The 72,089-nt window shown below is 39.9% G+C and overlaps 3 protein-coding genes across 4 annotated transcripts in view; 2 read left to right on the top strand and 1 right to left on the bottom strand.

Moving 5' to 3' along the window:
- The window catches only part of LOC124148758 (G protein-coupled receptor 137Ba-like), an 18,755-nt gene extending 15,633 nt beyond the window's left edge, over positions 1 to 3,122 (top strand). The window contains exon 7 of the mRNA XM_046520048.2: positions 1,659 to 3,122. Within this exon, the coding sequence (XP_046376004.2) occupies positions 1,659 to 1,890 (232 nt within the window). The 3' untranslated portion in view covers positions 1,891 to 3,122. The remainder of the gene's footprint in view (positions 1 to 1,658) is intronic.
- Positions 3,123 to 23,051: 19,929 nt separating this feature from the next.
- Positions 23,052 to 31,784, top strand: LOC124116140 (protein FAM133-like). The gene is made up of 8 exons (XM_046477362.2): positions 23,052 to 23,209; positions 25,686 to 25,783; positions 26,948 to 27,025; positions 27,265 to 27,327; positions 27,932 to 27,984; positions 29,084 to 29,134; positions 30,355 to 30,438; positions 31,665 to 31,784. Exons 2-8 carry the CDS (start codon positions 25,732 to 25,734, stop codon positions 31,713 to 31,715), a joined length of 432 nt encoding a protein of 143 aa, XP_046333318.1. The 5' UTR covers positions 23,052 to 23,209; positions 25,686 to 25,731; the 3' UTR covers positions 31,716 to 31,784.
- Positions 31,785 to 38,211: 6,427 nt separating this feature from the next.
- Positions 38,212 to 70,044, bottom strand: LOC124116141 (NAD-dependent protein deacetylase sirtuin-2-like). 2 transcript variants are annotated; one of them, XM_046477363.2, is made up of 16 exons: positions 69,959 to 70,044; positions 63,330 to 63,385; positions 60,388 to 60,421; positions 59,316 to 59,347; positions 55,766 to 55,787; positions 54,860 to 55,015; positions 53,714 to 53,820; positions 52,768 to 52,824; positions 51,426 to 51,494; positions 50,473 to 50,596; positions 49,920 to 49,985; positions 49,070 to 49,125; positions 46,296 to 46,372; positions 44,882 to 44,936; positions 41,737 to 41,874; positions 38,212 to 40,706 (listed from the first exon to the last, which is right to left on the bottom strand). In XM_046477363.2, exons 2-16 carry the CDS (start codon positions 63,345 to 63,347, stop codon positions 40,605 to 40,607), a joined length of 1,113 nt encoding a protein of 370 aa, XP_046333319.2. In that variant the 5' UTR covers positions 63,348 to 63,385; positions 69,959 to 70,044; the 3' UTR covers positions 38,212 to 40,604. The 2 variants fall into 2 exon arrangements, with proteins under 2 accessions (XP_046333319.2, XP_046333320.2); XM_046477364.2 differs by having other exon boundaries at positions 69,931 to 70,032.
- Between the last annotated feature and the right edge of the window lie 2,045 nt (positions 70,045 to 72,089).

The raw sequence follows: 72,089 nt of genomic DNA, 5'->3' as shown, positions 1-72,089 counted from the left end.
CAAAGTGTCACAGGGTGGGGCAGGATGGGCCAAGGTGTCAAATGGGTGGGGCAGGATGGGCCAAGGTTTCACAGGGTGGGGCAGGATGGACCAAGGTGTCACAGGGTGGGGCAGGATGGGCCAGGGTGTCACAGAGTGGGGCAGGATGGGCCAAGGTGTCACAGGGTTGGGCAGGATGGGCCAAAGTGTCCCAGGGTGGTGCAGGATGGGCCAAGGTGTCACAGGGTGGGGCAGGATGGGCCAGGGTGTCACAGGGTGGGGCAGGATGGGACAAGGTGTCACAGGGTGGGGCAGGATGGGCCAAGGTTTCACAGGGTGGGGCAGGATGGGCCAGGGTGTCACAGGGTTGGGCAGGATGGGCCAGGATGGGATGGGATGGGGCAGGATGAGCCTGGGTGGGATAGGATGGGCCAAAGTGTCACAGGGTGGGGCAGGATGAGCCAGGGTGTCACAGGGTGGTGCAGGATGAGCCAGGATGGGATGGGATGGGGCAGGATGAGCCTGGGTGGGGCAGGATGGGCCAAAGTGTCACAGGGTTGGGCAGGATGGGCCAAGGTGTCACAGGGTGGGGCAGGATGGGCCAAGGGTGTCACAGGGTGGGGCAGGATGGGCCAAAGAGTCACAGGGTGGGGCAGGATGGCCCAGGGTGTCACAGGGTGGGGCAGGATGAGCCTGGGTGTCACAGGGTGGGGCAGGATGGGCCAAAGTGTCACAGGGTGGGATAGGATTGGCCAAGGTGTCACAGGGTGGGGCAGGATGGGCCAAAGTGTCACAGGGTGGGGCAGGATGGGCCAAGGTTTCACAGGATGGGGCAGGATGAGCCTGGGTGGGATAGGATGGGCCAAGGTGTCACAGGGTGGGGCAGAATGAGCCTGGGTGGGATAGGATGGGCCAAGGTGTCACAGGGTGGGGCAGGATGGGCCAAGGTTTCACAGGGTGGGGCAGGATGGGCCAGGGTGGGATAGGATGGGCCAAGGTGTCACAGGGTTGGGCAGGATGGGCCAGGGTGGGATAGGATGGGCCAAGGTGTCACAGGGTGGGGCAGGATGGGCCACGGTGTCTCCGGGTGGGGCAGGATGAGCCCGGGTGGGATAGGATGGGCCAAAGTGCCACAGGATGGGGCAGGATGGGCCAAGGTTTCACAGGGTGGGGCAGGATTGGCCAGGGTGTCACAGGGTTGGGCAGGATGGGCCAGGATGGGACAGGATCGGCTAAGGTGTCACAGGGTGGGACAGGATCGGCTAAGGTGTCACAGGGTGGGTCAGGATCGGCTAAGGTGTCGCAGGATGGGACAGGATCGGCTAAGGTGTCACAGGGTGGGGCAGGGTGGGACAGGATGGGACAGGATGGGCCAAGGTGTCACAGGATCGGCCAAGGTGTCACAGGATGGGCCAAGGTGTCACAGGATCGGCCAAGGTGTCCCAGGATGGGACAGGATCGGCTAAGGTGTCACAGGGTGGGTCAGGGTGGGACAGGTTTCATGGGGGAGAAGGGGGCAAGATATTTAGCCCACTGGATCCTTGTGTTATTCAGAGGGTTTGTTTACGCTAATTTTTATACATTGTTTGAATTTTGTTTTGTATAGAGCATGTTGATCCATGATCCATTGAATAGAAAGAAGGCTGTTTGACCAACAGTAAAACCCGTTTCTACTTCAGCTACAGTGTACACAACTCCTACAACAGCATGGACACTGGAGGCATCTCCCATGGTACCCCCATCCTCACCCCAAATGGGAGGATCACGCCGCGAGGGGGCACACCGAGAGGCACCCCCAAAACAGCATACGGGTCCATTATGAGTAGAAGTATGCCCTCAAGTCGCCAGGGGGCGTCACCCTCACCGGTCATGTATAACGGACCCCAGTTGTATCAGGGACATAATGGCTGATGATGGTGGGATTGTGATAATGTGATATGACTTGCTGGTGCTGTGATGGACGATCTATATTTTGTCAAAATGGTGGTGAGGGAAAGGAGAGATTTATATGATGCTTTCAGAGAATGTTTGACATGTTTTGTTGACTCAAGGTCGTGAATGTCAAGGTCAAAAGGAATCAATAGTACTTTTCCTGGCTATAGTACCTTGAAAAAGAGAAGTATATGTTTATAACCATGTTTTGATATGCATATTCATTGATATACTGTATTTAACGTAATAAGTGTCCTGGGTGCTTAGAAAAATCTGACATAGGGGGAGTTTATTAAAGTCATCCACAAGGGGTTGTAGTGATCAAATTGATTGCATCTTCCCGAATCAAGGGAGTTAACTGACTATAAAAGTCCAGTTTTCACCCTTGCCGAACTAGGCTGCAATTATCGAGTTACATTTTGGCTGGACTAAGGAGTCTATTCATAGTACAATCAAAATCGCGTAATGAAATTGACAACTGGTTCCTAAACAAAATAGATTTCAAATGCAGATTTTGGTAGACTGCAGGATTTGCAAGGCTTTTCAAAGCAATTGGGTATTGACAGATATTTGCAAATTGTTTCATTTTTTTAATCAAGGTGCTCAAGTGCTCTGATGTACTTTGCGGGGTAAGACCCATTTTGTTACAATATAGATCTTGATTATTGAGCACATCGTCTTGACTGGGAGCCGGCATTTTGTTTAAATCTGATTGGTCAATAGGAGGAACATAGAAGGGGCATAACTTGTAATAGCCACTGGTGGCGCTATGATCGATCCTGGAAATTCCAGCCAAGTTTGGCAAGGGTGAAAACGCCCTTGCGTCAGGAAGATGACTCGGGAAGGTGAAGCTGAGCCTTTTAATAGTTACGAAACAACTGTATTCGCCTTTTGCACTGGTGTTTTCTGTAAAAAAATCTGTGATATGCACAGGAAAATATGGACTGTCGTGTTGATAGTCTTAGGGGCGCTTAAAAAGGTTACTTTCAGATTGGTCCAGAAGTTGGTCAGAGGGCTTATTGAACCAGGGCGCTAAATACGGTGAATATGGTAACTTCATACAGATTGTAATATACTTAATAATTCATTTGTTTGTTGTATCCTCATTAACATAGATGTAACATGACATAACTTCTTATGTATATGGGCGGCCATTCGGTCAAAAAATACAAAGTTGAAAAAAAGGACAAAAGTACGCAATTAAGGTCAAATATTACGAATAAAGAACTAACTGTTACTACTAAAGGTCAAAATACAATATTAAAAGTCAAATGTTACAAAAAGGCGTCATAAGAAAAGAAAGAACATGTGTACGAAAGAACGTCAGTGAGCACGAAAAGGACGTTTTCAATAAAGAACCTAAGTGAGCACGAAAGGACGTTGACAATAAAGAACGTCAGATGGCGCTGCAATTTGTTAAACATTCCGAGTTTAATCGGCTTGTTCCGCCGTGTATATGATAAATGCATGCCGAGGTGCACAATGTATCACGTCATTTCTCGTGCACTCACCGTCTAACGTCACACATATAAATGTGGATGTAAACAAGCGAAATAAATATGGTTTGAAAACGAAAGCTGGCGTCATAGATGAAACTCGATTTTCTTTATTTATGGCGAGCTATTTTTCCTAACGAATGTGTAAGTTATACATATGCATACAAATCCATTTGGTATATTTATTTGTTGTTCAGATATTAGGCAACATTTTGTTCGCACACAGTTTCTGAAAAGCTGTTAAATAAAACAAACTCTCGCACAACGTTCACTTTTCAGATGAAAATGTGCTTCTGAAACAAATCTCGGCATCATAGCACCCTTGTGTTGCACCAAGCATGAACAGTTACTGGATCACTGTAGATGAATCCTAGATTAGCGTTAAGTGAGTGTTTTTTGAAGGTTGTATACAAAATACATGTAACAATGTTAGGCAGATGTTGGATTACACAGTATACTGTATTTATGAAAAGGCCCTTAAGCGGTGACAAAGCTTAACCCAACATGTTTATACACAATGTGTACATTATACATTATAAATACATGTATATATATGTGTGACGTCAGACGGTGAGTGCACGAGGAATGACGTAATACATTGTGCACCTCGGCATGCAGTTATCATATACTATACACAACGTAACAAGCCGATTAAACTCGGAATGTTTTACAAATTGCAGCGCCATCTGGCGTTCTTTATTGTCAACGTCCTTTCGTGCTCACTGACGTTCTTTATTGAAAACGACCTTTCGTGCTCACTGGCGTTCTTTCGTACACATTGTTCTTTCTTTTCTTATGACGCCTTTTCGTAACATTTGACTTTTAATATTGTATTTTGACCTTTAGTAGTAACATTTAGTTCTTTATTCGTAATATTTGACCTTATTTGCGTACTTTTGTCCTTTTTTTCAACCTTGTATTTTTTGACCGAATGGCCGCCCATATATGTAAGGATATTTTTTTTTGAGTTTTGTACAGGGTACAGTTATAAATATTCAGTGTAAATATGACATCAGTAAATCGTGCAGTTTGTAAAGTTTATTCAGATAACTGTTGACATCAATGAAAGTATTTATTTTGGTATCAGATATACAGTGAAACCTTGATAGGACCCCTTGAATCTGGAATCCTTGCTATTAGATATAGTGAAACCTTGATAGGACCCCTTGTATCTGGAATCCTTGCTATTAGATATACAGTGAAACCTTGATAGAACCTCTTGAATCTGGAATCCTTGCTATTAGAAATACAGTGAAACCTTTATAGGACCTCTTGAATCTGGAATCCTTGCTATTAGATATACAGTGAAACCTTGATAGGACCGACCCCTTGTATCTGGAATCCCCGTCTTCTGTATGGTTACTGTCAGGAACTTGTATATTTGCAGGACACATTTTAGTGAAATAGCCATGCTTCCTTGATTTCTTAATCTGAACATTTGTTAATCCATACCATTTCACTGAGAATTATTTTGTCCAGATTAAGGGGGTTGACTGTAGATATTAATGAAAGCTATCTGGAAATCCAAACATATATATATATGTATGCTGAAAATAAAATACATATTGACTTTAAGCTAACCCAGTGGGTATATAGCTGTCTCACCTGTTGAAGAAACATATAGAAATTAAACCTATTGTTTATTGCATGGATCTTGTAAATACAAAAATATTACCAATACTAATGACATGATAGTTTCATATCAAAATAAAAATGAAAAATATCATTGATACTATGACATTAAATTGTGTATACAGACATATTTATTATAAATGCATATTCTCCCAAACAAAAATTAAAATAATATTTATTCTATACTATGACATGAATTTTGTATTAGATTTATATTTATTGTTAATTAAATGTTTTCATAACACATTAACTGTTCAGAAAAGTGTTATCGAAAAATAACTTCCTTGTGTAGAAGATGGTTTTCAGGGCAACATACAAGTAGGTCAGCTTGTGTCTATTTTAAGAAACAGGATGTATCTGCCTGTACACCAGTATTATGCAAACCAACTGTAAGCTAACAGACAAAATAACACTTGCTTGTTTTTTGTGTTATTTGATCGTCCCTTTACATCAAAGTTGAAGTATAGAAATGCGAAATGGAGTTTTGACAAAAAAGGGTGGAATTCTGTGATCTGGAGATTCACCATTAGGGAAAATAATTCACCAAATGAATTAATCCTAGTGTTGTTAAATCTTTAGTGTTCCTGATGACGTATATCATTCCTCAATGTTCAGTTGTTTATGTGCTTCAGAGAGGAGGGGTTTGCAACTCTGCACACACTACAAATTATTTCAATTTGCTTGACTCAGATAAGTTGTAAGTAAAATGAACAAAACATGCCCCTAAGGCCAGGCTTTTTTTATTTTTAGGATTACAGATTTTTCAGCCCAAAGTTTCAGGGTTGGAGAAGGGGAAAAAAGCACACAAAAAAACAGATGCATTTTTTAAAAATGCAGAATGCCTCTGGCATACTTTATGAACATATTCTGTGCACAAAAGACAGCCATTTGTGACGATAAAGCCCCTTGTAACAATAAAAAGTCTACCACTTACAACACAGACAATTTTCAAGGGAGGCTATTCATGTTGGGCTTCGAGATCAACAAAGATTGATTATATATTTCTTTACTTATTTACAACGATAAATCCATGTTTTTTATTAAAAGGTGATGATAACATATAAAATAACTGACTACGTGGCTATTGGCGGGGGAAAAAATTGGAAATCTGATTTAATTTTTTTAATACATTTTCTCAAAAATTAGAGTCGGCGGGTGTGTAATCCAAAAAATATAAACGCATGGCCTAATAGTTTATTTGCTGTACACATAGGAAATGTCTCTTTATGTGTGGGTTTCACATGTACCTTGTGTGACCATGAACTGGAACATTGTTTATTGTTCATGTGTTAAAGCTGCGATGCCTGTTTCTGTACAAATGCTCATATTTGTTGACGATGCTGTTGTTTTGGAGATAATGTCACTAATTTGATCATTCCATAGTTTATTTTATGTTACAGTTGTCTGTAACCATGTATGCCAGGCTAATATTTTTGACAAACAAAACAAGTCTTTTATACATTGTGTTGAACTTGTTAGGTGTTTCTGTGGTTGTTCTGTGGTGCTGTAGGAGCAGATATCAGCATCTACTGGTGGGATTGACTGATATTCGAAACATGTACAAACTACTTCATCATTAGGCTTTTCACACAAACACGCTGTGACAATTGAAGTACTGTTGAAAACTTGTTTCATTCTGAAAGTAACCGCACACAACAAATGATATATGTACAATATTATCTTGCCAAAGCTAAAGTCATAACCAAATTCATCGTTCATTACTGTACTTGACATATTTGATGCCTGTGAAGCTCAAGAAGTTTGAAATTGTTGCCCGTATTTGAGATGACAGCCATAGTCTTCATGCTACATGTACTTTCGATCGTTTGAATAAAGTTTTAATTAATTCAGGACTTTCTGCAAGTTTCAAAGCAATAGCAGTAGATATACTTTATACAAAGAAGGGTTAGCAATAAAAGACATTCTAAACATTAAAAAAATGTGAAAACCAATTTAACAGAGCTGGGTACCCTATACATCAAATGTGGCTGTTACTGGGGATGGTGAATACTCTCCTACATGTTATTTCACAGGTTTATGAAAATATGTCTGCTTTGGAGATGTTCGTAACACTATCTTTTGGTTTGAAAGAACAATATTGTGTCATGTAAACGCGTTTGCTCTATGGATCATTTACCTGAAAACTGTATGTACCGGTAATGGTATCAGGATGCATATGGATTGAGACAAGTAACATGGTATGTTTCATTGTTCACAGAGGTACTTATGTCATGTTTTCTGTTTCTTTTTAGCCGGCCTATGTGTATTTTGTACTGACTGAAGATACAAAATCTTGTAATGTATCCAAAGACTCATGTCTTGAACACACTCATGTAAGACAAGAGTCAATACGGGTAGGGGCGGTCGGGTAGCCTAGTGGTTAAAGCGTTGGCTCGTCATGCCGAAGACCTGGGTTCGATTCCCGACATGGGGACAATGTGTGAAGCCCATTTCTGGTGTCCCCCGCCGTGATATTGCTGGAATATTGCTAAAAGTGGCGTAAAACCATACTCACTCACTCAATACGGGTAACAAAACAGCAAATTAACAGTCTGTCCATGATAAATGGTAAAAATTTAACAAAAGTTTCAAAATATCTTTCATCTTCCTCCTTAACTTCCTGAGTGATTATCTGACCTAAGTGTTTTTTAGCCCAAGGCTACACAGAACACAGTGGCAGGGGGAGGACTGTCATCCTTGCTCTCTAGCAGGTTGCATTACCGTATTATCTTGAGTATAGTGTGCACCCAAGTATAATGCGCACCGCCCTCTAGCGGCTTAAGTAATTTGGAACAAATATTTTTTCGAATAGGCCCTATTATGCGCAGAAAAAAATACACTGCACCCCTTCAGCGAATTCCGGTAAACGATGATAAGAAACTTGGTCAGTATAATTTGAAATTTGAGATAAAAAATCACCAGATATGTTGATTTACCGTTTAAATAGAATTTTTTGTTCTGCTAGGCATTGTTTTACATCCAGGGATTCAGATTACCCACTTCGCCGAAATTAATCAAAACAATATTAAAGGGAATTTTGAATAAAATTAATGAAATAACAAGTCCAGATATATAACATGATATAATGAACACTTTTTTATGGCCTGACAGTGTAATTACATGATTTGTATACTTCAATATGGATTTGTTGATATGGTATTTCTGGTGTTATGTGCTCACGGTAATGTCTTTGCGTTGGGGGAAAAAAACATCAAAACTTGTTATGGCGTGTATTATGCGCACCCCCTTCTACACAGCTGTGTTTTTTTGGAAAAAAAAGTGCGCACTATACTCAAGAAAATATGGTACGATCGAGGATGTCCTCAGATCTTTGTTTAGCAGTAGCGAAAACTGTTTTGAGAGTATTGAATGTGAAACTGCAGCCACTTCAGTCATTTTCTGTTAACCCCTGAAAAGCTAAATGTTTCTCAGCAGTGTGGGTTATTTCAGTTAATACAACACTGCTTGGTTGACTGAGCAGAAGCCCTATAAGTTGGAATGTGTAAGATATAAATTTGATTCTGTATATTTTGTTTGTATGTAATTGTTTGTATTTATGAACATGTAGATGTAAGTTTTGTTGTCTATTGTTATATTATGATATATGGTTTCATTGTGTTGTACATTTCTTATTTGTGTAGATAATCTTCTGTTCTTTTTGTACGGTGGCCCATAAGGGACATGGAGTCTGCTTTTCAATATTTTGATATTTCACTTACTTTTATCATAACCTTTTGCAAATTAACACAATTTGTCATACAAATGTGATAAATCATGTATAAAAACAAGCGAAAACATGGAAAATGTACTTTCAAGTAGCTATTGAATCGCTGAAATGTGAAGCAAAAATGTCAAAAGCTAAAATGAAAATGTCAAAAACAAAAATGAAAATGTCAAAAACTAAAATGAAAATACACAAAACTATTTCCACCGCGGTGATAATATTTCCACCGCTGTGAAAATAGTTTTCACTGCGGTGGAAATAGTTTTCTGTATTTTCATTTTAGTTTTTGACATTTTATTTTTTTGTTTTTTTGACCTTTTCGTTTTTGTTTTTGACATTTTCATTTTAGTTTTTGACATTTTCGCTTCACTTTTCAGCGATTCAATATCTTCTTTATACATGTTTAATCACACATTTGTATGACAAATCGTGTTAATTTGCAAAAGGTTACGATAACAGTAAGTGAAATATCATAATATTGAAAAACAGACTCCATGTCCCTTATGGGCCACCATATTTTTGCAATAGGGAATTGTTTGTATGGTGTCATGATGAAGTATTGGGTAAACCACAGACTAGTGTTTGATGTTGTGAAGGCCCTGAGTGTGTGAAGGCCCTGAGTGTGTGAAGGCCCTGAGTGTATGAAGGCCCTGAGTGTGTGAAGGCCCTGAGTGTGTGAGGGGTGTTTTGAAGTGGTTGTTTCTGCCCGTCAAGGAGACATGAGAGTTGCATGCAGAACAAACAAACCCAAGCTGTGATATTTGGAGAGCTGCTGTGCATCAATGTTGGTGTCATTGTATATTGTCTATTATCAGGATCATATACTATTCAAAAGAAATTAAAGAACACCTGATTCTTTCATATTATTATAGTTAGTCCATCTTCCTGAGACAAGGGTGTTAACTGACGATAAAAATCCAGTTTTCAACCCTTGCTGAACTTGGCTGGAATTCTGTAGTTACATTTTGGCTGGACTAATGAGTCTATGCATAGACCAATCATAACTGCATAACGAACAAGACATCCGGTTCGTAAACAACATGGATTTCGGCCAACTGAAGGCTTTACAGAACATGTGTACTGCCAACTTGGCGTTGACAGATATTTTGCAAATCTTTTCATGTTTTTAATCAAGGTGCTCAAGTGATCTGATGCACTTCCCGAGGTAAGGCCTGTTATATCACAATATAGATCTTGATTATTGATCAGATAGTCTCGTCTGGGCGTGCAATTTTGTTTGAAGTAATTGCAAGTGACATGAGCTGGAATCTGATTGGTCAATAGGAGGGACATAGAAGGGACATAACTCATAATAGCCCCTGAGAGCGCAACGATTGAGCCTGGAAATTCCAGCCTCGTTCGGCAAGGGTGGAAACTGGACTATTATAGTCAGTTAATTCCCTTGCCTCAGGAAGATGTAGTTAGTCTGTCATGCCATTAACTATTATCTTACCTTACACATGAATGTCAGATTTTGTGAATGATTAACATGATTCTTAGGGCTTTTCTACTTGGCTTTCAGATTTTTTAATAAATCAATAAGTTAAAAAATACAACTAGAAAAAACACATTTTGTATCCAATGTTAGTATAATCACTTTGAGAAAAAATAAGATGAAATTAATCATGCTGTGAGAAATTTATTTCCCTTCCTCTATTGAGGGTTTGTTAAGTACTAAAATCAAATGTTTATAGTAGGATGTCTGTGTGGAACTTGAAAATAAATTTGTCATTTTGAAAATAGGTCTGATTTTGAGAGATTTTATTTATCAAATTCACATTTAAGACATTTAGTAGGCTGATCCATTAACCAAGTATTAAGAATGTGAATTAAGGATTAGAAATTATTTAATGCTGACTGACAGCAGAATATTCATAAAGTTTGCCATCAGTCATGCCAGCCTTCAACACTGAAGATGTTATGACTTATGGTCATTTTATTTGTATCACTCCATTAATTAACATTAAATCATATTAGATTGTGTGAAGGGATTCTTGTGATGCTTTAACCCCTGAAGATTCCGGGGTAGGACAGGTCTTCAGCATCCTATGCGTGTCGTAAAAGGCGACTATGCTTGTCATAAGAGGCGACTAATGGGATCGGGTGGTCAGGCTCGCTGACTTGGTTGATGCATGTCATCCTATCCCAATTGCTTGGATCCATGCTCATGATGTCAATCACTGGATTGTCTGGTCCAGACTTGAATATTTACAGACTGCCGTCATATAGCTGGAATATTGCTGAGTGCGGCGTTAAACAACAAACCAACTATAGATGCTTTAAGATTATTTAAGGAACATATTATTGACCAATATTTATGTACAAATTTTATGTGATATAATATCATTTTGTAGAAGTGAAATATACTATAAATGTTTCCACTGTCTAAATAATTAATGTTGTACTTCATAACTTTTCAACACGAAGACTGTATCCTGCCTATGGTTGTACATTGAAGGGAGATAATGGATGCAGAGCGTCATGGCCTCCAGGTGTCACTTTTGTGTACAGGTTATATACACTCTTATACAGACAAATCCCATTAATCCGACATTGTTGGTTGCATATGATGATGTTGGATTAACGAGTATGTCGGATAAACGAAATTAGGTAGTATCAACGTTCGTGATCGAAAATCAGACAACTACACGATAGAAACCGATTCTAACACGTTGCAATAAAAAAAAAAGAGGAAAAGGCAATATTCATATTGTTATGATACATTGTTAGCTGAATATGTTTTCTAATCATGCAACCTTTTCTAATCATGCAAGTTTAACACAATGTATGACTGAATCAAAAAAACTTTGTAAAGCATAGTCTGGAATGGAAGTCAGATTTAATCGGTTCCCATCATTAGTGTCGGATATGGCTGATTGTCGGATTAACGAGTATCAGATTAAAGAGACTTGACTTTATATTGAAGGGGGCACTGATGGAGGACAGTACCAGTGGCAGGCAATGTCCACAAATATCTGTCAGCATAGGACTGGGCATCTTCCCGAGGCAAGAGAGTTAACTGACTATAAAAGTCCAGTTTCCACCCTTGCCGAACTAGGCTGGTATTATGGAGTTACCTTTTAGCTGGACTAACGAGTCTATGCATAGTCCAATCAAAATCGCGCACCGAAATCGAAATCCTTTTCGTAAACTTCCATGCAGATTTCGGTCGATTGCAGGATTTGCACGGCATGTGCATTGCCAACTCGTTGTCAACAGATATTTTCCAAATCTTTTCAAGTTTTTGATCTAGGTGCTCACGTGATTTGATGCGCTTCGCGATGTAAGACCCGTATTCTCACAGTATAGATCTTAATTGTCAATCAGATCGTCTTGACTGGGCGCCACCATTTTGTTTGAAGCATACGAAGCAAGCAAAACGAGAGGTGGAATGTGCTTGGTCAATAGGAGAGGCATAGAAGGGGCATAACTCGTAACAGCCACTGGTGGCGCTACGATCGAGCCCAGGAATTCCAGCCTAGTTCAGCAAGGGTGGAAACTGTACTTTTAAAGTCAGTTAACTCTCCTGCCTTGGGAAGATGAGGACTGGGGCATTTTCAGACACCTGTGTTGACAAATACAGTCAAGTCTTGTTAATCCAACACTCATTAATCCGTCAATCAGCTTTATCCGACACTAATGAAGGGAACCGATTAAATCAGTGCTATTTAGACCTGTTAATCCGACAATCTCGCACTTCCGACGCACCTAATTTGCAATAAATTACCGAAATCACTTATTAATCAGTCCCGTTAATCCAACACAGTGATCAGCGTACTCCGTGGTAATCTGCCTGCGAGTACCCGTGTTTTGATGCGAGACGAGATGGCTGGTAGCTGCATATTACAATGGGTGCAGAGATAAACCATCTTAACAGTTAACAATAAACAATTAATGAACAGTTAGTGTTTGTATCGTTATCTATCGAGTAGTTGTCCGATTTTCGATCCTGAACGTTGATACCACTTCGTTTAGCCGACATAATCATTAATCCGACATAATCATATGCAACCAATCATCTCGGATTAATAGGACTTGACTGTATTTGGCAAAGTTGATATTTGAGGTCTCTGAAGTTGATTGTCACTGTATCTACTTCCCATTCCACAAAGCAAAGGCAGATCCAGAGAGGGGATCCAGGGGGTCCAGAGAGGGGATCCAGAGAGGGGATCCAGGGGGTCCTCCTTTTGAAAACCAAATGTAGTATGTTGTAGGCAGTAAAATTATCTGAGACAGGACGTTGATATCTTGGACCCCTCCCTATATAAATGCTGCATTGACCCTTGCAAAGCGATAATGAGTTTATGTTGAAATATTGGAGTTAGGACAGTCATAGTGCTAAGATCACTTTGTGGGACAAGGTCCAGAGGTTCCACTAAGTGATTGTAGTTCTGAGGTGATTGTAATCCCATACTTTTAACGTACTTTACGACTGTTCTGGCGCTACGATCACTTTATGGAATGGGGCCCAGGTTATCAAGGGATCAGAATTCAATGTCAGGTTCGAAACAATTGAGACCAGAGCCCATGCTTAGTGATACAAATACTGTAAATCATTGATATTGTACATGAGTTCAAAGTCTTGATGCTAAGATTGTTTTATGCAAGTGGGTCCTGGCTTAGAGAGCTCCAAAGTACTGAAGATTTGTAGTAATTTATCTATACATGAAAGCTACATTAACCAAAGCAGCCCCCCTGGGTTACACTAGGTCTTCAGCAACCGATGCTTGTAAGGGGCGACTGACGTGATCGGGTGGTCAGATTTACTGCCTTGGTTGATGCATGTTATCATATCCCAATTGCAAAGATCAGTGCTCATGATGTCAAGTACTGGATTCTCTGGTCCAGACTGGATTATTTACTGACTACCATTGTAAATAAATTAGATGGAATATTGCTGAGTGCGGTCCTGAACAAACAAACAAACAAACAAACACAAAGAAATCTTACCACTAAGGCTGTTGTGAGGACCAACAAGCGTTATGGGACTGGTTGCCATGGTTACAGTTCCTGTCAGTAACAGTACTGGTATTGCCTGATTGGTTAGTGAGGTTTGACAGGATTGATGTAATTGATAATCAAGGAATAAACCACTGTGATTGTTGCATTACGATGTCTCCATGTTTTATTTCACAACTATATGTGCGGACATGTTTAATGTAAGTTTTTATTTTTTGCTCAGTCAGTCATAGCTGAAGTAAGAATAGTCTTCACTTTACATAATTATGCAACCCGCTGTGGAACAAGCATGTGTCATTGTAAGTCATCCATCCACGTCTTCCAAAAACGTTTCACGGTCGACTTCATCTTGTCTTGAAAGTGCTTGACAGAGTCACTGCAAATTTGTGTAGATGTTTGTTACTGAAGTGATCTCTAGTTTGTTCAGGGTTGCAATGTCACTATGACAACCTGGTAGCTCTCCTGCTTCATACTGCCAAAAGGGGGCACGGGTGGCCCAGTCGTCTAAAGCGCCGCGATTCGCAGTGCAGAGTTGCGTCATTTGGGCACGCCAGAAACCTATGATTGTGGGTTCGAATCACGGTTCACCCCGTTTATGTTTCTAGGTTTTTCAGCACCATACCCGTGCTCGTGGGTTTCACCGAAGTGGTAAACGTCTGAGACCTGCATCACTTCGGGCTTTCCTCTCTCATTAAGCTGACACGCGGTGATATAACTGGAATAATGTTAAAAAGCGGCGTTAAACCCAACTCACTCACTTGTTTTTGTTGTTTAAAGCCTCACTCAGCAGTATTTCGGCTATATGATGGCTAACTCACTCATCATGCCAGGTAACCAACTGACTCGCACTTTCGATTTGGACCTGTCTCTCTCACCACTATTCTGTCACATTTGACTTGATATTTCATAAGTAAATTCAGTCTCTGCAATGGTTGGTGTAGTAATTGTCTGTCATTCCTATAGTTTTCAACTGCCTCCGTGGTCTAGTGGTAGAGCGTCCACCCAGAGAGTGGAAGGTCCGAGGTTCAATCCCCGGCCGCATCATACCAAAAGATGGTACTTGTTGTTACCCTGTCTGGCGTTCGGTATTGAGGGGCTAAAAAAAGGACTGGTCGGCTCGGAGTCAGTATACTGTGTCTGAGTGGGGTATTCATGTTAAACTGCAGCATGGTATCTCAGTGTGCTAGCACTATAAATCGGCATCAGTCCGGACTAGTACAAGCAGCCACACACACACGTGCATGTTCATGCACGTCGCTATATAAGTGCAATAATCTTCGATGCGACGTTAAACCCAGTTTCACCTCACCTCACCTCATATAGTTTTCTGCCTTGAATCCACAAGATTCATGAAACTTAGCATGGAAAGGAATGTATTTCTATCATTGAAATTGCTACTATGAATCTGATTATTTCAAACAAGGAAAACTTACTCTGGTAGTCTGAAAAATCAGTAATGCCTAAAGTATCATGTGCAGGATAAAACACGAGTGAGGGGTCTATGAATGGCATTTATAAGTGAAACACATAAGGAAGAGTGTGTCTGAAATATAAAATTGTTGATAAATATTGTTTCAAATTTTCCTTTGCTTTATAAGTAAAATAAAACACTCAACCCAGGAGAAAGGAAAAAGTCTTCGGCTATTTTTTCCAGACCCATCATGTTTACATTCTCAACCTAACCCTCTCAGTCGTAAGGAAGATAATTTATGGATGTCAACTTCTTTATTATGAGGAACAAAACGTTTGGAGTATATTCTTACTCCTTCATCAGGTGAATAAATGCTGTGAAGCAGAGAACATATGTACCGTATTCGACGTAATAAGTGCTTCGCTCTAAAAAGCGCCCACGGCGATATTTGCTGATATATAGCCTATTAAACAATCCTAATTAGCACCCCTTCCGATTGATCAATGTACACAAGACTTATATATTCGCGTATATGCACACTCGTGTGTTATAAGGACCCTTAATTATGGGCAATTAAATTCTGGAAAAATATATCTGTCATACATAAACATTTCAGACTGTCACCATAAACCATGAAATTTATCTTTTAACTCTGTTTTTTTTCCACCTAAATAATATTCTAATAAGAGTCCCCTATTTCTAATTTTGAGAGCGCCCTGGGCGCTTATTACGTCGAATACTATAGTCTACATAGTAAAGGTACATATAATAATGCTGATGCAACACAACACAACACAAAGTGAATCTTGTAGCTGGTTCCAACATGACACAATGTAGCTTAATCAGTACACTACAAATGTGATTTAAGATATTTATATATGTTTTAACATTCACTAAATTATTTTATCATTAAAAAAAACAAATATGTAACAAGAATCTGGTAACAAAATAAATATTTTTCATAAATAATTATCACATTTTTTTGTGAGCACCAGTATGTTATAAAAAATACATGCTAAAAGTAGCTAAAATACATGTTTTTAATAAGTTTCATGTAAATGTTCATGGAGATAACAATTTAGCAAATGCATCAAAAGGCATTTTTTAAAACATTCTTGCCTCCTAGGTGCAAATGTTGTGGTACTTCTTCGAGGTCTTGGCTTTTAGTCTAAAGAAGAAATAGCAGATTGTTCCCTCTTCTCACTGCCAGCAGCCCACTTCCTGCCATTGTCTCCTGTCCCCTTGCCTATATCCCCCTTGCTTCTACACTCCCTATTCTTTCTACACCTCCTCCTTCTACACCACCCCCTACATCACTTCCTCCTACACCACTTCCTTCTACACCTCCTCCTTCTACACCTCCCCCTACACCACTTCCTTCTACACCTCCTCCTACACCACTTCCTCCTACACCACTCCTTCTACACCTCCTCCTTCTACACCTCCTCCTACACCACTTCCTCCTACACCACTTCCTTCTACACCTCCTCCTTCTACACCTCCTCTTTTACACCACTTCCTTCTTCACCTCCTCCTTCTACACCTCCTCCTTCTACACCTCTTTCTACACCTCCTCCTTCTACACCTCCTTCTACACCACTCCTTCTACACCTCCTCCTTCTACACCTCTTTCTACACCACTTCCTTCTTCACCCCCTCTTTCTACACCTTCTCCTTCTACACCACTTCCTCCTACACCCCCTCCTTCTACACCTCCTCTTTCTACACCACTTCCTTCTTCACCCCCTCCTTCTACACCTCCTTCTTCTATGCTGCCTCCTTCTACACCTCCTCCTTCTACACCTCCTCCTTCTACACCACTCCTTCTACACCTCCTCCTTCTACACCACTCCTTCTACACCTCTTTCTACACCACTCATTCTACACCTCCTCCTTCTACACCACTTCCTCCTACACCACTCCTTCTACACCTCCTTCTACACCTCCTCCTTCTACACCTCCTCCTTCTAAACCTCCTCCTTCTACACCACTTCCTCCTACACCACTCCTCCTACACCTCCTCCTCCTACACCACTTCCTCCTACACCACTTCCTTCTACACCTCTTCCTTCTACACCTCCTCCTACACCACTTCCTCCTACACCTCCTCCTTCTACACCTCCTCCTTCTACACCACCTCCTTCTACACCACTTCCTCCTACACCACTTCCTTCTTCATCACCTCCTTCTACAACTCCTCCTTCTACACCACCTCCTTCTACACCACTTCCTCCTACATCACTTCCTTCTTCACCTCCTCCTACACCACCTCCTTCTACACCTCCTCCTTCTACACCACCTCCTACACCACTTCCTCCTACACCACTTCCTTCTTTACCTCCTCCTTCTACACCACCTCCTTCTACACCACTTCCTCCTACACCACTTCCTTCTTCACCTCCTCCTTCTACACCACCTCCTTCTACACCACCTCCTTCTACACCACTTCCTACTACACCTCTACCATCTACAACTCCTCCTTCTATGCCACTTCCTTCTAGATCTCATTGTTCTATGCTGCCTCCTTCTACACTCCCTACTCTTTCTCCTACTCCCTACTCCTTCTACACCACCTCCTTCTACACCTCCTCCTACACCACCTCCTTCTACACCTCCTCCTAAACCACTTCCATCTACACCTCCTCTTTCTACACCACTCCTTCTACACCTCCTCCTAAACCACTTCCATCTACACCTCCTCCTTCTACACCACCTCCTACACCACTTCCTCCTACACCACTTCCTTCTTTACCTCCTCCTTCTACACCACCTCCTTCTACACCACTTCCTCCTACACCACTTCCTTCTTCACCTCCTCCTTCTACACCACCTCCTTCTACACCACCTCCTTCTACACCACTTCCTACTACACCTCTACCATCTACAACTCCTCCTTCTATGCCACTTCCTTCTAGATCTCATTGTTCTATGCTGCCTCCTTCTACACTCCCTACTCTTTCTCCTACTCCCTACTCCTTCTACACCACCTCCTTCTACACCTCCTCCTACACCACCTCCTTCTACACCTCCTCCTAAACCACTTCCATCTACACCTCCTCTTTCTACACCACTCCTTCTACACCTCCTCCTAAACCACTTCCATCTACACCTCCTCCTTCTACACCTCCTCCTTCTACACCTCCTCCTACACCACCTCCTTCTACACCTCCTCCTAAACCACTTCCATCTACACCTCCTCTTTCTACACCACTCCTTCTACACAACTCCTTCTACACAACTCCTTCTACACCACCTCCTTCTACACCTCCTCCTTCTACACCTCCTCCTACACCACCTCCTTCTACACCTCCTCCTAAACCACTTCCATCTACACCTCCTCTTTCTACACCACTCCTTCTACACAACTCCTTCTACACCACTCCTTCTACACCACCTCCTTCTACACCTCCTCCTACACCACCTCCTTCTACACCTCCTCCTAAACCACTTCCATCTACACCTCCTCTTTCTACACCACTCCTTCTACACACCTCCTCCTACACCACCTCCTTCTACACCTCCTCCTAAACCACTTCCATCTACACCTCCTCTTTCTACACCACTCCTTCTACACAACTCTTTCTACACCACTCCTTCTACGCCACTCCTTCTACACCACTCCTTCTACACCTCCTCCTTCTATGCCACTTCCTCCTACACCTCCTTCTTCTATGCTGCCTCCTTCTACATCTCGTTCTATGCTGCCTCCTTCTACACCTCCTCTTATACACCTTCTCCTCCTATACTCCCCATTCTTTTTTACACCTCCTCCTGTGCCTCCTCCTTCTACACTCCCTACTTCTAAACCTCCTTCTATATCCCCTCATTTTACACTTCCTTCTACACCTCATTCTATATCCCAACCTACGTTCCTCCTCCTCCTCCTTCTACACTCCCTACTTCTAAACCTGCTTCTATATCCCTTCATTTTACACTTCTACACCTCCTTCTATACCTCCTCTACGTTACTCCTCCTTCTACACCTCTTACATCTACACCCTTCTTCCACATCCCCTCCCGCACCTCCTCCTTCTACACTCCCTTCTTCTATGCTGCCTCCTTCTACACCCTCTTCTACACCTTCTTCTACACTCCCCCTTCTTTCTTCACCTCCTTCTACACCTCATTTTATACCTCCTCCTACGTTCCTCCTTCTTCTACATTCCTCCTCCTTCTACACCTCTTCCTTGTACACATTTCTTCCACATCGACCTTTTGCACCGCCTCCTACTACGTTCCTCCTCCTTCTCCTGCACCTCTTCCTTGTACACCCTTCTTCCACATCCCCTCCTCCTTCTACACCTCCGTCTACACCGTCTTCTACAACTCCTCCGTCTATACCCCCTCCTTCCACTACCTGTTTTTTTAAACCTCCTTCTACATCCCCCCTTCTATACATCCTCCGTTTACACTTCCTCCTTACACAACCCCTCCTCCTACGCCTCCTCCTCCTCTGGGTCGACTTCAAGTCCCCAAATATCTATCATCTTATCCTCTGCGTCCTGTTGAAGCTGATAAGGTGTCTCTAGCATCAAATCCACGACCGGACTAATGTCAGACCACAGCGCACCTGCTGGTAAGTTGAAGTCTTCCTGCCAGCTGAGGCTGTTGCCCTCAGTATTGTCTCCCCTCTCACGTCCCTCCATCCAGGGATAGACACGATCACTAGTCCGTTAGTCCAAGACAAGTGAAAATCTAGATGGACTAGTTGTTTCATCCAAAAGTCATGTTATTATACATAACCCCTAGCCCGAGAGATACCACTCGGATCCTGCCAGGCGGAATAGGTAACTTGGGTGACTTACTGGAGCTTCTTGGTGTCCTCCTGGGCGTCCTCCTGGTTGTTGTCCTGGGTGTCCTCCTGTGTGTTCTCCTGTTCTCAGTGTCCTCCTGTTCATACATTAATACTGTTCAGGCAATTACTCTGGAGAGAGGGGCGGTCGGGTAGCCTAGTGGCTAAAGCGTTCGCTCGTCACGCCGAAGACCCGGGTTCGATTCACGACATGGGTACAATGTGTGAAGCCCATTGCTGGTGTCCCCCGTCGTGATATTGCTGGAATATTGCTAAAAGCGGCGTAAAAGCATACTCACTCACTCACGCCTCCAAACCTCCAAACCAAGGCCATAGGTAGTACGTATTGCCAACAAGACCTGAAACGGGAAAGGACAGGAAGGAGGGGGCAATATATTACTCTTAGTTCATACTCCAGTCGGGCTGGGAGTTGTTTCCCTTTGTATAAATGCCCACAAGGTCCTACCCAGCGCGTGACAGATTTCTTTGCAGATCCTGGTAAGTAACACATGTTACATGTGCCTCGAAAATGAACGGATCCAACTGTTCATATGAAGTTGTGGCATCTTGTATGTGTTTGAGGGACAACGGACGTCCGGTATATGGATATTGGTTTTATCCAATACATATGTATCTTTTCAAGCATGTTATACAAATAAGAAATTAACCACACTTAAAACAAACGTAGTTTGTGTTGATATTGTCGATCACATCAACCTGAAGACTTTAAACATTAAGTAGTCCTGAAATACCGTTAGAATTAAAAAGAAGTCCAGATTTCATATTTCCTTCATGTATAAAGATGGACTTTTTGAAACAATAGAACTTAGGAATTTCCTCTATATATCTGATCTTTATGAATAGAAACAGGCATCCTTAGGACAAGCATAGTCGCCGCTTACGGAATGGATGGTTCGCTATATAACCCGGATATTCACGGGTATTGAATATACTAGATGTGAAGGTGGTAGGAACAGTTACTTTGAATCTGAGGGGTATTATATACAAATGATATAATTCTGTTCATGTAAGTACAGGTATAACGCAATAACATATTGTCAATATATACACACACGTTAGGGTGACATCAATAATATATTCATTTCCATGTTAAACGAGGGAAACAAAGACATTTAATTCATTTGTTGTTTTTAATAGACATGTTATTGATTTGTTGTTTTAATACTCTGGACCCGTGAAGATCCGGGTAGAGAATAGGTCTTCAGCAACCCATGCTTGTTGTAGATCGATGCTGTTGAGCTCAATCACTGGATTTTCTGTCACTCAGAGTAATACTGAACTGTAGGCGCTTTGTGGTTTAAGATAGAAACTTTAATTTTGAGAATAAAGTGATACAATGATAATGAAGACAAAGTACACGTAAACTGTAGCATGTCACATTTCTACCTCAAGAAAGAGAAGTCAGGTTATGCAGAACCTAGGGAAGCGATACAAGATGAAATATTTTCAAGCATGATTGTACTTACAGTGACGAAACCAGGTGTGTGACCATGCTTAGTCTGCTTCAAGTGACGATAGGACTATTAATAAGCAAGGAAAATAGTTCTATGGATATGCAACTTCTTTATTAATAGTAATACGACTTTAACAAAGTTATTTTTATAGTTTGCATTCACCGGTGTGCAGGGAAGAAAAGGTTATGTAGGTGTGGTTTGGAAACGGCAATTCATTTAACAAAAACAAACTACATTTGTCAGAATGTACAACAGTCCCAATAGAAATTCAAATTTATTTTCATCTAATGCATTGACACCAGATCAAGGAAGCATGGAACGGCTCCTTCAGTGAATGTCTCTAGGATGTTGTATGCTTTGAAAGCACTTTTAGGTACATAACAAAGAGTTATGAAATGTTATGTCGCCCAATACACGCATACACGCCACGCTGATAACAACCCATCCACACCAACACCATCTTCCCGAGGCAAGAGAGTTAACTGACTATAAAAGTCCAGTTTCCACCCTTGCCGAACTAGGCTGGAATTCCTGGGCTGGATCGTAGCGCCGCCAGTGGTTATTACAAGTTATGTCCATTCCTCTCCTATGGACCAATCAGATTCCACCTCTCGTACCACTTGCATTTGTTTCAAACGAAATGGCGGCGCCCAGTCAAGACGATCTGATCGATAATGAAGACCTATATTGTGATAAAATGGGTTTTACATCACGAAGTGCATCAAATCACGCGAACACCTTGATTAAAAACATGAAATGATTTGAAAAATATCTGTTGACAACGAGTTGGCAGTGCACATGTTTTGCAAATCCTGCAATCGACACGACAGTTTGCGAACCGGTTTTCGATTTCGGTGCGCGATTGTGATTGGACTATGCATAGACTCGTTAGTACAGCCAAAATGTAACTTTATTACACAAGCCTAGTTCGGCAAGGTTGGAAACTGGACTTTTATAGTCAGTTAACTCTCTTGCCTCGTGAAGATGCACCAACACTGTCTAGGCTCACAGTGCAGGACATAAGATTTTACAATGGTGAATGAGGTTTTAGTGGTTCGGGGAATTAAGTTTGTTTTAGCTACTTGTTATTTTCTCAATATCTTCTTTATATTAAATGTAGTAAGTATCTGCAGTTGAAATGGATATTTTATTTACACGGGAATATCTTGTTCCAACATGCGATGTGTATGTAATGTTACATGTTACATGACACTGTGGCAACTCACTTCCTTATCGTATCCCATATTCTACGGTCATACAAAGGGAATATTATGATTTGCAGGAAATTGGTAATAATTGTACATGTTGTGCGACCCGAGAAGATCCAGGGTAGATAGTTCTTCAGCATCCAATGCTTGTGGTAAAAGGCGACTAACGGGATCGGGTGGTCAGGCTCGCTGACTTGGTTGATGCATGCCATCGTATCCCAATGGCGTAGATTGATGCTCATGATGTCAATCACTGGATTGTCTGGTCCAGACTCGATTATTAACAGAACGCCGTCACATAGCTGGAATAATGCTGAACGTTAATGTGATAGAGATAATTCATTTCATCACATGATGAACCAGCCCCATTTGCGGCCCGGCTTCTATTGTTGTGGAAAAAGCGTATGACCTGGCGTCAATATTATAGGTCGGTGTGTACTGGAACATGACGTCTAATAGAGGCAATGTGGTATTTTCAATCAGCGTAAATGCTCAATCACCAAGGGCGAATAACTCTAACCTTCGATTATAGCTGTTGATTATGTCCCCCTGAGTGAGACATCAGACCGCTGTACGTGTTGTTCGTCAGACTAACATGCAGGTAAGTAAGAGAATATATACACCGAAACGTCGGCTGTCTTAACACTTCGAAGTAAGCTTCTACAATGTTGCAACCTTGTTTCAGGAACTGGCGCAAGTAGAGGGGAGTCATTGTACATATGTCATAATATGTGTTCTTGTAAAAAATGTATCGAGTGCTTTGAGTTTGAAAATTAAAACATTCTTGAGTCAAGCATAGCCCTCCATAGTCATAATTTTTAAGCTCTTCATGACATGTGGCGATGCTGTTCATCATAATGAAAGAAAAAATCCAAGGTTGTTTCAGTTCTAGTCAGGGTTGATGACACGGCCTTCGTGTAAACAAATGGTTGACAACATACCGTATTTCCTCTATCAAATTTAGGAGACCGGTGTCTTTTGTAGATTATTGCGCGGAATGTCCGCTGGATTGTCTGGGCAGGACTCCATTATATTACAAGCCACCATGATATAGCTGGAATACTATTAACAACAAACAGACCTAGTTCCGACTGAAATGTTAATTTGCTAAGTGTAATCCCACGGACTTGTATAACAAGGGTAAAATAGGTCCGTGGTAATATCAATGATGGCTTCAGATTAGGTCACCAAATAGATGGTTTCTTACTAAGTTGAATCATGGATGATTTCTACATCACACAATTTTTGGACTACAGTATAATTACTGAGATGAATGATAAATAAATGAATAAATAAATGTAATATCATCATTAAAATACAAATAGTTTGAGACTCGTGAAGATCCAGGGTAGAATAGGTCTTCAGCAACCCTTCTTCTGCTGAGTGCGGCGTAAAACAACAAACAAACAAACAAACAACAAATAGTTTGAACAGCAGTTTTGAAGCTATATCAAGATCTGTTCACATTCTGTCAGCATTGATCAGGAACATATGTATACTACACAAAAGAAGTTAAGGAGCAACGGATTCTTTCATATTACATTCCAACTGTTTTAGTTACTTAATCTCTCATGTCATGTCATGACAGATAAACTACAATAATATGAATGGATCGGGTGTTTTTTAACTTCTTGTCAGTAGCATATATTGTTGGCCAGTCTGGAAGTAATGCATGACTCAGCAATGGATGTGCATTGTAGGGTTTACCTGTTGTTTGATTAATGTTGTTAAAAAATAGTCCGAATGTTGAAATAAAATATTCCTCATCCAGAGTCATAGTCTAGTTATTTAAAGACTTGTGTAGCAGCGCTTGGAATCAGATGGCATACTTACCCTGTTGGTGGGGTTAACTTCTTTGGTCATGTGAAAAAGGTCGACCTCGGATGCGAAGGACCTTGTTCCGAAATTCTATCACAGGACATGGAAATGTAATGGCCACAACAGTGGCATTGGTCATGTTTATAAAATTATGCAGCAAATAACATTCAGTGAATGATTGCTGCTCATATTTTGGCTACCCTCTGCAAAGATCCTGGTTACAATTGGTCATCAGCAACCCATGCTTGTTGTAAGAGGTGACTAACAGAATTGGGTGGTCAGACTCGCAGACTTGGTTAATGCATGTCATTGTATCCCATTGGCGAAGATCATGATGTCGGTCACTGGATTGTCTGGCCCAGACTCCCATTATTTTCAGAAGGACGTTCATGTAAATGGAATATTGCTGACTGTGGCGTTAAACAAAAACAAGAAAACACTAGGTGCACATTTTCATGTCAGTGCTTATGTGGATGGTAAGGAAAGGTCACTAAGACAATATATGTTGTCATAATTTAATAAATAAATAATGATCTGATTAAACTTGGAATTAGGTGATATAGTTTATCTGCTTGTAATTCACTGCATACAGATGGTATATCAATTGCAAACATGTCAAGTTAATGATCATCATAAACTTTTTGTTCGTTGCAAGATTATAGTAAGGTCTGATTACTAAATGGCCGCCAACATGTATGTTTATTGAAAAAGTGTGCATCATGTTCATAAGAAACTTTAAATCTTTATTTGAGCAATCGACCCGTGAAGATTCCGGTGTAGAATAGGTCTTAAGCAACCCATGCTTGCTGTAAAAGGCGGCTATGCTTGTCGTAAAAGGCGACTAATGGGATCGGGTGGTCAGGCTCGCTGACTTGGTTGATGCATGTCATCGATCCCATTTTGCTTGGATTGATGCTCATGATATTAACCACTGGATTGTCTGGTCCAGACTCGATTATTTACAGAATGCCGTCATATAGCTGGAATATTGCTGAGTGCGGCGTTAAACAACAAACTAACCAACCAACTATTTGAGCAATCGTAGAGAGATTTTGTAAAATACAGAAACAATGATATTGTCACTGGGAAGGGTCCCTTATTTAGGTCTTACTGCATCACAGCCTTAATATGCCAATTAGATGATGCTGAGAGATATTTCTACTGATATTTTTGATGAAGCAAAGAAACAAAATTCATATTTAGAAAATGTGTACGATGGACAGTTGTAATAAAAAATATAATTTTCCCCATTTTTGCAGATTGTCTAGAGTATTATGACAACATAAGCTGAACTTTGGAGACAATATGGAGTCTTCATCCCACTCTAGTAGGAGTAGGAGAGACAAGGAGGAGAGAGGTGAGTGCAGTGTAGGGAGCTCAGGTGGTATCCTGTGTAAGGAGAGGGGTAACAGGCAGTGTTGGGAGCTCTGATATATGTTGTTTGGAGGAGAGAAGCAAGGGGCAGGATAGGGAGCTCTGATGTATCCTGTGCAAGGCTGAGAGATGTCAGGAGCAGTGTAGGGAGCTCTGATGTTATCCTGTGCAAGGCTGAGAGATGTCAGGAGCAGTGTAGGGAGCTCTGATGTTATCCTGTGCAAGGCTGAGAGATGTCAGGAGCAGTGTAGGGAGCTCTGATATGTTATCCTGTGCAAGGCTGAGCGAGGTAAGGGGCAGTGTAGGGAGCTCTGATGTTATCCTTTGCAAGGCTGAGAGAGGTCAGGGGCAGTGTAGGGAGCTCTGATGTATCCTGTGCAAGGCTGAGAGAGGTCAGGGGCAGTGTAGGGAGCTTAAATGTTAACCTTGTGCAAGGCTGAGAGAGGTCAGGAGCAGTGTAGGGAGCTCTGATGTTATCCTGTGCAAGGCTGAGCGAGGTAAGGGGCAGTGTAGGGAGCTCTGATGTAGGTAGCCTGTGTAAGGAGGACAAAGGTATTAAGTGCAGTGTAGGGAGTTCATATGTGTAAGGAAGGTTTTGTTTGTGTATCAAAATGGTTTTGTTGGATTTGGCATTTTGTGAGGACTCGGAGGAGGAAAGAGATCAATGTTTCATCTGGTTAGGTACAGAATGTTTGCCATCTTTAAAGTATCAAGTATGGATGTCAAGAAAAAGTTGCCACATGGTACGATACATATCTCGATACAGAAGTCAAGATATGATACATATCTCGATACTGCATATACAATATTTTGTCTAGAAAACCCAGTCATTAGACTGGGAATTGAGCCCATATTCTCACTCACAAAAGTAAAGACAGACAACTGACTAATACCTATCGACATGACACTGAGATGTGAGAAAATAATTAGAAACAAACAAGTGTATGTACTGTATTATGGTTTCGCATCGGAAAGACGACCATGAAAGTTATGAGGAATTAAATAAATTGTTTGTACTTGCTAATTGATATCGATCGATAACAACATGGACTGTCGATATGGGCCTGTGAATTGATGCCAGGGTACCGTATTGTGCAAAGTTTGCTTAGTGATGCACCGATGTACCGGTAATTTCTCATTCATCCAGACATGAGGCCAGCCAAACGCAGACATGTGTCTAGTGACAGCAGCAGTGACGACACTGACTCCTCCTCTTCAGAATCAGGTAGGCTTACAACACACACAGCCATTCTGTCAAAGATCAGCAGAACTTTCATGCTCTGAGTTGTAGCAGCAGTGTGATGAAACAGCACGTATCATGACATGCGTTGTGATGAGTATTGTAATACTTTAAAAATTGAATGATTGACACTTGAAGTTAATGGAATCTGCTTTACAGATTTCTTTTGCTGATATTTTAAACTGTTATATTTATTTAAGTTACATTTAACCTTGTTTATTCAGATGTGGACAGACACAGGAAAAAAAAGAAAAGACACAGGGACTCCTCGGATTCTTCCTCATCAGGTGAGCTACAGTTCCTATTATACACACTGTGGCAATTGGGACGTCGCTTCACCCGATAAAGGACTGCCGAAAACCCACATCCTTAAACAACTGACTGTATTTGGGTAACACATGCTCTCACCCATCTTCAGCCATTTATTCTTGTGTGCTGTAGGCCCAGTGTTCTAATCTGCCACTAATTTTGTCCCTTAGCCTGCCAGGAGGATCTGCTGATTGTGGTTTGAATCCCTAGTTACTTCATGGTTACGATCCTTGGTTTGTCTGCACCATGCCCAGTTGTTTGGTTTTCACCAAAATGGTTTTAAGAGGCTAGGGCAAACCCAGTTTACTCTAATTTTGCAGAGAATAACTAGAAGTTTATGATGGAGTCAATCTCATTATTATTATCATCAAAGACATAGAGCTCCATTGTAATTTAGGACAACATATGCAAAGTAGAATAAAGTACAACCTACTTTATGGGCCATTTTCAAACGTAGGCAATAATGAAGGTCACTTACCATTGGTAAGCACTTAGTATCGAACTTAGAAAATAACTAAAGTTTTTCATCACAAGACACATTTTCTGCACTTTTATTTATGATGTTGTTTTTCTTTTCTACAGATGATAACCATCGCAGGAAGAGGAGCAAGAAACACCACAAGCATAAGCACAAGGTATTCAGAAAGTTTTTTACGAAGGAGCTGAAGATTTTTACCCCTTATAATATATTCCCCTTGGGGATCATGAATTGGAGAATAGGTCTATCATGCTTGTCGAAAGAGGCGGACCCCCTTCGTGGTCTAGTGGTAGAGCATCTGCCTGGAGAGCAGAAGGTCTGGAGTTTTGGGCTACACCATACCAAAAGACATTAAAAGATGGTGCTTGTTAGCCTGCCTGGCGCTCGGCATTCAGGGGCTTAAACAAGGACTGGTCGGATCGGAGTCAGTATACTGTGTCTGAGTGGGGTATTCATGTTAAACTGCATCATGGTATCTCAGAGATCTAGCACTGCAAGATCGGCATTAGTCCAAACAAACAAGTGCTGTAGGATCAACATTAGGCCAAACACACATGTGCTGTAGGATCAACATTAGGCCAAACACACATGTGCTGTAGGATCAACATTAGGCCAAACACACACGTGCATGCATGTTGCTATGTAAGTGCAATAATCTTGAACAAGGCTTTCACTTCCATTTCACCTCCCCAAAAGAGGCGAGTTGATGGATCAGAAGGTCTGGCTCTTTGACTTGGCTTATTGCGTGTCATCATACTTCAACAGAATTGTTTGTCTGGTCCAGACTCAAGTATTTACAGCCTGCTATCATGGCTTGAATATAGCTGGAGTGCAGCATTCAACAACCAACAAACCTTTTCCATGCGTACAGACTCATATTTTGTGAGAATTGTAAGTCAATACCTGATCAGTTTTCTGATTTTTAGGCAGATTTCTATTAAATGCCTTTTCCAAAAATAACTATGTATGTTCATGGCTATTTTTATAAGACAACTCCAAAACCAGGTTGGACTGAATAATCAATATATAACGACTGTGATTATATTGCTGAAATATTGATGATTTTTGCATAAAAACAACATTCACCTATTCACTTCTGACATGTTCTAAGAGCTATAAATAGGTTATTGACTCTCTCTGTTCGGTTTGTTACATCACTAACGATTGCCTCCCTTGTATTGGTATGTGACCTTGACCTGGCATCTGCTGTTTGACCTTTGACCTGGGTGATACATGGTGATGAAATCCTCCAACAGAAGAAGAAGAGAAAACACTCCAAGGACAAAGGACCAGTCCAGCTCTCTAAGGTAGTGTCCATCACCTGTTGGGATCTCACATACTTGGGGACAGCCATTTTGCCCAGGAGTAGGTCCGGCTGTCCCAATACATGATTAGGCTATAATAAATTATTTCCTAGATTTACATCCCTCCTTTTGTTGTACCCATGTACCAAGAGATGCAAACATTTATACATGTGTTCTCTTCATACTTAACTCACATGGGGGCACAGGTGCCCCTGTTGTCTAAGGCGCTGCAATTCACTATGCAGAGTTGCGTCCCTTGGGCACGCCAGAAACATATGATCGTGGGTTGAATCCCAATTCGCCCCGATTATGTTTCTAGGTTTGTCAGCACCATACCCATGATTATGAGTTTCACCACAGTGGTGAACGTCTAAGAGCTGCATCACTTCGGGCTTTCCTCCCCCAAGCTGACACTTGTTAAACCAACTCACTCACACCATCCACGTTGTCTAACCAGGCATTATCAGTCCTTCACAGTACATGTATATATAACTGATTACCCCCTTGTTCCATTATATGTAAAACTGCAAGCTCCTTCCCAGCGCATGACACCTTCATTACACTCTCAGTAACATCACTGCCTCCAGTGTGGGCGCGGCCATTACAAGAATCTTGAAATTTCCCCTCTAACCCCAAATCTAGTAACGTTTATACTTTTGTTTATGTCTTTGGGAATGCCATCATATTTCATTTTCAAAAGGTTTAACTCCCAAGCATGGTTGTGGCCACCTATCACAGTGGGGAGTTTTAACTGGTGGCAGCGATTGTATGGTGAGCTCCGCAAACGGGCTATCGCTGTGAGGAGCTTGGTAAAACTGTTGTCACTGACTACCTCCCTTGTTCCAGTATATGTAAAACCGTTGTCACTGACTACCTCCCTTGTTCCAGTATATGTAAAACCGTTGTCACTGATTACCTCCATTGTTCCAGTATATGTAAAACCGTTGTCACTGATTACCTCCCTTGTTCCAGTATATGTAAAACCGTTGTCACTGACTACCTCCCTTGTTCCAGTATATGTAAAACCGTTGTCACTGATTACCTCCATTGTTCCAGTATATGTAAAACCGTTGTCACTGATTACCTCCCTTGTTCCAGTATATGTAAAACCGTTGTCAATGACTACCTCCCTTGTTCCAGTATATGTAAAACCGTTGTCACTGATTACGTCCCTTGTTCCAGTATATGAAAACTGTTGTCACTGATTACCTCCCTTGTTCCAGTATATGAAGGAGAAGGGTGCCCGCAGTTCCATCTCGGGGAAGAAGATCAAGATGAAGGTGAAGAAGTCCAAGCACGATAAACAGGTGAGATTCAGCTCGATTATACACTGTGTCATTTGGGAAGTTGTGCTTGATGATGGAAAATTGTTGGCATGTCTCTTATGACAGGTAAAGTCTTAGGTATAAAATTCAAGAACAGGTCCAGAGCTTGTCAGACTTCAGATTCTAATGCAGGATCAGCAGATCCTGGTTTGGCTAAGGAGCGCAACTCTGAAACAACTATGTATATCCCAAAATAATGGTAGAACAGGAGATTGTTGCTATTTGACTGTAGTTTGAGATACTAACTACAATCTCATTAAAATCAGATCTCTTACTCCGATAGGATACTTCTCTCTGTAAGATTTGAAATCCTTTCATACTTTGATACGTCGCGTCAGACCGTAACGTAGGACCGAGGTAGACTAATGTACTTACTAGAATCCAAGATTGAGGATGAAAGTGAAGAACGGGATAACAACACTGTACTGTATTTCCTCTATAGGCCTGAAGCAATTTAAATGGCAAAATCAGCGCCAGGGCCCCGTTCAACAGAGCGATCTTAGTGCTACGTTGGTCGTAGGCCTATGATAAAGTATGGGAGTTACGACCAACTTAGAACTAAGATCGCTTTGTGGAATGGGGCCCAGGGTCTAAAAGCAACTAAATCACAGTCAGCTCCAGAGCTCATATTGGAGTACTTGTAACTCAGTATTGTTATCTTCTTTTTCTTTCACACAACAGTCATGTTTATTACAAGAAATACGGTTTGCGGTATTCCTGGTATTCTGCTGTTTCATTTGTTTTGGGTGCTCACATGTGTTAGTGGAAAAGTGTTTCATCATCACTCCGGGGTAGGCGAAGTGCAGCAGGCACTTGGATTTTATAATTGGATTCATTATTTTGGTTGTTTATCGTATCCATCCTCAGCTTCAAGGAGAGCAGTTGGTTGGAAGAACACAAATAAACTAATGTTTTTTTGATAAATGCCATTGCTTGAGAATACGCCTGATATGTTGTCCGTTGTGTAAGATTTGTAAGATAAATGGTTCTCAATTTGATAGTCTATTGTTCTATGTTTGAAACAGTTGCAGTATTGGGGTTGCGATTTTGAAGACCGAAAATAGGGCTTATCTGACAGAAAAACATATAGGCAGGCACTTCCCTTCTTCAAATATCATAACGATAATACACTATAAAGTAATAATAACTTATTAGGTTGGATATGGTAAACTGCCAAAATACATGTGTTTCAAACTGATCTCTTCCAGCGAGACAAGAACAGAGCCCAGCTGCTCCAGTTTCTGAATGATGCACTGTAAGATACGAAGACTTTGCTGCTAGACATTGTACTGCTGTCGGAAATTTATGTTATAAAGAATGGAATTCCATGTCCTTTGTTGTTTAAACGTCGATGAGTCTAAATGTTGATATATTAGACATTTGTGTGAGAGCTGCATGCCCATTAAATTAAGCACTGATAATCAAAATATGGTCTGAGTACCAACTTGCATTTTCAACATGCAGTGTTTCTGTGTTCTCGGGTATATAAACTGGACAAAATGGTTGATATTTACCAGACAATTATGGCTTGGATCATTCAATTCAAGGGCTGTCAGTACATGGGCCCATTTCATAAAGCGATCATAGCACTACGACTGTAATAAGTCTGTGTTAAAATATTCGAGTTACGATAATTATAGCGCAAAAATCACTTCATGAAACTGGGCCCTAGTGTCTGGCAGACATATGGTCATCGTAGCCCAGTTGCTCGATTATTTACGGACCGCCATCTTATAGCTGGAATATTGCTGAGTGCGGCGTCAAACAACAAACAAACAAACAAACAATCAATCACTGGATTGTCTTGTCCAGACTTGATTATTTACAGGCCACTGTTGTATTCCTGGAACATTGCCAAGTATGGTGTCAAACAATAAAACAAAATAAGAGCGTGAAACCATCCTCTGAGCAATATGAGTGATTAATGGGGCGGAAGATGCAAAGTGATATCATGGTGGCAAAAGGGTCCAGGGTACGTATCCTAATAGACTGGAGCTGACAGTCAAGGATGTGATAGTTGTTTGTTTTGGGTTTGTTGACACCACACACGACAATATTCCATCAATATAGCAGCCTGTAATTAATCGAGTGTGGACCTGACAATCCAGCAATTGCCATCATGATCAACCAAATCACAGAGTCGGACCATCCCATCCATTAAGTTGCCTCTTATGACAAGCGACAGTTTCCGTGGTCTAGTGGTAGAGCATCCACCCGGAGAGCGGAAGGTCCAGTGTTTGATCCCCAGCCGCGTCATACCAAAAGACGTTAAGAGATAGTACCATGTCTGGTGCTCCTCATTAAGGGGCTAAAACAAGGACAGGTCGGCTCGGAGTCAGTACACTGTGTCTGATTTGGGTATTCATGTTAAACTGCGGCATGGTATCTCGGTGAGCTAGCACTATAAATCGGCATCAGTCTGGACTAGTACAAGCAGCCACAGCCACAGCCACAGCCACAGCCACATGTGCATGCATGTCACTATATAAGTGCAATAATCTTGAACGCAACGTTAAACAAACTTTCACCTCAACTCACCTCTTACGACAAGCATTGGTAGCTGAAGACAAATTCTAACCCGGATCTTCACGGGGATGTCCGACCGCGTGATCCATTGACTCATCTCTTGCGACCAGCCTAGGTTGCAGGAAACAGTTCCTTGATCCCCCACAAGATCAAGGAGATGATAAAAGGTTATTTTGTTTTGTTTATGAGGTTAGAGCTGGAATACTGCTGACTGCAAACTTAAATAACATTCCCTCATCACTCTCACTCACTCACAAAGTACAGACAAAGTGTCAAGATGATAATATTTATTTCACTAAACAACAAACTTATCTGTAACTATGGTAACAATGAGTATTTCATAAGTGCCAAGAAGTAGATTACAAGGATATGTTTACTTACTGGATGAACAACATAAATATACTGAATGTTCACAACTAAACCCAACCTCCGAATAAAGATGGTTGAATGAGGATGTGTTTCTAGTAAATACTAGAAGTTGTCCACTTAATGATTCGACATCAAGAAAATATTGGAATGCATTTATCATGAGATGACAAATGAGTATGTATACTACTGAAAAGAAGTTAATGAACACCCATTATTTTTATATGACTACAGTTAATCTGTCATGTCATATAACAAATTGGGCCTTTGTTTAACTTCTCTTGAGTAGTATTTTATGCTTTTAACAATCATGAAACAAAATCAGGAATAATCACTGTAAATAAAACTATCCATATTAAATCCTCAATCTCATTAAAATCTGATCTTAGTTCTCGCTACCGCTAAACATAGATCTGAAGCCATCCCATTAAGGGTCACGTCAGAACGACCTTTTATCCAACCAATCAGAGTGACGCTTTCCAGATCATGAAACTGGCAGTCGGAATGTTTTTTTCTGAACATGCAACCACGAAATATTTAACACGGGGTATTCCGAACGACAGTTACAGGTTTTATGATTATATCCATACAATCTAGGCCATCGATAAGCCATTCAAAATTTTTTAATGGAGAATATGTCAAAATATGTTTCGAAGCGTAGTCGCCAGTTTGAAACTAGTGTCGTAAAGCTCGAGAAAGCTGCCGTCTGATTGGCTAATGTCGATTTCTTGTCATTTTATTGGTAGGTCAAAATTCGCGAAAGGTCGCTCTGACGTGACCTGTAATGGGATGTCCTCAGATCTTTGTTCAGCGGTAGCGAAAACTAAGATCTGATTTTAATGAGATTGATTAAATCCTCAAAGTTGAAATGATGGTCAAAGCATGATTTACAGCTCAAAATATAGTGATAAAAATGTTGTCCATTTTTCTACACAACGATGGGTTCCAGTATGAGTTTAGGTTAATAAGATAAATACCTCACAGACCATGTCACATTCTTGTGGGGGTGGATTTTTTTAGAATAATTTGCTCAAATCTGGGAATATAGGTTTTTCGTAGATTTTACACCAAAAGATATAATTATTCTCAGGATATGCTGAAAGTCCTGAAAAAAAAAGTTTTAAAAAGGTGTTCGGTGACAGAGAAAATATTCTGTCTCCGGCAAAATTTCGTCAATTCCACTCCTACCCAAGAATGGTTAGCTCTCACTTCCAGATTGAACCATTTAAAGTTTTTAATGGGAAAAAATAATGTGATGAGATATGTCTAACATGACACAGACCAGATATAATGTTGCTCCTGTGCCAATACCAGAGAACAAGAACAATCATCTGGGCAGTGAGCTACAGTATGGAAGTCCTGAACACAATGATACTGTTAGACTCATGAAGACGTGTCATGGCTGGCACCACAGTAATGGAAGGATATATAGGTAGGCTGAGCCTTGGACAACATGGAAGCACCATGTGATGGACCTAGCTAACATACAAACTACCTTGTTAGTGAATTGTTTGATAGGCATTACTTAGAAGTTGATGGATGACAAAGTAGAGACAAGTTATGCATAACAACTTCTTTATTTACAGCAAAGGCAACGTTTTGGTATGAATCCTTATTCTGTTGTCAAGTCTATACCCAAACGTCGCCTTTACAGTAAATAAAGCAGTCCTTATCCATAAATTGTCTCTACTTTTGCTGGGCTAGTCAGTGGGCAAGCTTGGATGGGCTGCAAGATCTGATCTACCAGATTTGGAAATCAAACATCAAATGATAAAATGATCTCTTGTCAGTAGCAGGATTAGTACACATATTGTTGACTTAGTTGGTAAGCTTCTAGTCTATACATATTTACTACCCAGGTACCCACCCCCCTATTACCCGACCCTACCCGGGTACCCACTCTAGGTCTCTAGATATTTCTCAAAATGTCCGATTGGGAACATTTTTAGCTTAGCCCTGGCAAAACGTATTTAGATGTACATGTGTATTAAACAATCTGGTCATGCATACACTGAAGTTGAATTAAGTTATATCTTTATTCAACCATATGAAAAATCAGAAGGAATGGGTGCATAGTGAGAAAGAAATGTGAACATTAGTGACTTGTAGTGTAACAATAGAGTTCTAGATACAATTTTTGTCATTAAACACTATATCCTGTGACTAACCACGGGTCCAGGTAGTCCTGTGGGTACCCGGGTCCTACTCAGTACCCACCCGACCCGGGGTACCCGAGTTACCCGTCCCAGCCCTGGCTGGCTGCATTTCAGACAAGCATCAACATCAGTATTGTGCTGTGTTAACTATTATCTATTCCTACCACAAATACTCAAGACAGGGATTTACTCAAATCTACAAACCCTGAAATGACTTTGGCACTTGGATTTCCTTTGCTCATAAAAAAGAGGACACTCCCATAGACGTTTATGACGGAGTTTAAGTGCGCATGATCGTTTGTACATCCATGTAGAAGTGAGCAGTGTTATCGTACCTACATGATGTATCAGACAACTAGTTGGAGAAAGATGAATTCAAACCTACACATTTATTCTTAAAAATCAAACACTAATCATATTCAAATGAAAAACATATTTTTAATATCATAAATAACAATATTTTTGGCAAACTGAAAGTCTACCTATTATTGTTTAGGTATCAATATAATAATTGGGTTATTACCTTAATAAGTAACCTTAATAATTTTATGCAAAGTATAATAAATAACCTGAATAAATGCTTCTAAACTGTTAAAATCTATTTTGATTTAAGGAAGTAATTTTAAAAATTTCAACGTTTCTTGAATCTGGTGATTTTGATTATGCAATGGAAATTATTTTGATTAAAACAAATCCAAAGAAGTCATTTTATGTTTTTAACTTTATAAAACTGAATGTGAATTCTAAAGTTTGTGTCAATACATGAATTACAATTACCACTGTAACTGTTGGTAACACAGACGGTGAACATGGATTGAGCCATGATGGAGTTTGCATAGTACGGAAACAAAGTCAGCAAGGGGTAACACATATCACAGACATGGAAACAAGTCAGTGTAAACAATACTTTCAGCAGCAAGACCTCACCAATACCTCACAGGTTTGTACTCGCCATGGTCCTCCATGTGCCATGAATACAGACGGCCGATATGTGGTGTAATAGCGACGCATGTCTTTTTTACCTCAAGCAATGAGGGGCGGTCGGGTAGCCTAGTGGTTACCCGTCCCAGCCCTAATTGAAGCCCAGAGAACCTCTTCATCTTCAGAAAATGGAAGAAATCAAGAATTGCCAAAATGTTGTCGAATTGTTTTAGAGTTTTCACGCCGAAGACCCGGGTTCGATTCCCGACATGGGTACAATGTGTGAAGCCCATTTCTGGTGAAGCCCATTTCTGGTGTCCCCCGCCGTGATATTGCTGGAATATTGCTAAAAGCGGCTCAAGCAATGACATGAGGCTGTGTGTACCTCATGATGTAAAATGAGGCTAGCACCATGCATGGACTTTGTTCGAACACTACCATTGCCATACTGAAGCAAAGTGAAGAGTGGAGTGGTGGGGTAGCCTGGTAGCTAAGCGTTCACCTGTCATGCCAAAGACCCGGGATCGATTCCCCTCATGGGTACAATGTGTAAAGTCAATTTCTGGTGTCCCCCGCAGTGATATTGCTGGAATATTGCTAAAAGCAGCAAAACCATACTCAAAGTCTACAACAGATGGCCAAAACATATTGCCGTTTGTCGGATGTACTCTAACTGCTGATTGGTCATAGCAATCAGTGGTTTCCTGCGTGAGTTGATTCACTGGTTGAAACTCGCAACTACACTGGATATCGGACATGTATTTATGAGTGATTTGGAATGTTGTGCATACAAACACATGAAGTATTGACATTGGCGGTAAGATTATGTAAAGACATTGAGTGATTTTTGGTGATAAAACTACAAACTAAATTTGTGTATTTTTACTATTAGTTATTATCTAAGTAAACTTTTCTAATTTACAATACAAATTGTAAAAAGACAAATCCTGTTTTTCCTTTTAACATAAAATAAATAATTTAACTCATATATGTAAAACATGTTTCAAAACAACTAAAACACTTTTTTTTCAAAAACAACCTTGAACACAAACAACATATATATACATTTGAAGAATATGAACATTGCACTTGAGAAATATTTTTTAATATGATATACATACAAATCTAATTAATTAATGTTTAAATAGTGATGCTCTAAATATAGCTAAAAAGAACTACAAAACAAATTCATCGACAATGAACGTCCCTGGAAGTTTAATACTTCAAAATATATTAGTAATTGCAGTATTTTCACGTAAAAAAACCAGCTGTGTAACTTTGTTACACATAGGTCCTCGTGAAAAAACCTCTGCTTGATGAAGATGAGGACAGCTCAAAAAGAACCGACCAATCAAATGTCTTTAATTAATACTGAGAACAAAGGCATGTGACTTTGGACGAGTTCTTATTCATCAAATTACGTTGTTATTTTTATCTTCAAATAGTACAAGCATTCAACATCAGAGCTCCAGATAACTTTTTGAGCAATTGAGTTTTCACTCGAAGGATTCTATTTCAATTGGGTTATTACATTTTTCATTGGGTAACCAATACTTTTTCACTCATCTATTCATCACTCTATTATTTTTTTCCCAAAATAAGTAAGCATTTTGAGATTTAAAAAAAATGAAATAATGATTTAGATGTACATAATGGTCCTAAATATTGGCTTGACTCGGAAAGTAAATTAGCTCGTAATTGTGTTTCGGAAATTAGCTCCGTTTAACGCATGCTGAAAAAACTTCATTGGGTATTTATGTGTGCGTTTTCCATTTAATGCATGCGTTTCTGTACGCAAGGTAATTGAAAGTAATTGGGTTTTGTATTTTTTTTGGGGGGGTATTTTACGCAAATGTGCAGCTTATCTGTAGCTCTGGACATTAAAAACAGACATAAAATATATAACAAATTCTTGTTTTTCTCTGTGAAATCAACATTTGAACATATTCACACAATACACAGAAACAGTATACCACATAAAGTTTCACAATAGAATGTACACTCTGTGCTGGTTCCAGCTCCAGTAAGTAAAGAGGAACTTGAAAACTTCAACAAATGACAAACAACAATGAGACTTTGAAAGGTCAACGATGCTACAGAACTGACAAGTTAGTCTTTGAAGACTTCAAGTGTCCTTGGCCTTGGTCATCAGAGCGATCACAGCGCAGCAGCTTTCAGATGTTATGGATTTAAAGACCAGTATTGCAGTAGCACACTTAGTAGTGAGCATAGCCTTTTCTGAAGAAAGAGGTCAGGTCAATTTTTGCAATGTAATATTTCATAGATAGAAGCTAGGGCTGGGATGAGTCCAAATTTACTACCCAGGTACCCGGCCCCCTATTACCCGACCCTACCCGGGTACCCACTCTAGGTCTCAGGAGATGTCTCAAAATGTCCGATTGGGATTATTTTTAGCATAGCCCTGGCAAAACATATTTAGATACCTGTATTAAACAATCTGGTCATGCATACACTGAAGTTAACTTAAGTTAAATGTTTATTCAACAGTATGACAAATTAGAAGGAATGGGTGCAGAGTCAGAACGAAAAGCGAACATTAATGACTTGTAGTGTAACGATAGAGTTCCAGATAATTTTAGTCATTAAACAATTCATCACGTGACTAACCACGAGTCCGTGTAGTCCTATGGGTACCCGGGTCCTACTCTGTACCCACCCGACTAGGGTACCCGAGTTACCCGTCCCAGCCCTAATAGAAGCCCAGAGAACCTCTTCATCTTCAGAAAATGGAAGAAATCAAGACTTGCCAAAATGTTGTCGAATTGTTTTAGAGTTTTCACGCCGAAGACCTGGGTTCGATTCCCGACATGGGTACAATGTGTGAAGCTCATTTCTGGTGTCCCCTGTCATGATATTGCTGGAATATTGCTAAAAGTGGCGTAAAACCATACTCACTCACTCTTACAACCCAAAAGAATTTTGTGTCATTTGATATCAGTAATATTGAGGACAATACAGTTTGCAGATTGTCAAGCACTAGTCATACTCTGAAGGTGATAGATTCTGGAGTTTCAAAGATGTACCTGGGTATAGTTTAAGTGAGTGAGTGAGAGAGAGTTTTGTCCAATGTTACTTGAACAGTATTTCAGTCACAACACGGCATGTCGGCAGACTTTAGGATGCAGGTCTCAGATGTCTACTGGTATGGAGAATCCCACGGCACTGGTATGGTGATCATACCAATGATCATAAGGGTGAATCGAACCTATGATAACAGGATCACAATACATCCAAGGGACACAACTCTGCAAGTCAGGTTGACATGTGAGTAAGATTCTTTATGAAGAACATAATTACCGCTGTTTCATATGATAGACAAAAATGTCCGAAAATGCATTGTCCATGTTTGTTATAGGCAGAATTGACTGTAAATGTGATAGACTATCACATACATATTTAATACAACATAGTACTTTAACATATTCACACATCATCACTGAATATCATCATCATCATCATCATCATCATCATCATCATCATCACTGAATATCATCATGGTACACCACCAGAACACTGGATACCCATCTGCCATGTTTATTTGATGCTACAGAGTATTTTTCATTAACATTGCAAGCTACAAATGACATTGACTTATGATAGCTTTTGTTTCAAGCTGATGTGTGGGGGGCACCCTGCCACCCTATTATTTAAGTGAATCAGCTGAAATTGGGTGGAAAATGATGATGATGATGATGATGATGATGATGATGATGACTGCATGATTGATCCCTACACTATGATGCACAAAATGCCAATAACATAAGTTCTGTTTATTATGTGGACAGCATTATTTTGTATGATCATATATTTGTGTTATTTTTTTCTTCAAAAAGCACAAACATCTGACAATAAAAACTGACATAAAACTCTTGTTTTTCTCTGATAAATCAACATTTAAACATATTCACGCAATACACAGAAATAGTGTACCACACAAAGCTTCGCAAGAGAATGTACATTCTGTGTGCAGTTCCTGCTCCTGTAGAAAGTTATCAAAGAAGGAATTGGAAAACTTCAATATTTGACAAACAACAATGAGACTTTGAAAGGTCAACGATGCTACAGAACTGACCTTGACCTAGATGATTGAGTAATACTCTTCCGATGCTGATAAGCCAAGCAGCTAGAACCCCTGCAAGATGTGGCAGTTAACCTGCACTACTTCGATGCTCCCTTGGTGGGATTTGTTTTTTGTTTATCTGTGGCAATCTCAGCATCCAGTCGCTTGTGCTCACTTTCCACTGTCTTCCGTAGATCCTTCTACAAAGAATCAGAGAGATCGATGAATGAGATTGTGTGGGCTTTGATGCTGTAGGCTTATCAAGGACCTTAATCAGACTCTATCCCATAATACTATGTTTATCTGAATAGAAACATACAATTGGGCCACTCTAATATGTCCTGAATCCGCAAATCACTATCTTCCCGCTGGCAATCTCACCAGAATATTTCCACTACGTGACCATGGATAATCAACCAGAATCAGTAGAACTGATGCTACAGATTTGTTGTGCAAAGATACAAAGACATGATTATCATTGACATTGGGTCTCAAACAAATTTATTATGATTTGTTGTTTGGTCCAAATTATCCAAGGCACCATCAAACACCTCCAAACCACACCAATCTCATTAAAATCAGATCGAAGTTCTCGTTGCCGCTAAACCAAGATCTGAGGACATCCCATTACGGGCCACGTTAGAACAACCTTTCCCGAACTTTGACCGACAACTGCAACGGATAACGATATCAGCCAATGAGAAAGCAGCTTTCTCAAGCTATACGGCACTTGTTTCAACCTGGCGACTTCCATTTCAGACTACGCTTGGAAAATATGTTGACACAGTTCTCGATTAAAATTTTGAAAACTGAACAAACGAACATTCCGGAATGTCTAATATATGGTTGAGATTGTATGGAGTGCTTCCCACGTACTGTGCAACGCCTCCTTTGTTCAAATGTGTATCCCACGGAAGCGAGAGATAGACGATCACTTTGATGGAATCAGTCGTACAGGCCGTAACTGTCGTTCAGAATACCCCGTTTTAATGTTTTCGAGGTTGCATGATTAGAAAACACATTCCGAATGTTACGTTCATGATCCGGTAAGCGACGCTTTGATTGATTGGATGAAAGGTTGTTCTGACGTGACCCGTAATGGGATGTCCTCAGATCTTTGTTTACCGATAGTGAGAACTAAGATCTGATTTTAATGAGATTGCAGTCCACACCACCCCTGAATGTGACTTGGCTTGTCCCTCAGGCTAGCTAGATGTTGTCATGACTCACCCCCCATCCAACCAGTTCCGAGAGGCTGTAGCAGCCTTCATCACATGTGGCTTTCTTGAAGACATCCCGATAGTTGCCCTCCTCATCGAAGTTGAGCGTGGAGCCACCACCCATTAGCAGCATCATGAAGGGATCGACCTGCAAATATCACATGTCCGACGTACAGGCGACACTTTTCACACTTGTTACCATGGCTTTGGAAAACACTGGATTCTGATAGGTCACTCAGTAGGGCATGGACGAGTCCAGATTTACTACCCAGGTACCCAACCTCCTATCACCCGACCCTCCCCGCGGCCGGTCTCAAGAGATGGGTTCACAATGTCCAATTGGATCTAGTTTGACCGTAGCCATGTCAGCTTGCTGACGGGGTTAACCTCTGTGGTCATGTGGACAAGGCGTCCGACCTCAGATCAGAAGGTCCGTGGATGGAATCACGTTACAGGACTCGGACATTATATGGACGCTTCATACACAAGCTTCATTAGCTTTGTTACATTGTTACAGACAATTGTTTATATCATCTGCCTCATATCTTCCATGTGTAAAACACCCACCTGCCCGACTGTCTGAGATAGGCTGTTTTGTCTTGGACAACCAACTTTTATAACATGTATGTTGATTGTCTAACTTTTTATTTAATGAAAATATAAGATATGAACTTGTATCAAGACTTGCATTTAGGTAATGACTGGGTATTCATATAGCGCAGAAAACTTGTAATATTCCGAGTAGCATGTGTAGAGAAATGATGCTAATGATACTTGACAGTGTTTTCAACTTTGGTTATTAAACCCATCACAATTGTTTCAGTTTTTGTTCTGTGTCCAATCACAGCTAACACTCAACAATATTCCAGCTATATGACGGCGGTCTGTAAACTAATCGATTCTGGACCAGACAATCCAGTGATGGACATCATGAGCATCGTTCCATACAGTTGAGATTGATCACAGCTAAAAAAAGGAAAGCTTTTACCCTGATGTAAAATGATCCTGCGTATTTGATGCAGTGTGAGCATGTCATTACGTAACAAAATATCAACCATGATCAGTGTTGATGCAGCCAAATTGTGTATTATGTGGCTGTGTCCTGGTTATACCTCCACTTTTGTATGTACACTTATTCAAGCTCCTTCCAAGCGCGTGACACCTTCGTTACACTCTCGGTAACATCGCTGCCACCAGTGTGGGCGCGGCCATTACAAGAATCTTGAAATTTGGCCTCTAACCCCATATGTAGTAACGTTTATACTTTTGTATATGTCTTTGGGAATGCCATCATATTTCATTTTGAAAAGGTTTACGACTGACAATGTTTTCCAGCTAAATTTACTTTGTTGTTTTAATAAGCAGATTGGTTCGAGAAAATCAACCAACTTCTCCCTTACATTCTTAATATATCAATTAAAGATGATAGTTTTAATGAAATAGAAATTCAAATTGACAAACAAAGAAAGTAATTTATCAGCGGTAAGTGTATTCGGCGTCACAACAGTCGTCACATGTTTGTAAACATAACGGTCATTCGGTTGCGGGTTCAACTCCAAGCATGGTTGGGGCCACCTTTCACAGTGGGGAGTTTTGACTGGTGGCAGCGATAGTATAGAGAGCTCTGCGAATGGACTATCGCTGTGAGGAGCTTGACGCGTATTACCTCAAGGGAGACTACTCTGTAGGAAGTCTGGATATCATCCATGGGGTCGTATAGTTGTTACGGAAGTAATATTAAGTTCAAAAAAGGAACTTCAAGATAAGAGGCATAAACAAACAGTAAATATATCTAGATAATAAATGACAAGAAATTCTAGAGCTCAAATTAACTTCTGTTGCGAGATTATTTCCTTGTATTGTATTGAAATGGTCTGCTTTTGCGTTTTTTAAAGCAATAGTCCTAACATTTGGTTTAACTGGAGTCTTGTCAATAAGTGTTTCAAAAAAAGAAATTAAAAGAGTAAGAGATGACGTGTTGATGTTCTTTATCGGGGAAGATTGTGAAGTGTAGTCATAAACTACATGGTATTTCTTCAAGTAAACAAACAGGAAATAATTTTTTTTGTAAATGAAAACGTAAAGTTTGTGATGTAGAGAATCTCACCCTCATGTCTTTTGATATCAAATATATCAACACGAGTTGATAAAAGTGGAAAAATTCCGAGGCTTGCCGAGGATTTTTGCCACTTTTATCAACGAGTGTTGATATATTTGATATCAAAAGACACGAGGGTTAGATTTTATTTATCATCCAACATCATTCTTCCAACTTTTTCAGTTTGTAGAAAAAACGTTCCTAGACTTGATTATTTACAATTTCAGTTGTATTTCCTCTATGCTAGAAAGTTAAAGATTAATGTGTATAATTCTCCCGAAAAAAAAGCTGGAAAGAGAAATCAGCTGGACACATTTTCATTATATGACTGCTATAAGTTGGGCACTATGACAAAGTGTATCACTCCATCCCTAAAGGATTTGTAATAACCAACTAATCCTATATTTGGAGTTGAGATATAGTAGACTACTACAGACTCATAACACATTGTAAATAGCTCCTAAGTAGTCTGATACAATATCCACCAAAAGAAGTTATAAATTTTTAATTTTTAGTCCATTTATCACACTACATTTATGATGTGAGGTGAGATGAAATTGGGTTTAACGTTGCGTCCAAGATTATTGCACTTATATAGCGACGTGCATGCACGTGTATGTGTGTGTATGGCTGCTTGTACTAGACCAGACTGATGCCGATTAATAGTGCTAGCCCACTGAGACACCATTCCGCAGTTTAACATGAATACCCCACTCAGACACAGTACACTGACTCTGAGCTGACCAGTCCTTGTTTTAGCCCCTTAATGCCGAGCCAGACAGGGTAACAACAAGTACCATCTTTTAACATCTTTTGTTTTGACGTGGCCGGGGATCGAACCCCGGACCTTCCGCTCTGCTGGCAGACGCTCTCCCACTAGACCACGGAGGCGGTCTCATTACATTCAAGACTACTGCACATATGATAAAGTGCTGGTATCCTACTTAAAGACTAGAATAACTCAAACCATTTCTGGAACAGAAGGCTGTTTTCTGAGCTGCCCGGCAGCTTTGTCTACAAGTGTTCTCTAGCATAACGAGAAATTCTGGAGTCTCACATCTGTGTTTCCCTTATCCAGGTTGATGTACAAGCGGGGTGTTTTTGTCGGCACTCTGAAATATAAACAGTGAGTTAATTTTGTTTAACACGCTTTGAACAGTTGAATAGTCTTCCAATTATATCACATTATCCCAGCTTGATGTAGGAGGAAGGCCCGGAGTGATGTGGGTCTTACCAATTATCAATTCTGATTGAACCCACGAGCTCAGAAATGGTGCTGACAAACCATGAAGTAGAATCAGCACAAATCTGGGATTCAAACTCATGATCAAAGAATTCCAACAAACGTAAGGGATGCAACTCGAACTGCGGTAACTTAGACAATATTTTCATTAACATACAGACTTAATGCCATTGAGTCCTAGAAAGACATCATCATTTGCAGGCATTGAATACAAGAGGCTGTAGAGATATAAATGTTGTTTTCCCTGTTTCACATGTTAAGCAACAAAAAAGCATAATCTGTCCTGGTCATTCCAAAACAGGACACTACAAGCTCATTAAAATCAGATCTCAGTTCTTGCTACAGCTAAACAAAGATCTGAGAACATCCCATTACGGGTCACGTCAGACCGACCTTGCGCGAACTATGACCGACCAATGGAATGACTGACAAGAAGTTGACATTAGCCAATCAGAAGGCAGCTTTCTTCTGCTTTACAGCACTAATTTCAAATTGGCGACTACGCTTCGAAACATATTTTGACAAATTCTTGATAAAAAATTTGAAACCTGAACAAAAGAACATTCTGGAGTGGCTAATAGATGGTCTAGATTGTATTAATTCAGTTGTTAAGCCCATCACTATTGTTTGGAATACCCTGTGTTAAAGTTTTCAAGATTGCATGATTAGAAATCACATTCCGACTGTCACCTTCATGATCTGGTAAGCGACGCTCTGATTGGTCAGATGAAAGGTCGTTCTGACGTGAACCCTACTGGGATGTCGTCAGATCTTTGTTTAGCGGTAGCGAGAACTAAGATCTGATTTTAATGAGATTGCAGGACACTATTTCTTAATGCTGATACAACAATGATTGCTCAATATCACTGCAAATTGAAGCATTTAGCTGGCAGTGTAAAAGACACTGCTTTGGCCTTTCGCTGACACTGATTCCAGCTGCAGTTCTGCTGTCATCAGCAAAGGGCTCCTTTGGAGTGAAAATTGAAGATTTCCATTTGTCACCTTTTTAAATCCATATAAAGCATGATCAAATTTGTTAAATTGTTGTGTGAAATTGCTCTTTCATTTACTTACTTTTAGGGTCAATGAGGTGGCCTAGTGGTAAAAGCAGTTGCTCGTCACACCAGGTTCTATTACACAATGTGAAGCCAGTATCTCTGCCTTGATACTGCTGGAATATTGCTAAAGCGGTGTAAAACCAAACTCACTCACTCACTCACTCACTTACCGTCCAGTCAGACTTGCAAATGGCTGGACTGACAGAGACGTTCCGAGGATGATGAGTAAATCACACTTTCCAAAGTCCTGGAAACAGATAGATACATGCTTATTAGCCAGCTACACATCAGTGAATGTATTACCCAGCTACACATCAATGAATGTATTAGCTAGCTACACATCAGTGAATGTATTACCCAGCTACACATCAGTGAATGTATTAGCCAGCTACATATCAGTGAATGTATTACCCAGCTACACATCAGTGAATGTATTACCCAGCTACACATCAGTGAATGTATTACCCAGCTACACATCAGTGAATGTATTACCCAGCTACACATCAGTGAATGTATTACCCAGCTACACACCAGTGAATGTATCACCCAGCTACACATCAGTGAATGTATTACCCAGCTACATGTCAGTGAATGTATTACCCAGCTACACATCAGTGAATGTATTACCCAGCTACACATCAGTGAATGTATCACCCAGCTACACATCAGTGAATGTATTACCCAGCTACATGTCAGTGAATGTATTACCCAGCTACACATCAGTGAATGTATTACCCAGCTACACATCAGTGAATGTATTACCCAGCTACACACCAGTGAATGTATCACCCAGCTACACATCAGTGAATGTATTACCCAGCTACATGTCAGTGAATGTATTACCCAGCTACACATCAGTGAATGTATTACCCAGCTACACATCAGTGAATGTATTACCCAGCTACCATCAGTGAATGTATTACAAAGCCACACACCAGTGAATGTATTACCCAGATACACATCAGTGAATGTATTACCCAGCTACCATCAGTGAATGTATTACCCAGATACACATCAGTGAATGTATTACCCAGCTACACATCAGTGAATGTATTACCCAGCTACACATCAGTGAATGTATTACCCAGCTACCATCAGTGAATGTATTACCCAGCTACCATCAGTGAATGTATTACAAAGCCACACATCAGTGAATGTATTACCCAGATACACATCAGTGAATGTATTACCCAGCTACCATCAGTGAATGTATTACCCAGCTACACATCAGTGAATGTATTACCCAGCTACACATCAGTGAATGTATTACCCAGCTACCATCAGTGAATGTATTACAAAGCCACACACCAGTGAATGTATTACCCAGCTACACATCAGTGAATGTATTACCCAGCTACCATCAGTGAATGTATTACAAAGCCACACACCAGTGAATGTATTACCCAGATACACATCAGTGAATGTATTACCCAGCTACCATCAGTGAATGTATTACCCAGCTACACATCAGTGAATGTATTACCCAGCTACACATCAGTGAATGTATTACCCAGCTACATGTCAGTAAAGGTATCTGGATCATGCTTTGACCCACGGAGTACAAACTCACATGTTATCATTCACTATGGGTATTCATTGCTTTCTTTGGACATTTAATGTTTTTACTGCATAGGGTCAAATCTTTGAGTGAACCTTTAACAACATGTTGTTGACTTGTAATTGGATCTGTCCATGCGATGCTCCTAGTGTGTCACATATTGTCACATATTGTCACATATTGCCACATATTGCATAATCTGACAACAGTGATACATGTCTAAGTTACAATAAGCGAGATATAACACTTTTGTGCCTTATTCACTGCAATAGAGTCCATGTACACATGATACCTGCATCTGATCAGTCAATAAACCTCTGTAAAGACGTACAGCTATGCAATCACAAACGGCTACATTTGGGAATTACACACAGTGTCATTATACCATTGGCTTATTAATCTTCTCTTGTGTATTTGTACACAATCAACCAATTAACTGGGTTATAGAGATTCATTGTGCCTATTTTATGCAAATACTCAGCAAATCTGGAGGTCTGTTGGTTCCATCAAGGAACCCTTTGTGTCTTTTGATAAAAATATGAGGGGATTACACCAGCAGTCCAGACAGACGCCACCAATGCAACACTTCATCAAAGGTCGACACGACCCAATGCGCACCAATAGGCTTCACCACACTCCTCAGATCTACAGCCCTTGTCTTGTCATCTGCCTTCAAGTTTGTCGACACCTCCGCATACCAATCAGTGAACTGTTGTTGGTTCAATTATTTTATTGCCTTTGAACTTCCCTCATGCCAGTCAACAGAATATACATATAAACTGTGTTGTTTTTAGGAAAACACTGTTTATTGTTTTTACGGAAGTGCTTTACTCAGTGCTAATAAGCAGTGCTATTTGCTGTTTGATTGGATTAAGGTAAGGATATGTATTATTCCACAGGGGAGGGGGTGGGGTCTCATTCATACTCAGTCGCATTTTTGGCTAGGGGTCAGCAGTCCTATTAATTTGGAGACGCATTAATTTCAAGATTTACAGTATTTAAGATAGTGTATGAAAGTCCTTGAAGTATTGACTACCGTATCCGACGTAATAAGCGCCCAGGGCGCTCTCGAAATTAGAAATAGGGGGCTCTTATTAGGATAATATTTTGGTGAAAAGAGTTGAAAGATAAATTTTGTGGTTTATGCTGACAGCCTGAAATATTAAAATACGACATATATATTTTTCCAGAATTTAACTGCCCATAATTAAGGATGCATATAACACACGAGTGCGTATTATACATGAATAAATAAGTCTTTTGTACATTGATCAATCGGAAGGGGTGCTGATTGGGATTGTTCACTAGCTAATATATTAATAAATATCGGCGTGGGCGCTTATTACGTCGAATACAGTATACATGTTGTAACAAGGTGTTACTTACCTCTTTAACACAGCTGAAGAATCTGTCAGGCAACTTTTCACCAAAGAAAACAATATCTACAACAAAAAGCACCATGAATTTTTTATTAGATGTTCATCCTCGCCATCTCAGTACCAAACAACCTACCTCCCATCACACAAGTGTCCCCTAGCACCTACAGACAAAAGAAAGCGCTGTGTTCCTTTCTTATCTTGATATAAAAATACACCATATACACACTCTGCCAAACATTCATGCTTTACAAAAATTATACCCATGGCTAGTGAATATACACATAAGGAAGAGAATTTATGGATGTCAACTTCTTTATTATGAGGAACACAACGTGTCAGAGTATATGCTTACTCCATTTCACCTGATGAAGGAGTAAATATATACTCCGAAACGTTGTGTTCCTCATAATAAAGAAGTTTAAATTCATAAATTCTCTTCCTTATGTGTATCACTTCTAAATGCCTTTCAAAGACTTAATATATACACAGACTGCCTTAAAATAGAAAAAAAGTTTTAAATAAAAAACCCCGATGATTTTGACGGAATCGGTCGTACAGTCTGTAACCTTTTCGTGTTTCCAGCTGTCACTTTTCCGGACTGGGAAACAACGCTCTGGTCGTATGAAAGGTTGTTCTGACGTGACCCATAAGGGGATGTCCTCAGATCTTTGATTAGCGGCAGCAATCACAGAGAATGAAATGGAATATTTTTTAAACAACAACTTTGATCACGGCCACGTTTAAACCAGAATAATACAAGCAAGGTTCACCATTATAAACCCTGGAGTTTCACGAGATGTGAAGGTTTCAGACAGACATGACATGGTTCAGGTGACTGACCAGTTGTGACCACATACCTGGTTTGACCAGTCCAGCACAGCCCTCAGCATCACAGGTGGGCGTCTCCTCGGCAAATATCTTCTCTGTATCAGGCATACAAGAACATTTTAGAACAACTCAAATTAACTGAATATTTATGTTTTGTCTTAAACATGGTTACCACTAACTTTAACCAGGCATCATTATCAACTTAACTTGGGGGCTGGTCATTTTGTTATAGGGGGAGTGGGGATCTCAGCGGAGGGTCGCCCAAAAATATGAAGTCTCTTGGGGAGGGGCATAAAAGATAGTACACATCTTTGGGGAGAGTCATGAAAAAATTGACATTTTATAATAAAAAATAAAGGGCTCTTGCATTCTGTCCAGGTTATCGTTTGATATCTGACACCAAATTTGACTCGATGTAAATCTTTTTAATAAGCACCCTCCTCTGTAAATTTTCTAAGCGTCCAAGGCACTTATTACAGCAAATATGGTAGATCAACAAATTAGTTATAGCGTGGTTATACCCAATCACCTATATTATGCTATTTTTTGTATTTTTAATATACTTAAACAAAGGATGCGTACCTTTGATCCAGTCCTGTGAGAATTCCTTTGCACATTTGAGACAGTGGGAAGTACGAAATGTCCCATGAGCCTCCACAATCTTGTCCGCGGGGAGGCCTGTGTAATGCTCCAGTGTATCAATATTCTGAAAGATGTACAAAATGCATTCACAAAATACCAACTTTGACCACAACTTAACTGTTTCAGTGTATGATTAACACCGAGACCATGGAAGTCACTGAAACAATATGCCAGGGATATGACAACAGTCATATGGAAATAACTGAGTCTGGATCAGATGATCTGTGATTGACATTATGAGCAACAACCTGTTCCACTGAGGTACAATGACATGCAGTTAACCTTTTCACAGAGTCTGCCCACCCGATCCGTTTGGTCACCTGGTACGACAAGCATAGGTTGCTGGGGACCAGTTCTAAACAGGAATCCACCCAGAGGCTCTGTGACTTGTAAATAATCAAGTTTCAACCAGCAAACCAATGGCTGATAGCATGAACACCCAATCCCAAGTTTGGTCAACTCCCACGACAAGCAGGGAGTACTAGGGACGAACACTTCTGACAACAAGACTCCCACGACAAGCATGGTGTCCTAGGGACGAACACTTCTGACAACAAGACTCCCACGACAAGCAGGGTGTCCTAGGGAGTAACACTTCTGACAACAAGACTCCCACGACAAGCATGGTGTCCTAGGGACGAACACTTCTGACACCAAGACTCCCACGACAAGCATGGTGTCCTAGGGACGAACACTTCTGACACCAAGACTCTGTAATTCTTAAAATGGATAAGTGGGTGATTCAGCAAAATTATAGAAACATTAAAGTAATATTACGGCATCCTGTAAATAACTATAGACAAACCTGTGAGTGATATTTTGACTAATATCATAGGGGGGAGGGTAACATGTAACGTCTCTGAGCCTTGCCACACCCTTACTGTACCACTCACCTGCGTGTAATGACGGAGTAGCTTCCCCTTGTCATGGAGCTGTTTCACAAAGTAGTGGCAGGGTGTTGGCTGAAACATGCATTGTTCTTATACTGACACAGTGAAAGTCCAGAGTGGAATTTGGGAAATAATCTTTATTGAACTGACAGAAAACAAAGACATTGGAATGTGGTTGAGAGGCCTGAACGCATGCAACATTGCAATAATGTCTGAGTTTGAATCCTCATTCACGTTGTCATACCTGGACATAAGCTTCCAGTCACTTGTTACATATCAAGTGTCAAAATCAACTTTGCATTTTGTTTTATTTGGTATTGGTATACTTTTTTCTATTACGTCTTATCGTTTTGAAGGACTTATATACGAATATCATAAATCAATGTTAGTGTACGGGGCTAGTAGGATCGTAGTGTTACGAATATCATAGGTCTATGTTAGTGTACGGGGCTAGTAGGATCGTAGTGTTACGAATATCATAGGTCTATGTTAGTGTATGGGGCTAGTAGGATTGTAGTGTTACGAATATCATAGGTCTATGTTAGTGTACGGGGCTAGTAGGATCGTAGTGTTATGAATATCATAGGTCTATGTTAGTGTACGGGGCTAGTAGGATCGTAGTGTTACGAATACCATAGGTCTATGTTAGTGTATGGGGCTAGTAGGATCGTAGTGTTACGAATATCATAGGTCTATGTTAGTGTATGGGGCTAGTAGGATCGTAGTGTTATGAATATCATAGGTCTATGTTAGTTTACGGGGCTAGGAGGATCGTAGTGTTACGAATATCATAAGTCCATGTTAGTGTACGGGAGTAGTAGGATCGTAGTGTTAAGATTATCATAAGTCTATGTTAGTGTATTTGACTAGTAGGATCGTAGTGTTAAGATTGTCATAAGTCTATGTTAGTGTATGGGAGTAGAATCTTAGTGCTTAGACTTGCTCTGTGGAATGCACCCCAAGCATCTCAAGCAAACTCATTTACCACAAGCACTAATCACACTGACCAAGGGCAAATGTTTCAGGCTTACTTGTAAAGCAAATAAACCTTTGAAAAAGAAATCCCAACTATTGCATACTTTCTACATTTTGAAGACTAGGGTCTTATGCCCATTGAAACAAAATACATTGAAACCTTGTCAATCCAGACAGTACTGTCCATTATAGAAACTGTCCAGATAAACACTTTTCTGGATTAACAGACAAAAGGTGAGGACTACCTTCATATACTTTTAGTTCTAAGAGGACGTCAGTGTCAGCTACTGAAGGTTAATCGAGTCAGTTCAATGTTCATGAATGTTCCCTGACTACAAGTATTTCACAGCCTCTGTATCTTCGCACTCACCTTGAAATGTCCTGGCCACAGTTCTTTGGCAAGGTGACAAAATGGTTCTGGGTTCTCCTGTGAAAACATACACAAACATGAGCAACAATGTTTCAGAGGACCTTGGTCCTACAAGATGTAGTCAGTAGTCACCATGGTCACTACACATCACCAATCTTCCCGAGGGCACTAGCTGACTATAAACGTCACGTATACACCCATGCCAAACTAGGCTAGAATTCTGGCGCTACATTTTGGCAGGACTAATTAGTATATGCATAGTCCAATCAAAATCGTGTAATGAATTAGACATCTGGTTTGTAAACAATATGGATTTCAATGTGCAGATTTTGGTCGACTGTAGGATTTGCAAAGCATGAGTACCGCCAGCTGGGCGTTGACAGATATTTGAAAATATTTTCATGTTTTTGATTAAGCTGCTCAAGTGATGTTATGCACTTCACATGGTAAGACCCTATTATTAGAATATAGATCTTCATTATACTTCACATCTTGACTTGGCGCCGCCATTTTGTTTGAAGCAAAACAAGTGATATGAGATGGAATCTGATTGTCAATAGGAGGGACATAGAAGGGACATAACTCGTAATAGCTACTGGTGGTGCTACAATTGAGCATGGAAATTCCAGCCCAGTTCGTCAAGGGTGGAAGCTGGACTTTTATAGTCAGTCAATGCCCTTGCCTCGGGAAGATGCACATCACCAAAATATGATATATGAATATGTTTTGTAACATTCATAATTTACATAAACAATATTTATCACCAATAAAAAAGGGGCTGATGAATTTATTTCACACCATACCTCTTCCCTTATTGTGGAGCTGAATCAAACTAAATTAGGTCACATGACGAAGAAACCAATCAAATAAAACAAATCACATTAACTCAAACATATTTATATGTGTTCAAATTAAAATATATGCAAACATCAATTTGTACGCTTACTGTAAAATATTGTATGTTGAAAATGGCCATTGGGTCTGGCAGGTTGTATTTCTGGAGGTTGTCATACAGGCCGCTTCCTGGGGACCGAAAGTCTGGAATGCCTGCCGCTGTAAACCGAAAACCGAAACTGTAACAGGGTTAGCCTGGGTCTATCTGTTTTTAAGTTCTGGGGTTTGGAGGGTCCCAGGCATCCAAATGGGGTCCAGGGATTATCGCTGTCTCATCTCTCTTCAGTGCACTGAATCCTCGATTATCTGGTGTACCATGACTACAATCACTTAGGATAAATACTCATTCACTACTTTAGCTTTGTTTTGAAACCTATTTGAAAGACACACCACGAAAACTAGCCATCTTGTTTGTTTGTTTTGTTTGTTTGTTGTTTAGTGCTACATTTAGCAATATTCTACATATATGACGGCAGTCTGTAAATAATAGTGTCCAAACCACACAATCCAGTGACTGACATCAGGAGCAATGATCTATGCAATTGGGATACGTTGACATGCATCAACCAAGTCAGTGAGTCTGACCACCAGATTTCGCAAGTCGCCTCTTGACAAGTGTGGGTAATGAAGGTCAATTCTAACCTGGATCTTCACATGTGACCAGCCATCTAATAAGAGGACAATTACGAGCAAGGGAAAGCCTGTGTTAAGGGAATGATACAAGCGATGGAGAAGACGGTGTAGCTTTCGAAACACATTGAATGATGGCGAGTGAGCCTGGGGTATTTATTTATCATAACAGGAAGGAGACACGATTCCCTTGATAATCAAAGACGCATGAATAAGGTACACTGGACCCTACCTGTTTCCTTCCACAATATCAAACACACAAAACTTGGAAGTCGGAATGTTCACTATTAACCCTGTGTGTTGCCACGATGACACTTACATGTAACCTTGTGTTTCCATGACAATATTTACATGTAACTTTGTGTCTAATTGACAACATTTACATGTAACTTTGTGTTTCCATGAAAATTTACATGTAACTTTGTGTCTCCATGACAACCTTATATGTAACCTTGTTTCCATGACAACACTTATATGTAAATTTGTGTATCCATGACAACACTTACATGTAACTTTGTGTTCCCATGACAACACTTAATGAGACTTTATGTCTCATGACAACACTTACATGTTGATATCCCAGCTCCTGCCATGGTGATGATGTTGGTGCACTTGTCACTCTTCAGATACTTGGCCACGCCCTCGAAGCTCACCTCACTCAGAACTTTCTCCACATCATCCAACTTGACAGCGCTGGAGAAATAGTTGCTCAATCCTGCTGCAACTGAAAGGATTCAAACGCTTTGTCTCAATTACTGAGATGAGGAACATCTTCAGAAACATCGCCTGAATGTGCAAATTACTCATTTCTGATTGGTTAATCAAAGGTATGAAATCCCAATAATCATGTCTCATTGAAACGGACGGTTTGATAGCCGTTCCACCAGAGAACCTAATATTTTTAGAATAGTACTTTTTTTTCTGTCATTGTTGGCAGGAAATTGTAAAATAATTATATGTACAAATATAGGTTACAAAATGCAGGGTTGCAGTAACTACAATATTTTAAGTATGTACAATGTATTTAATATTTTTAATGTATTTCAAATTTTGGCGACGACAGAGAGCTTAAAATTTGGTGCTTTTCCATACCCAATTTTGCATAAAAAAAAGCTATATGATGTCATAATAGTGCCGTGCCTTGTAGAACAAAACCTAGCAAGGCTTGCTTAATTTTCTGTCGGGGTGCCCACTTCATCATGGTTTACGAAGTTGCTGTGCTATATGCTTTCAGTGCCTGTTAATGGCCGAATGAAGTAAAAAACACTCCTTACATATACAGAACCATAGTTTGGTCACAGATTATCGTTAGTGACTCCGGAATTCAGATCGAAAACCCACTCGAAACACTAGGCTCAACCCATGCTGCTTCTCTCAATATTCTTGCATGCAATGATTCCAGTTTACTGTAGACCAGCACACAGGAACCTAGAGCTACTGAACAAGTCAGGTCTCAGTGTCAGGCTAAACTTACGTGCATCTATTGCTCCTCCAGTCTGAAACAGATATATATTGATTAATGTTCACGTCATTGAACATTTTCTAACTAACAAATGCACAGTCTATAAAATTTCGTAAGCCTGTCATAAATTGTTTGATAGGCATTACTTAGAAGTTGACGGATGACAAGGTAGACACAATTTTGGTTAACAACTACTTTAATACTGTGAAAAGCGACGTTTCGGTATAGATCCTTATACCATTGTCAAGCAAGACTGAATGAGGGACATAGTACAGAATATATATAGTAGGTGGAGGATTAACAGTAACAACAATTGCATACATGAGTGGGAAAACATAGGTAGGTGTTGACAACGGAATAAGGATTCATACCGAAAATGTCGCTTTTCACAGTATTAAATAAGTTGTTATCCATAAAATTGTGTCTACCTTGTCAGCCTGTCATAAGTAAATAAATACCTTTTATCATTGTTTCCAATATACATCCATCAGTTAGCTAAAAGATGATGGTCCGAGGTCATTTACCATTCTGATGAAACCCAAGATTATGGATCCTAATCGGATATATTTTAGATTTGAACCCAGGATCAGTGGCGCCACAGAGGTATGGGGTGCCACTGCGCAGAGTGAGTCCAACCTCGGCGCCACCTGTGCTGCCAACGTGGGAATTGAAATTAAACTTATGTTGCCACAGACTCAGCTGACACATTATTTGTGATGTAAAACCTTCAGTGCATGAATCAGTAAGTGAGATGAGTGAGTGAGTTTGGTTTTACGCTGCTGTTAGCAATATTCCAGCAATATCATGTATGGGGACACCAGAAATGGACTTAACACATTGTACCCATGGGGGGAGTCGAACCCACGCCCTCGGTGTGACGAGCAAAATGCTTTAACCACTAGACTACCTCACCGCCCCGCAAGTGACTTGGGTTCCTCTTTGAACAATATTTCAGATTGATGTGAAGATTGATGTGAAGATTGATGTCAGATTGATGCCAAGATTGATGTTAGATTGATGCCAAGATTGATGTCAAGATTGATGTCAGATTGATGTCAAGATTGATGTCAGATTGATGTTTAAGATTGATGTCAGATTGATGTCAGATTGATGTCAAGATTGATGTCAAGATTGATGTCAGATTGATGTCAGATTGATGCCAAGATTGATGTCAGATTGATGTAAAGATTGATGTCAAGATTGATGTCAGATTGATGTCAAGATTGATGTCAGATTGATGTCAGATTGATGTCAGATTGATGTTTAAGATTGATGTCAGATTGATGTCAAGATTGATGTCAGATTGATGCCAAGATTGATGTTAGATTGATGCCAAGATTGATGTCAAGATTGATGTCAGATTGATGTCAAGATTGATGTCAGATTGATGTCAAATTGATGTTTAAGATTGATGTCAGATTGATGTCAAGATTGATGTCAGATTGATGTCAAGATTGATGTCAAGATTGATGTCAGATTGATGTCAAGATTGATGTCAGATTGATGTCAAGATTGATGTCAAGATTGATGTCAAGATTGATGTCAGATTGATGTCAAGATTGATGTCAGATTGATGTCAGATTGATGTCAAGGTTGGTGTCAGATTGATGTCAAGATTGATGTCAGATTGATGTCAAGATTGATGTCAAGATTGATGTCAAGATTGATGTCAGATTGATGTCAAGATTGATGCCAGATTGATGTCAAGATTGTTGTCAAGATTGATGTCAGATTGATGAATGAGGACAACGCACGTTGATGCTGGTCTTTATCAGTTTGGTGGAAAGGAAAGATGGTCTGGTGCTAACAAACTAATGATCATAATCAGGGAGAACCTCGGATTCAAACCTACAATAAAAGGATCCTGGTACATCTAAGGGATGCAACTCTACAGAGAGTAATGGTGCCCAACCCCACTTCAGTGAGTGAATATGTGAATGTTATCAGTAATATATCAGCCACAACACACTGGCCTGTAAATGATTGAGACTGAATCAGGCAACCAGTGGCTGACTGCATGAGCAACAATCTATGCCATCAACACAATGAGCCAGTTCGCAATCTGGAACCACCCAATCCCCAAATAGTCCACTCTTATGACAAGGGAGGCGCACAGAGTTCCTCTTCTACTCTACAAGGATCACAACACGGTGTCACCTTCAGCTTAGGCGGTTTATTTCATATTCTTTGCTTGACGAATCCAAAGACCTCAAACATCAGAATGTGCAACAAACCCATTTCTTTTATTACTGCGTAGCCTGATTACCACATACCAAAAACAATAACCACATAACAACATTTTTTCCATGCCTGACCTAGGCCCACAGCGTGAGAAGAAGCCAACAAATATGTTCCATAGCTCCAGCATTACTCCAAGCAGTGTATGATTATGTTTCCATGTAAACTCGATAAAAATTTAAATATTCTTCCAACATTTCCCCAAAATGTCAAATGAAAAACAGTATAAGTTATTATTTTTTTCCATCCTACCTATATTGTTCCATGTGTTCTATTCCCATTTCACATTTATTTCATGTGCATGTTTTGGTATGACCCCATAAGATGCATGTGTGCAGTGTCCAAAATAATTGCCTGTTGCCTGCCCGTGGCTGTAACTTTTCTGGCGGGCTGCATTCAAGTTTCCTCCACCTGCCTGACAGTTAATTTTAAGACTACTTACGATTCATTTGTTTCTGGTTAATACGGTAAAAGTTTGCCTGTCACAGCCAGGTACATTGCACGTGAATGTGGTGTCATGAAGTCACGTGAGGAAGGTGACGTGTAGTGTTCACTGACTGTGTTGAACCAATCGAGGTCTTCACATTACACAGGCAGGCAGATTTTACATCTTGCTAAATATTGGCTCAAGAATTTGAGCTCACAAAGCATTGGAGTTGTAGCCGATGGGCAAAGTTGAGCCGATAGGCAAAGTCGAGCCGTATGGCAGATCCTTTTATCTGAGTGACACGATGTGTTTGGTGTGATATCGGAAGTTGCTGGTAAAGTTACAGTTGGGACCCAAAACTGAGCCAAGGAAAACAGAAGAAAAAGCAGTCGCAGATGAAGATACATTTAAGAAAAGTATATTATGGTTAGAATTTGAAACATTTCTGAATAATAACAACAACAAAACTTGTTACATCATGTTTACTTTGGTCACAATTTTAGTTTGGAATTGTATATTTCAGATAACCATGATAACTGATGAAAACGGACGTGGTTTTGACAGATTCACAGATTCGACTTGAAAGACTGTTTACGCGTTTGACGAGTGTATCTATTTGTGATTGTTGATAAACCTGTTTGCTTGTCAGCTGCTCTAGGCATAACCCTTGAGATGCGTATGTTGTACATGGTAAATATTTTATGTTTGTTTGAGCGAAGCGAATTAGAAAATAATTTCATTTTTGTTAGTCATACACTACGCTACCAAGTTCCAACTCTTACAAAAAGAATTGAAGGGTTTAATATTATTTTCATTTTGACCAATGACCAAGTTTTTGAGAAAAGAAATCTGAAAACAAACTAATGAAACAAATGAATGCGTTATATTATTACTAACCTGTCCTCCCTGTGCTCCCTCTTCCTTGGCCTCTGAGGAAAAAGATGACATGATGAAATTGTTATTATCCAATAGGTATCATCATCTGCAAATCCATCAAGAAATTGTGAAGAAACGAACAGACTTAGCTCTTATCTTTTAAATATTCTGTGTGTTGAATCCATATTTACAAATCAACATGCCCTATCTGATGAAATAGCACCACAGAATGTGGAATGGTTAAGTGTCTGTAAAAGAGTTGGTGCCAGTATTCCAAAGAGAAAACTCAGTCACAGGAACCAAACATCTGATATTCTCGGGGCCAATTTTTGAAAATGAATTTGTTCCGGAAAATAGTGGAAAAAATAATTTGGCCTCAAGATTATCACCAAAAATAAATGGTTCCAGGACATGTTGGATGTCCTGAAACCATGGAAACAAATAAGTTGCAATAACAAATATAATCGTTGAGCTCCTCCCTTCAGAAAATGACTGCCTCTGTGGTCTAGTGGTAGAGCGTCCGCCTGGAGAGTGGAAGATCTGGGGTTCGATCTCCAGCCGCATCATACCAAAAGACGTGAAAAGATGGTAATTGTTGTTACCCTGTCTGGCGCTCAGCATTAAGGGGCTAAAACAAGGACTGGTCGGCTCGGAGTCAGTATACGGTGTCTGAGTGGGGTATCCATGTTTAACTGTGGCATGGCATCTCAGTGAGCTGGCACTATAAATCGGCATCAGTCCGGACTAGTACAAGCAGCCGCACACACACACATACACACCTGCATGCACCTCGCTATATAAATGCAATAATCTTGGATGTGACGTTAAACCCAATTTCACCTCACTTCACCCTTCCGAAAAAAAGATGTATGTTATGAAGTGAGTGAAACAATATATATCTCTATAACACTCCCAGCACCCTTCCACACTCCAGAATAATAAAAAGTCCAGGGTCCCGCTGTACAAAACAACCTTAGCGCTACGACTGTCGTAAGTCTATATGTTAAGGTATGGGAGTTACGATCACCTTAGCGCTAAGATCGCTTTGTACAACGGCACCCTGGATGTTGGATCAGTTCTTCATCTGTCTTACCTGGCTTCTTAGGAGATTTACCGTCATCCTTCCCCTGAAACAAGGAATCTGAATGAAAGATACTGCTACCTTGTAACAGCTTCATTTCACTTGCTACTTCAACTTTATAAGGCTCATTTTGGGTACAAAATTGCTGGATCAAATCTCAGGGTTGCAAATGGGCATAAGCCTGGCAGCCCCAAGTCAGGTTGTCTATTGTTGAATGGCAGAATTTGTTGGTAGGCCAAGAAAAATCTGCCATTCCAGTTGTATCTCTGGTGGTCCTTATTAAAACAAGTTTCCAATGGTTAATGATCAGATTTAACATCATAAGTCTTTGAAGAAATTGACTTAGGTCACTTGACAAGTGTTAATGTAAAAATGTGTAAAATTACTAATAAATACATACATATTAATACTGCAAAAAAGCCTTTGCATGCGAATGAAATTTGAACTCTGGGAAAGAAGTCACACATAGATTACCTATCATCCATTTCCTTATGATTTATGCTTGTGGGTTTGAATCCCGCTGGCAACAAACGTTTTTCATGAAATTGTTCTATCATCATGACAAATGATCGGGAAAAATAGAAGTTCCATCATTGCCAAGTGGTATTTAACTAACAATTCAGTTTGTTAGACCACGGTCAAAGACAAAGGAGCCATGGTTTAACATGAAATAAACCATGCTTCGTTCTTTATTGTTCTTTTTGGTGTATCGTGTAGCTATCTTATATTTACTGATGGATTGCAGGCATCACACCTACATTCACTTTACTGCAGGAGCGGTCAGGTAGCCTAGTGGTTAAAGTGTTCGCTCATCACGCCGAAGACCCGGGTTTGATTCCCCACATTGGTACAATGTGTGAAGCCCATTTCTGGTGTCCCCCGCCGTGATGTTGCTGGAATATTGCTAAAAGCGGCGTTAAATCATACTCACTCACTCACTATACTGCAGTGAATAATAGTTTTAATACATAAAAAGGTGTTATGTCTTGCTCCTTGTTCGTTAGAAATGCTGTTGTGGGTTCATGTGCCATGTTACACACTTAGCATGCTTAGGGGAGTACACGAACAGATACAAAGTATATGTCACCTGATACAGCAAATTATGCAGAATTATCTTTGAAAAATATCTACTTTTGGATGTAAAAATGCCCACAAGACTGGACCGAATGGGAAAATAACATATTTAAAACCCACAGAAATCTATCAACACCCAATGACAATGATATCTTGTGAATACTGATTCTACCATGAATTTGGAAATTACTCAATTGTTGTCAAATCACAATAAACCCCCTCTGATCGAAACAGCTGATCTGACAGCTGGACCACTGCAGAAGTTATTATTCATAGAATAGTACTTTTCTTAAGTCATTGTCGGTAGGCATATTTAAATGATATTTACTATTATAGGTCACAAAATGTGATTTTGCGGTTACCACAATACTGTAAACAGCTTTATTTCTGAGCCGTTAAAATATTGCGAATACCACACCAAAGACAATACTGCGACGAGATATTTTTGCGAGTGGCCGTGTTGAGATGACCCCTTGATTACCAAACAATAGACAGCTTCTCTCCGAAGCTAGTTAATCTGAGTTGGCCGGAAAGTTGACCAGTGTCATGAAACCAATTCACGCAAGATGGCTTGTTTCCTGTGTGGACAAAATTGCAAAGGACACTGACGCAATCAAGCGAGGTTGGAAGAAGGCAGGATTACTGTGAGGTAACAGTGACACTAATTGGTCTGTTTACACTGTCATTTGTGATGTATTGTGTGACCATTCTGCATTGATTTGTGTTTTTAACTTATAGAGTGGTTCTTGTTGATGATTTCAACATTTGATGACGTGTTGCAATGAATAAAGTATGTATGTAATATTTATGCGTTCTTAATTTTTGCGATTGAGTCTCGTTCGCAAAACTCGCAATAATAAAACGGTTGCAAAAAATTCCCTGTTTACAGTATTCAAAGGATGTGTGGCAATACATTTTGTGCAGACATTAGGACAGAAATCAACAAAGAGAATGTAGTTTTAAATTTTGGGGACAACAGATAGCTTTGAATTTGCCGCTTTTCTATATACAACTGTAAAGTCATATCTTTTGCTGCGTGTTCGGTTCCAAATTCAATTTCTCATGGTTAAATCTACAGGTAACCTAGCTCTACATTGAAAACACAGTATGTTCATCCTAAATGGATAAAAACGTTATCTGGAGTCCTGCAAAGCTCAAATCAATATCCTGTCCCAGCAAACATACAGTGAATTGAAGAGTACACCGTGGAATCAAAGCAAATTTGGTATTCCGATAATACTGTATTCAAAGTAATAAGCGTCCCGCTCTAATAAGCGCCCACGGCTATATTTGCTAATATATTGGCTAGTGAACAATCCTAATTGTCACCCCTTCCGATTGATCAATGTACACAAGACTTATTTTTTCGCGAATAATACGCACTCGTGTGTTATATGCACCCTTAATTAAGGGCAATTAAATTCTGGAAAAATGTATCTGTCGTACATAAACATTTCAGGCTGTCAGCATAAACCACGAAATTTATCTTTCAACTCTGTTTTTCTCGCCAAAATAATATTCTAATAAGAGCCCCCTATTTCTAATTTTGAGAGCGCCCTGTGCGCTTATTACGTCGAATACGGTAATTGTATGTGATAGAATAATGATATTAGTCACCTCAACTGTTGCTCATGAAATGACTTATTGGTAGAAATCACTTGCAGCGAGAACTAACACTGATAACAAGAGTGATTAATCTTCCTAGTGGGCAGTTTGTGGGAGCCAATTACCGAAGGGTCAGTCTGCCTGATACTGAGAAGAGCTTCATCGCAGTGAGTCAGATTTACACAAACATAGCGTCTCATGATAACTAGGTCTCTCACAGCACTATTTGATTATCCTCTCACGAAGATAAACAGAACCAATCAACACAATCTTACCTTCTTCTCGCCTTCCATGTCAATGCTGCCGTATCAGAGAAGTACCTTGTTATATTCTGGTGAAACAAAACAGAAAAATATTTTTGAACATGATAAACCACTAATTTAACACAATATGTAAGTCAATCACACATGCTGTAAAGATATTGTTAAATAAGTGTAGATCTGGTGGAATATCAATGTATCCAACTCTGCGTTGAATTAAAATTATTACCGTATTCGACGTAATAAGGGCCCAGCTCTTATGCTTATAGTCCATGAGCCAGAGAAAATTGACAACCAAACAGAGGGACAAATAACCAACATGATTTTCAGCTAGCATGATGTCTTAACTGCATGATTTCATGTGATGGACATTTCAGATGCCCAGCTAAATACGATTTTGGTGGCCATTTTCCAGGATGGCGGCCATTTTTTCACTTTTTCTACAGATTTCAGAAATAAGCTTATACCACAGAATGTATTTATTTCAGATAACTTTTATTTATTAATATTGTTTCAGCACTACATTGAACACATTCTGTTATGCTTTTTGTATATCATTGAGTTATAATTGTTGTGTTGATGTGGAAATTATATAAAGAAATTACCCTTTTTTAAAATCTTACTGACATGTTTTCTTTTCAATGCAACGTTGTTGAGTAATAATTCACACCTTATGATAGATAAAAATTGTCTAATATATTTACATATATAAAATACCTTTTTGAAGTTAAAACACGATAGTGCACAAACATAAGCAGCCATATTTCAATATAGTGCACCTTTTTTACAGATATTTTATAAATTAAGAAATTCGTACCGTACATATTGCCACCAAAATTTGTTTTTATATTTCCTAACCAAATTTCGAAGAATCTAAAGCGATTCTATGGTGATATTTGCTAATATATTGGCTAGTGAACAATCCCAATTAGCACCCCTTCCCATTGATCAATGTACACAAGACTTATTTATTCATGTATTATGCGCACTCGTGTATTATATGCATCCTTAATTATGGTCAATTAAATTCTAGAAAAATATATGTCGTATATTAATATTTCAGGTTGTCAGCAAAAGCCAAGAAATTTACGATCTTTCAACTCTGGGTAAGTTGCCCTGGGTGCTTATCACGTCAAATATGGTATTTGGGAAAATGGTTAATTTTCAAGAAGTAAAGCAAGTTTTGTTTTAAAGTTACCCCAGTCTTTGATTAAGCATTGGCTCTATTTCCAACATTGTACATACTACACGTTCAGTTAGACCTCTTTTTCTCACCACCAGGTTTGCTGGTGTATGTTTCAAAACCATAAGGTCTGTGGTAAAAAAAAATACACTTCTAAAACCTTCTTTCTAAAGAAAATTTTATTTTCCCTTTTTTGTTTTTGAAGAAAATTCACATAGGATATTTTGGCTTTTTGTCCTAAATAGGGTGGTGGGGTTGCATAGTGGTTGATGAGTTTGCTTGTAATGTCGATGTCATCATGCACTCAAACTCATACTGGAACTTCCGGAAGCAAAGGCAGTTGTCCTATCAGACTCGCTAAGTGCACTTCAAGCCATCAGCTGCAGAAAATCAAACTCCAGGCCAAACACAGTCAACAATATTCTATACGAATATACAAAACTATAGGACCAAGGGCAACAGGTGGAGCTGTGTTGGATCCCCTCTCCCATAGATATTCATGGAAATGAAAAAGCAGACTCACTAGCGAAGCAAGCTCTAGACAAAGCGGAGATACAGCCTATTCCCTTTAGTAAACTAGAAATAAAAAGCAAAATCAAAGCCTCTGTAGCCCAAAGATGGCAGGCCCAGTGGGGCACAAGTAAGATCAGCAGATGGCTGTACAAAATTCAACCCAAGATCCACCAAAAGCCAAACTCATACTCAAATGAAAGGAAATTTGACATCTCTTGCTTCAGACTCGGTCACAAAAAGCACTATGACAAGGTTTGTTCATCTTGCAATCAGGCTGAATGTCAAGACCACGCCCCAGCCTGGGCTCGGTTAAAACAAGAATCTGCTATCTGTCATAGATCTCCTAAAGTCAAGAGATGCAATAGCAAAGGCCAAACTAACTCTATTTCTGATACGAAAACTATTAAATATACGAAAACAGAAATCATATCAATACAAAAACAGAAATTATGTGAATACCAAACTCACAATAGATATGTGTACCCTACTCACACACAGGAGTCCCAAAGAGGGACAGGTCAGCTGAATTGCTAAGGCACAAGGCGACCTCTTAAACACTGAAAGCAACAACGACACTCATAGCCTCACTAAAAGTGCAGTATTATAGACTCTCTAAAGATTCTTTGTACTTTGAGAAATTTTTACTTCTTCCAGATCATATTTCTGAAGCTTTCCTGTATTTTATAAGCACAGTAACAAGCTTATGGATATAACATATTTAGCTTTTGGCCCTGGGACCACTTGCACAAAGCGATATTAGCGCTAGTACTATTGTAAGCCTACGTTAATGTATGGGAGTTACGATCTTCTTAGCACTAAGATCGCTTTGAGCAAGTGGGCCTTTTGCTGTATATATACTGTACGCATGCTTATCATGAACTATTGTTATAACAAACTTAAATTAGTGGTCCCTTTGAGTTCGTTATAACCATTGTTTACTTTGAGAACAAAGGATATAAACATTTAATTCCAATTAATCGATGATGAATTCTAATAGTATTTCTGATGTACCGATAACTGCATGTATATGTATCCACCATTGTATTACAGTTTGTCTGCCGCCACAAGTGTGACATATGACTAGCGGTTGATAGTGACCCGATGTCCATATTGCAATTTACTGCAATGATGATCAAGTTCTGCATTACGTAAACACAATATGTTGCATGTGTTCTTTCATCTGTAACGTATTATGAACCAGAATATTAATGGCTCTACACACATACTTTGTCGGCCATTTTATTGGATGTTGCTCTGATCACAATGCATGTGTAATAGACACATTATATTCAGGATGAGGGTTGCGAATAAATTTGCTTTTTTCGATCACAGGAAGCAAGATGGTAACTTCTGAATTTGATAATTTAATTTCGACTGACGCTTTTGTAAACTTTGCCAACAAGATGAAAATATGCATGATTTTGAACAACGTTACATACCAGTACTTTCCAAATGTTTTGTGATACATATTCATTAACATTTTTATCATGGTATACCGGTAATACCACACCCCTCTTCATATGAAAAACACATCTACAACAACATGAATCACTATTCTAGATGTGCTATGCACTTGATATCCTATACATGTTAAGAGGGCTAGGTGGACACAATTTTATGGATAACAACTTCTTTAATACTGTAAAAAGTGATGTTTTGGTATAGATCCTTATACCGTTGTCAAGTAAGACAACGGTATAAGGGTCTATGTGGAATAAGTTTTTGTGTGTCTGTTCATGGACTGGTGGTCAGACTCGCTGACTTGGTTGATGCATGTCATCGATCCCAATTGTGTGGATCGATGCTCATATCAATCACTGGATTGTCTGGTCCAGACTCGATTATTTACAGACCGCCGTCATATCACTGCATATAGCTGGAATATTGCTGAGTGCAGGGTTAAACAACAAACCAACCAACCAACATCAGGGAAGTTTTCAAACAAATGGTTTGTGTACAGAAAATCTTTCTTCTATTATTATCTCCACTCTGAACTTTTAGTTTACATTCATTTTCAAGATACAGTAATCCGTTATGCAACTCTGAGAAGTAGAAGCATTATACAGAAAGGCTAATGGGGCTGTGTGTTGGCAAAAAATGTATTGCTATATATTGTGATACATGAGTGAGTGAATATGGTTTTTACGCCGCTTTTAGCAATATTCCAGCACTATCACGGCGGGGGACACCAGAAATGGGCTTCACACATTGTACCCATGTCGGGAATCGAACACGGGTCTTCGGCGTGACGAGCGAACGCTTTAACCACTAGGTTACCCGACCGCCCCTGTGATACATGAACATATATCTGTATTGCGATACGTATTGCAATATATAGGGTGCTACAGTGTCTGACAGTGATTGCCACATACTTAAGTAAATATTACTATGTCAGCATGTTCAGTTGCAACCATTTTGTCGTCATGGATACAGCGAGATAACGCCAGAGAAAATCATTTCTGCTTTTCTGCTGTCTAGTCAGTCAGTTTCGAAGGGAAACATTATTTGTGAATACATTTCTGCATAGATTTTATGCTGAATAATACAAATATTAACAAAATTAGTTATTTTTTTTTTACCCAGTATACCAAAACGCAATATGTATCGTTTGTTAAGTGGTTGCTGTATACCAGAACACTGGTTATACAGTCCAGTACAAACGGTTGATTAGAAAGTTTGCTTGAGAGATGAGATCGTAATGAGATCTTTTCATTTGTGTATTGCTCATCCTGAGAGGACTATGTATAGATTAGACCACGAGGACCCAACGCAGAGTGGTTTAATCCATCATTTCAACAATTAGACAACTCAAGCACTTTTATCAATCACCTAAATATTACTTGCCCATGTTGATGGGCCTATTATGAGCAAACATAGCCCTGATCAAGAGAATAGTAGTTTCGTTTCTATCTGTAAAATTGTTTCGTTGAATGAAAAGCTACCAAATCACAAGTACTGTACTTATACTAGAATGTTTAGAGTAACATACTGTATAAAAAAATGAATGTATAGAGTAACATACTGTATAAAAAATGCATAAAACAGGATTTCGCAGTTCATAAACGGATAAGCAATTCGTCCTGATGTAAGTAAATATTGCTAATTTCACACAATTTTTCCCATGTCGCCATGGTAGAAGACTACATTCGTTAACCTTCATTGCAGACTTCGCGGGTTCGAATCCCGCTGGGGATAAAAGTTTGTCATGAAATCGTTCTATCATCAAGATAATTGACAGGGGAAAAAAGAAGTCCCATCATTGCCAAGTGGTGTTTAACTAACAATTGAGTTAGTTAGACCACGCTCAAAGACAAAGGAGCCATGGTTTAAATCAGGTTAACGTAACAAGTTACTCGTCGTCATACCATCATAGACAGAGTTTAGTTAATATTTGTTGACATATTTGTGTCCAGACATCTTCCCGAGGCAAGGGAGTTAACTGACTATAAAAGTCCAGTTTCCACCCTTGCCGAACTAGGCTGGTATTATGGAGTTACATTTTGGCTGGACTAACGAGTCTATGCAAAGTCCAATCAAAATCGCACACCGAAATCCGGTTCGTAAACTGGCGTGCAGATTTCGGTCGATTGCAGGATTTGCAAAGCATGTGCACTGCTAGCTCGTTGTCAACAGATATTTTTCTAAATCTTTTCATGTTTTTAATCAAGGTGGTAATGTGATACAGTTTATCTTGATTATCGATCAGATCGTCCTGACCGGGCGCCACCAATTTGGTGTGAAGCAAACGCAAGTGATACGAGAGGTGGAATCTGATTGGTCCATATGAGAGGCTTAGAAGGGACATAACTGGTAATAGCCACTGGTGGCGCTATGATTGAGCCCAGTAATTCCAGCCTAGTTCAGCAAGGGTGTTAAAGTCAGTTAACTCTCTTGCCTCGGGAAGATGGTGTCTACACAACACTATCAACAAGCATTTTAAGTTCTCACTTATAAAGCAATATTTTCTGTTTCTGGAACCCAATGAGAATGCAGGATGAATGTAGTGTTTTCTGAGGGTAAATATGCGGGATGAGGCAAAATACACAGTCTTTGTTCCTTCCTAACATAGGATATTTAACATCCTAAAACACACAAACATGATAAACACTTTATCATATCATGTCAGGTCTTAATTCCGTTTGTAGCATCAAAAATAGCATTTCTTACATTTGATACCTAAAGATTGCAAGTTTCCTGGAATGTGCGCATTAAAATATTTTGTCACAGGGCCAGTGATTAGTCAAGTTGGACAATGACAATTAACAGTCAATATAGTTCCAAATGTAAATTGTTTTTCAGACAGTGGCGTAACCATGGTTACAACCATATAGACAACATGATTTCCATACACACATTTTTTCAGTTTTTATCCACTGGCTTGATCTTGCCAACAAACCTACACATTATATGATTAAATTTAATTGGTACCAGCTGCATATGGTTCTTGTAACTAACAAATATGAATATGTGAATATGGTTTTACGCAGCTTTTAGCAATATTCCAGCAATATCACAGCGTGGACCATAGATGGAATAGTGCTGAAACAATATTCATTCAATAACTCACCTAGCTCAATCGTGTAATGTTTTTAGATAATTTAAATTCTAAGACAGTATATATTTTGAAATCTTGTCCTAAAAGATCCATGTATTGAGATATAAGACCTCTTTCAACATACTGCAGATTAAGGCATTGTTAGCATTCCGGAAACAAACTTGGATAAAAAGACATTATGGAAAACCATAACCGAATGGCACTGCCAATTCAGCAGAAGAGTCTACAGCCTTTCATAATGGCTTGTTTACTAGAATCTTGAGAGAGTGGGAGTGAGACACCCCGAGTGAAGTGTCAAAACATCGATGTTTTGGTCAGTGCATCAAATAGAGATTGGCCATGTCTTTACAATAAAAACAACGTACATTCAGGGTGGCGTAAGGTTCAACATACCAATTGTCCTCCGTTGTGATAGTAATTGGTAGAGAATCTCCGTGTTTACTGTTGGTTACTGGTCCCAACCCGGATGTGGGTTCATTGCTAATAATAGTCATGTATGAGCTCTAGGTCACAGCGTGTATGGCCAGCATCGCTGTATGGAGCCTACATAATCAATGACTAGTTTTCTCATACCTCATGAATTTCACGTTGGGCTTTAAAATAAATCCGCGTGTTGCTAATTGAGTAATCAATTATAAATTTCAGATCAGGTGCTAACTTATAAACGATCGAAAATAGATACTACTCATCTGAAAATAGATACTATAAAGATTCATGGGACCAAATTTGATATCTCTTCAGCGCTTATGAATTTAATGGTCCTAGCTACAAGTCCGTAGTCTTTAGAATGGGGGTACGTTTAGAAATAACACAAATATCCGTCATTGAACTTTTGAACTGCTCCGTTAGTTTCATTGACGATGAATAATAATGATGATGATGATGATGATGATAATGATGATAATAACAACAACAACCATAACAACAACAACAACAATAACAATAACTTATATTGCGCTGGACTCCATTCAAAGCGCTAATATCATTACCCTTGTCAGTGGATCAATGTCGACTCGTTTATCATTCTCTAATCCCTGGGGAGTATACAACCCGAGCTGCATGTGAGGTGACAGCTGGTTAACGGTCACATTACCATCCCATCCTTCCTGGTACCCATTCACTGCTGAGTAACAATATCAAGTCACTTGCCCAACGAGACACCACATGTGTTACATGTGCTTCAGCGTGGGGCAGGACCGAAGCCCTAGAAACTCTCAGGAGTCAAACTGCCGAACACTGTCACCCACCTCTCCTCTCCGCGACCGACGTCACTTAACTTCACCCGATGTGTGACATTATGCGCTGTGCACAGGAACACGTCCCGCCATTTAAGGTCTCTATTCCCATTGAGGCTATATACTGAGATATTTCAATCTAGTATCTGCTCAGTTATTGAACTGATTATCCAAATTCAAGATGCTATATGCAGTAAACCTCGGTTATAACAAACTCAAAGGGACTTCTAATTTTAGTTCGTTATAACCGTAGTTCGTTATAAGCATATGTACAGCATAACTACAGCAAATAGTCGGGACCAAAAAGTAAGTTCGTTATATCCGTCAGTTCGTTATAAGCGAGTTCGTTATAACCGTAGTTGACTGTACACGTAACCGAAAGGGGTAAGACAGAGCGACAGAGCTAATAACATAATTACTTTGAATGAAATCTCAAAATATTAATCCTGAGAAACTGAGTGTTTTCAGCTCACCTGGATGAAAGGCCACATCCGATAAAAACAATGTGTTTAGGTACAATTAGGCTTGCCATGAAGAGTGCAAGCATCAACATCGGAAATTACATATGGTCACAAGGAGGTCATCTTGGATATTTGATACTTGTGTTTCACAATCAAAATATGGCCATCAATTTGGTGGTCATCTTGAAATTAGGAAGAAACTCTCAAAACCAGAACCATTCTACTGCTCTTATGTAACGTTTGCCCTACCCTGCAAATAAACATACAAATAGGATTTTGTACGCCCCGTTTAATTGGTTTCACAGTTCAACGGGTGGCCCCGCGGCCTAAAGCACCACAACTCGTTGTGCAGAGTTACATCCCTTGGCTGCCAGCGTGAGCCAGTTCGAATCTCTACTTCCCAGAGCGTGATCAATGTTGTGTAAACACGATGTCTCTCCACGTCCGCGAGTGTCACCAAGCGATTCACTCCCACCACCTTGTACGGCTGAACGTCTGTCCAATTCGAAGGGTCTTTTAAAACAAAACTTCGACTCCAATATCAAGTAGACAGAAAAAAATAAATAACCCAAAGTGGCTGGTAGCTTCAGCATGTCGGTTTTATGCGAAAATCAACGCCTTTATGAACTTGAATTCCTGTAAATAGGAGTTAAGTCAATTGCAAAATGGATGAAACCTTTGCGAAATCTACAGTCTTTAAATGTTTAACTTGTATTTTTATGAGTGCGAAAACTAATAGATAGGTCTTAATATTCCTGTAAGCAGAGGGTATTGGTCTTAATATTCCTGTAAGCAGAGGGTATTGGTCTTGATATTCCAGTAAGCAGA

This window comes from Haliotis rufescens, unplaced genomic scaffold (genome assembly GCF_023055435.1).
Source record: "Haliotis rufescens isolate VD_foot unplaced genomic scaffold, xgHalRufe1.0.p SCAF_3, whole genome shotgun sequence".
In the NCBI taxonomy this organism is placed as follows: Eukaryota; Metazoa; Mollusca; class Gastropoda; order Lepetellida; family Haliotidae; genus Haliotis; species Haliotis rufescens.
This window is presented reverse-complemented; position numbering and strand designations above follow the sequence as displayed.

Bases quoted from the DNA above. Each gene is read 5' to 3' on its own strand.
- LOC124116140 (XM_046477362.2), top strand. From the start codon at position 25,732: ATGGAGTCTTCATCCCACTCTAGTAGGAGTAGGAGAGACAAGGAGGAG. The intron at 27,985-29,083 runs GTATTCAGAAAG...ATCCTCCAACAG, and splicing joins ACCACAAGCATAAGCACAAG to AAGAAGAAGAGAAAACACTC. The intron at 30,439-31,664 runs GTGAGATTCAGC...GATCTCTTCCAG, and splicing joins AGTCCAAGCACGATAAACAG to CGAGACAAGAACAGAGCCCA.
- LOC124116141 (XM_046477363.2), bottom strand. The intron at 50,597-51,425 runs GTGAGTGGTACA...TACATCTTTCAG, and splicing joins TACTCCGTCATTACACGCAG to AATATTGATACACTGGAGCA. The intron at 49,126-49,919 runs GTATGTGGTCAC...TTTTTGTTGTAG, and splicing joins TGCTGGACTGGTCAAACCAG to ATATTGTTTTCTTTGGTGAA.